This window comes from Pistacia vera, unplaced genomic scaffold, assembly GCF_008641045.1.
Source record: "Pistacia vera cultivar Batoury unplaced genomic scaffold, PisVer_v2 Contig152, whole genome shotgun sequence".
NCBI lineage: Eukaryota > Viridiplantae > Streptophyta > Magnoliopsida > Sapindales > Anacardiaceae > Pistacia > Pistacia vera.
Window position 1 is genome coordinate 1,883,760 of NW_022195597.1, and position 72,089 is coordinate 1,955,848.

Below are 72,089 nucleotides of genomic sequence, written 5' to 3' on the forward strand. Positions count from 1 at the left end.
ATTAAAGGTTTAAAATGAAATAAAATATTTATTTAAAATTATTTGGGACAATGATTTATGTTTTAGAGTTGTTATCACATCTTTTACCTTATGAGTACGTAATAGCTCGTTAGCATGGATACCTTATTGTTGAAGCCAAAATATTTTTAGTTTCTCAAGCATGTTTAGAGCTTCATGACACAAGACTTTTTGTATTTTCGTACTATTATCCTTAGGATTATTTCCTTTCTCTTTTTGTCTAATTGCAACAATAATTTCTCCTTTGGTTAAAGTATACATGATTTGTTGCTCATTTGGATAATCAAAAAAGACATTAATATCCATTCGATCAGTGTAGTGAATTTGTCGAATCTGATCACTCAATTCTATAGTGACTCTTTTATTCTCCTCATCCACTTTATTTGTAACTTATAATTTATTGACATTAGTGGTCCTTATTTTGCAGCACTTAAAACCATTGGCAATTGTCTATGGCTTCACATCAAGTGACCATGCATCAACTATATTTACAGTTCCATCAATAACACTTACTTTTGCTAGTTCTAAGAAATGAACTTTTATCCATTTCAAAAGTAGGCAATTGAAAAGCAGTATTGAAATTCTAATATTACTAAACTATGAATTGAAATCCTAATACTGTACTACTAAAATATGAATTATAAAATAAGCAATCAAAACTATAATTTTTGTAACTACACCTCCATTAAGTTATAACCTCTTTATAGTAATAAAATTAGTTAGTCCCAACATTATGACTATAGAGAGGTTTTACTGTAGATGGCAAATCAGTAGACATAGCTGAGAACTTTGAGAGATCTAAGTCAACTAAAAGAGAACAAGAAGGGAGTTTGCAACTGTGACTAAGTAAAAGTGATGATGGAATTTGTGAAGAAGTGAAATTCACGACAAGAGGATAGGTTAATGGAGAAGAAAAGTTAATGGAAGGTTCTGATGGTGGAATAGGAGAAGAATTGAAACTCTCTATAGGAAAACAGCGAGATGTAGTTGTAGTTGGAGTGGAAGAGGGCAATAAAGGTGAAATTTTAGGATGGTCTAAAGGAGAACCTGAAACAACAGGATTAGTAGCAGGAGTAGAAACAATTTTAGGAGAGGTGGGAAGTAGAGTTACCTTGCTGACTAGTGAAGAAGAACGTAGTGGAGGACAGTGTTCTGAAGGGACAACTTCTGCAAGAACTATATCACTTGTAGGTTGAGAATGAATGACATGAATAAAAGGGAACTTATTGTTGGAACAGTTTGAATAAGATGGGGACTGAGAAGACAAAGTCGACTACACATTTTGGCTGGAAATATTACTATTTTCAGCAAATGGAAACTCTTCTTCATGAAATTTAACATTAAGGGTAATGTATAATTTTTCAGTAGAGCTTAGACATTTAAAAATTTTGTGCACAAGACTGTAACCAATGAAGACACACTTGGATGTATAAAAATTGAACTTATGTTGATAAAAATCCCTAATATGAGGAAAACATGTACAACCAAACACCTTTAGAGAGGAGTACAAAGGTAATCAGTGAAACAAGGCTTGATAAGGAGACGTAGAGTGCAAAACAGAGGAAGACATTTTGTTGATCAAGAAAATTGTAGTCTTAAAAGCACACCACCAAAAATGTAATGGCATGGATGCATGAGCAAGAAGTGTTAAACTTGTCTCAACAACATGCCTATGTTTGCATTCACTTCTCCCATATTGTTGATGGACATGTGCACATGAATGTCTAAACATGATCCATTTTGTTCAAGATAGAGAATAAGACCCTTATACTTACCACCTTAGTCTGACTGCAAGCATTTAAGCTTGTAACCGAACTACCTTTCAACCACACGATGAAATTTGATGAAGGCAAACTGAGTTTCAGTCTTTGTCCTTAAAGGAAAAAACCATGTAAACCAACTAAAATTGTCTTCAAATTGAATGTAATGCCTATATCCTTCAAAAGAAATCATTGGGGCAGGTCCCTAAAAGTCACTATGGATTAGAGCTAAAGGTTCAACAGCTCTAGAAGAAGAGGATGGAAAATTATTTTTGTGTAATTTGCCTAATTGATAGTCATCACAAAAGGATAAAAATGATGAAATTTTTACTTTTGTTAAAGGGTCATTGTAAGCTGACTAATAATTTTATTGAAAAACTTCAGAAAGGGGATGACCTAACCTTTTATGCCAGATTAAATTTATGTCAACATGTTTGTGAGCTTGAATGTTGACAACAAGTGCATATGCATGAGATGGATTTAAATCAGACACTAATGCAGGTTTAGATGTAGATGCAGATGTAGGCTTTAAAGTAGAAGAAATGGTTGCTGCAAATGTAGGTTTTAAATCAGACATTGATGCAGGTGCAAGTGCAGATGCAGGCTTTAAAGCAGAAGAAATGGTTGCTGCAGATGCAAAATCAAGTTTTGAAGCAAAAGAATTGGCTGATGTAGTTGTAGCAGAATGTGTAAAAGAAGTGGAAGGTGCATTATGATCACACGACAAGATTAAATTAGCAGAATTATCCATACAGAAGAGTGCAGTTATATTAGAATTTTTATTAGAAGCAGAACTTTTATTATAAGTAGAAAAATTATTACACTTTAGCAAAGATGTATTACAATTGGAATTGAAATATTCAGTATGCAAAGATGAACTATAATCAGAGTTGAAATGTTCAAAATGCTCAGGTTTATTACAATTTGTCAAAGATGTATTACAATCAAAATTAAAATGCTCAAGATGCTGGAGTTTATTAGTAGTGGCTAATGAGACTTGGTTACACACAGAGGATTCAGAATAGTCTTGACTTTGTTTGAAATGTAAAGAAGACACAAAAGATTGAACTTCAATTATGATAGATTGAGTGGTAGAAAATGGTAGGCTGGTAGAAGCAAGATTCAGTTAATATAGTCTTGCCTTAAGCTCTCCTTGCAAAAGGATTGTGCTGGTAACCTTGTCCTTAACAATACAATAATTAGAGTGAAATTCTACCACAACATTATTTTCTTTGGTAAACTTTGAAATGCTAAATAGGTTTTTGGTTATATTTGGAACACACAATACATTTGTAAGATAAAAAGACTTGGACTGCAAAGAACTAGGTAAAGAGGTAAATCTTATATGTAAAAAGTTCAAGTACTCACAATTTCCAACATGTAGTTGCTCAGCTCCTTCATAAGTCTTGCTATTGTGCATGTGATTCACATCCGAAATGTCATGGTCAGTGGCACCAAAGTCCATATACCAAGCTGGATCTTGCGGTGTAACATAATTGGCAGTTGAAGGGATAATATTTGGCAAGTAAGGTGCAACAAAATAGGCCTGACTAAATGAAGCAGGTTGTTGACTAGGAACCTTGGAGGTTGAATTATCATTGTTGGAGGCTGGAGAGGCAGGCTACTGTCCTCTAGGAAAATCTTGTGAAGAAGTGAATCGATTTGAGGAATTCACTAGTGTAAGGCCAGGTTGAGACTGACTAACTGCCAGGATAGAAGTGGCTGGAAGACAAATTTTGCATCTATGAGTTACTAGGATAAGTAGAGTCAAATATTCTCCCATGTCCAGAGGAGTTGTTTTTCAGGAAAATAACTTGACTGCCCAGTGTTGAAAACAGCACTACCAGAAGGTCCAAGCTATGGAGAAACTCCATTATAAGTGGAATTATATTGGTGATAACATTGAACTATTGTGTGCCCTATTTTCCCACATACTTGATAGATAGTTCTCCCCTTAGCATTGCCTTTTCCATGACCTATGCTATAGTTATTGAATCCTAGTGTTCTGTAGTTATTAAACTGTGGTTCACCTTGTCCAACATGAGAAGTCTGACTAGCTGAGACAACAAAATTAGCTAGAGGTGGACAAGGAGCAGGAGGTGGATAGGGTGAGATATAGCTCTGATGAACTTGAGAGGTTGTCATAGGATTTACAGCTGATGCAAGTATAGACCGAGGAGCATTAACAGTGTGAGAAACAACATTTGATCCACTGTTCCAACTTGGTGAGCTGTTAGAGTTACTTATTGCATCGAGATGGACTGAACTGTTTGAGAAATCAATAGAATTGAACTTCTCAATTTGCATTTCATATTTTTGCAGTAGATATTGTGCCTCTTGTATTGTGACATAATCAAATTTAGATTCTACTCTAGATGTTTAGCAGCATCGAATTTCGATCCTAATCCATCAAGGATGTGCTAAAGCAAATCTTCATGTAGTACATTTTGACCACTAAAGTTTAAGCTTTTTGCAATAACTTTCATCTTCTTAAAATAATCACTGATAGACAAATTTTCTTTATGAGTATTTTGTAGCAAACTCTTTAAGTGTATAGCTCTAGCCTTTGAGTCACTTAGGAATTCGTTTTCAAGTGCAAACCAAATATCAGTAGAAGTTAGACATTTGGATACTGAACTGAACATGCATTCATAAATAGATGCGAACAACCATGTAACAAGAAATTAATTAGTACGTTTCCAAGCTAGATAAGCTGGATTAATACGTTTTGTAGTACCAGGTTCATTCAATTTTGGTTCAGATGTTGACCTAACTACATTTTCTTCAACTAAAATTTTAGGTTCTGATGAAATTAAAAGTTTTGGACAGGAGATACAACTTATTAAGTGACCATCAAGCTCATGTGCTCCTACTCCAGAAAGAATTTGTTACTTCCAAAAGCAATAATTATCATGGTAATTATCTCAAGTGAGCTTGGGAGTAAGAACTTGAAGACTAGATGGAAAGGCTAAAGAGTAAGTAACGGAGGTGCTTTGCATTCCCTTGTTCAAATTGTTGTTAGAGGTATTTGAAGATGAAGAATTCGCCATTGACGCTAGTCTTTGGCTCTGATACCATGTAAGACTTTGAAAGAGAAAGAAAGATTTTCAGAGAAAATTAAGAAAAAGACAAATTCGATTTTGCTTCTTATTTTTCATTAACAAACTAATACAATAATTATGTTTTTATACATTTGAGAAGAAGGAAGAATAGTAGAGTAGAAACGACAACACTTTGGTGTTGAATAGAGTAAAAACGACAGCACTTTGGTGAGCTAACAATAGTGGCAAAACGACACCACTTTGAGTGTTGTCAATACAGAAATTTATGTTAGGGTAGGCCAAAATAAAAACTAATTGCACATTAATATTTTTGTCCATTAATATTTCTGTTAGGGTGTGCTAAAATCTAAATTATACATATCACTACCTCCGCTCCTGTGTCTATCTTTTTCGACAAACAAGACAAAAAGATGGGCATTGCTAAAAAAAAAAAGGAGCATGCAAGCTCTATACAAAAGAGAGAAGGGGCACAACAATTCCTTCCCAAACCCAACCAACATCATCATCACAAATATACATATTTCCATCCAATTCTTGTTATGCATATAGTTCAACTTCTGGTACCATTGTTGGGGTTTGAGAAGATTCTTTTACATACATATCAAACAAATATCTAACTGTCATCTTAAGAACAACGTGCAAATCAAGATCTAAAGGGTTTTGCACATAACAATCATGTTCTACTTGCCCTGCTAGGATGGAAGGTTCATCACCTAATTGATTTCATTATATACATTAAATGACTAAAATTCACCATCATCAATTGAAACTCGTCACACCTTCCCAACTTAATTATCAACCATCACATTTAAACAAGATATATTTCATGTCATTGTGAAAGAGTTTAGAATTGAAGAAGAAAAATCAAGAAACCAAGAAAATAGTTGAAGAAGAAGAAGTTGACTTTCATTAACGAACTATATAAACAATACAGATGACTTTTTAAACTTAGCCATTGTTCCTAAATGCAGCGTTTAACTGTTAGTTGTAAACTTTAAAAATGTGACACTTTAGTCCTTCTAAAAACAATATCACAATACAAAAATAAACATACTCAATGTTATAAACAACACAACTTTACTACTTAATATCTCCCCTTAAACCAAAACACTCTCCTCTCTGAAAACCTTCAATCATTACGGATCTTTTGCTACAAACTAGGGGTGAGCATGGGTAACAGTTCTACCCAGAACCGGAACCGGCCCCATTAGGTTTCGGTTCTAGTTTGGAAATTTGGAATCGAGAATTTTCAGTTTCGGTAATGCCGGAATCGGGAATCGGAACTAGAACCTATTTCTTAAAAAATTATTAATTACAATCCTTCAATCTCCAAATTCACATAATCCAATTTCTTAAGAAAATTAATAATAAACTAAAGAAATAAAAAAAAAAATTGAAGCGTCAAAGTGGTGGCCAAACATCAGATCTGGACAATGGTGGCAAGATTCAACTATTGTCCAGGCGCAATTGGAGGAGATGGAGAAAGAGAATGAGAAATAAGAAGGGGATAGAGAAGAAAGTGAGAAGAGAAGAGAGAAAGAGAATAAACTAGATAAGAAAGGAAAAGGAGGAAAAGAGAATAAGGAAAGAGAACAAAAATTATGACGGCATAAGGAGAAAAAAATTATTTAGGGTTTTATAAAATCTGAAAGTCATTAATACCCTTTATTAAATTTGTAAGCAGGTGGGGTGTATTTGTAATTTTTATAGGTATATTTGTCATTTCTTAAAATAGCAGAAGGGTTATTAATTTTTTTCAAGTACCCAAAACCGAAACCTATCTCTCAAGTTTCGGTTCCAAGTTTCTAGAAACCAAAACCAGTTGATTCCGGTTTCAGTTTCAGTTTCAATTCCAAATATTAGGAATCGGTTGGTTCTGATTCTAATTTCGGTTTCCTCAAAAAATAGCGAGTAGCCGGACCTGCTCACCCCTGCTACAAACAACTACAACCTGATCCCTCAACAGCTCACAACACCAACAACTCAGCTCACAACACCACAAAATTTACAACAAAGAAAATTTGTTATAACCCTTGTTACCTCACTAGTGTCCTCTATCTTTTCTATTACCAAACTATTAATAATTAAGGCTGTGAAAAACTAGCTAACCGAACCGGTTGGGGCATTTTTCAAACCAAACTGAAAAATCGGTTAAAGCAAAAATCCAAACCAAAACCGAACCGAATCAATGCTTAAACCAATTTTAAACCGAACCGAATAACCAGTTCGAAAAACCGGTTAACTGACTTGAACCGAATTTTAAATATAAAAAATTTAATCTTCTTTCAATCCAAAGCATTCCCTTCGGAGGCAATAACAAATTTGATTATCTCATGATTAATCTTGGAATGGTGCCCTAAAGGTCTGCAAAAACTCATAACAATAAGTTCTAAACACAATAACACAAGAAAACAAATTAATCAAAAATAGAGATTAAAAGGAGAAGCCACGTACCTCAAAAGTTTCGTTGACGATAAGGAATTTCTAGAACTAAGACTAAGAGGAAGTCGTTTCTTTCCTCTCCATGCCAAAGAACTCAAGTTTTAGTCGCGAGAAAGAGAGAGTATGAGAATGGAATTTGAATACTTGAGAGAAAGAGGAGATGACAACTTAAATTGTAAATTGGGAGAGAGAATGAAGAAGCACGAACCACGAGGTACACATCTACACATGAGATGTAGAAAAGAGAGAGAGAGAGAGAGAGAGAGAGACGCCTAGGGGTTGGGTTTGGTTTGACTTGTAAATGCACACTCTCCCATGTTCTTGACAATATTTAACAGGGGAAAAAATATTACTTTAAAAAAAAAAACCGGTTTTAAAATCTGGTTTCGGTTAACCGGTTTGAAAAAATCTATAAACTGAACCAGATAATTGGTTTATGAAATTTTGAAAACCGAAACCAAACCGGTTTACAAAAAAACCGAATTTTCGGTTCGGTTTCGGTCTGGTTTTTTGGTTCGCTTTGGTTTTCGGACTTTTTTTCACACCCCTATTAATAGTTAGGTAAAGTTGAATCAACTTTTTCATTTCAACCATCTCCAAAATCTACAAATGATGCCTTGTGTAACAAATCCCACATTGAAAGCGTATTGGGGAGGTCTTGGGCTTATAAATGGGAGGAGTCCCTCCACCTAATAGGTTAACCTTTTGGGTGTGAAACTCCCAGCCCGTGACAAGTGGTATCAGAGCAGACCCAATCTGTCTTTCGATGTCCCGCCAAGCTTCCACGCAGGGGCGTCCACGTGTGATTGTGGGTCCACACGAGAGTGAGGTGGATGGGCAGGCAGGGGGCCCCACCTGTGACGAGGACGTCACAGGATTGGGTGGGGGAGAATGTAACAAATCCCACATTGAAAGCGTATTGGGGAGGTCTTTGGCTTATAAAAGGGAGGAGTCCCTCCACCTAATAGGTTAACCTTTTGGGTGTGAAACTCCCAGCCCGTGACACTTGGTCGTAGGATTATAGCCACCATCAATGCATGCTTAAATGCAAGCGTTCACAATAGTACCCACATGCAAAAATATTATTATTATAGCTTTTTTTATAGAATGCAAAGCCTATAATATAAATTTACTAATTTATTGGAAATAAATGGATTTAATGGAGTTTTTGAACTTATAAATACGAGTCAAATCNTCGTAAATTCTCGCACAACAGGATGTAATAGACATCTAGACAGGGAACGCAATGAATTATATCCTTTAGAAGGAATTGAAATACAAAGAACATATTAAAATAAAAACAGTTAAACAACCCTAAGCTAAAGATTTTTCACCAAAAAAATAATTATATATATATATATATATAATTATTTAGTCATAACGTCCTGATATTAATTATGTAAAGACCAGGTTTGAATACCCTTAGATATATTAATTGAATTAAAATGATATTTTACATATAAGAATTGAACAACGATTACGTATAATCAATAATTGTATTGACTAAATAATAAATGAATATATAATTCACTATGATATTACAACTAATATGATTTATATATTTAACATGCATAACTATTACAAATAAAGTAATGAAAATAAAAACACATGTGACATGATTGCCTAAGAATACAAATAAAGTAATGAAAATTAAAAATTTTGTTAACTACATAACCATAAAACCTTTTTAAATCAGCAATTGATTTGTTTCTCTCGATAAGTTATATAAAATCTCTAAATGATTTTTTTTTTTTTTTTGTTTAAACATATATGATAAAGATTTTGATTAGAATCAACATTAAAGAGAGTGTAAAAAGTTGATGTAAGATAAGAGAGAAGGACCAGAACTGAGCGTGTTTGGTTAATAGTACATTTCTAAAGGGTTACAGCTTCAGCTTAATGTGATGAAAATGTGATTTAATGGTGGAGATCAAGAGACTGGGAAATGCGATGCAATCACATGGCTAGAAATGACAGAACTTGATTGAAAAATTTAGGGGTTTTTTTTTTTTTTTTGAAAACAATTATTTTTCTTATATAGAAGTGTGTTTCTGTTCAGTTTAAACAAGCGGAGGAGAGAGAGAAAGTTGAGTTGGGATTTGATGTTTGAGTGTATAAGTGGAGAATATCTCTAGGTGCGTTTGGCTTATTGTTTTTATCCATATTCTCAATCCTATTGTTCAAATGTTGTTTGGCACGTTATTCCCAAAATATTAGTCTATTTTTTTAATTACTCCTAGACCTCATAAGTTTATTGATTTCATTAAATACCCCCCAGAAAAAAGTTTAAAAACTAGCAGAAACACCCCCATCCACAATACTTGCCAAATTCCGGCAACCACCGCCGGTGGTAGCCGGAATCTGTCACAACAGTCACACGACCACCGGTAATGGCCAGATCTGGCCTTTTCCAGCCAGACCCGCCACAGATCTAGCCAGAAAATGTCTTGACGGCCAAATCTTGGCCATCGTTGACAGACAACGACGGCCATATCTTTGGCCGTCGCTGACGGCCAAAGTTGGACTTTTTTTATCGTTGAAGGCCACATCCGGCCTTAGATCTGGCCTTTTTCGGCCAGATCCGTGGTGGATATGGCCGGAAAAGGCCATATCGACCGAATGCCCACCAGATCCGACCGGATTTTGTGGTTATCCAATTTTCTAGCCAGATTCCGACAGTGGTGGCCGGAATCTGGCACTTTGTGTGTTAGGGGTGTTTTTGTCATTTTATAATATTTTAATATATTTGGGTGTTTATTAAATTAGCAAACCTTGGGGGCTTTTTCATAAATTTTTAAATTTTATCTCGTAATACTCCCCTATTCAACTATCTAATACTATCCCCAAAATCTTACCCAAAATAATAAACCAAACGCACCCGGATATGTCAACAGTTGGATTTGTCTTACGTCACTATCTCATCGTCCAATGCTCGTCACCAGGACTGCAGAGTCTTTCCAATTTTATGGACCCGAGTTAGTTTCCCCAAACTATAGGGATGAAAATGTTATTATCTCTTCTATTACAAGACAAGTTCTTAATATACCATTCTCTTAACTAAAACATTTGGTTTTAAGTTAAAAGTCAAGTCTTTAAGTGATAAAACTGAACAACCAATAGATCTTTGCATATAAAAGATTTATTTTTCCTAAGAGGAACTAAGTAAAGAATATATGTAAACATTTGGACTTGTCCCAATTCTATGTGACCTACTAGTTTCCAAACTAAAGGACACAGACTACTATATGCATAGTAATGGTACCAAACTTGCCCTAAGTTATTTATCCCTAATTCAAAATTGCTTGTTCCCCAAACTTTCTTGCTACTCACTGTCAACGTAACAAACTCCACTCCCTCTTCTCTCCAATTCGTCGACACCTTACTTCTTCTTTTTCATCAGCGAACGGCGATGACGACGAACGGCGATAACGACGAACGCGATAATATCTTAATCCCTTCCCATCAGAGAACAGCGATAACAACAAATGGCGAACGCGATAATCTCTTAATCACTCCCCATTAGAGAACGGCGATAACGAACTGAGTAGCACGAACTATGACGGCGCGCGACCAGATAGCACAGGCAGGAGCTTCTTCGAGTTCACAAATGGTGCGTTTCTTTTAGTTTTTATTGGATTTTTTTGTAATAATAGTGGTGCAATGTCTTTAATTATATTAATGTATCTTGTCGGTTTTGAATTCATTTTGGTGGTTGGTTTGAACTTCATTGAAAGTTTTACTTATCTTTATAGATGGCTGCTGATCGTAATGTTAGTCTTAGTGGAGGCGCTGATCACATGGAACTGCTAAAAGGTTGGAGATTGGATGATAGAGTGAAGTCTTTTATTTGTAATTCTATAATTTATAAGTATATTAGCGAATTACATTCCGTTAGGGTAGATACAAAATTAGTTTCATTTCTTTGTAATTCCTATAAGGATAATCATTTTCATATAGGTAATCATATGTTATATTTAGGATTAGAGGATATACTTTATCTAACTGGACTACCCATTGATGGGAAACCAGTTATTGCAAATTCAATAGATATAGATGGGTTGTGTGAGAGGCTTTTAGGAAGAATCCCACCGAAGAAAAAAGTTGTAAAAACTGGGTATTTGGGATTGAAATGGTTGAAGGATGAGTTTGAGGAGGTTAATGTCCCAGCCGATAGCCCTGACATTCATAGATATGTCAGGGCTTATTTGTTGTATATCTTTGGTTGCGTAGTTTTCCCCGGGCTGTCGAGACATCAAGTGCCAGAAGATTATCTTCATCTCTTCGACGATCTTTCCGCCATTGATGATTTTGCATGGGGGTTGGCTATGTTGGCTCACCTCCATGTAGCTTTGGAGAGGGTGAGAGACAAAAACAGCAAGGGGAAAAACTTATCAGCTAGCTGTTTTATACTCCATGTAAGGGTTAATGTTACTGTTTTATACTGCATAGTTATTAAGTATACTTTGCATTCTCCATCATAATATTTTTATGTTTTTCATTGTTTAATAGATTTTTGCTTTGGAGCGCCTTCCAAAGCTAGTTACTTCGTATTTTGGTGGTGACTTCGAGTTGCCAAAAGCTATACCGCTTACTGGGGGTCGATCAAAACTTCTAGCACTCTATTCTAGAAACAACAATAAGAAGTTTAATATGGCGGAAGCAGATGAGGTTTGAATTCTTTCAAGCTTCAAGCTGTTATGGTTATGCTTTGTATTTTTTATTAATGTTTTTGTTTGTTAATCAATTCTCTCTCTCGTCACTGTGCAGATTTCATTGACACTGTACAACCGAGTCTTGATTTCAGATCCTAATTTCTTGGAACAATTTAAGTTGCGCGGCGGTTGTTTCTATTCAATTTGCTTAGATCGGATATGGTATTATAGTTGTGAGGATTGTGCTGATCAGTTGGGTCTCCCTCTTGTGGATAATCCCCTATCGAAGCTGGATGTTGGCACGATACCGAAGTCTAGAAGGGGAGAGCTAACATGCTAATTGCAGGTGTACGAAATCATGCAAGTAATAAAGCTTGAGTAAATGAATGTCGAATCCCAAGAGAATTACCTACCAAGTACCAAACTAGTCTATTTTATTGCTATTTGATGAAACATAATTTTATGAATGAATTTAATGAAAAAGAAAACAAATTAAAAACTAAACAAAACCAGAATTTTATAAATACTTTGGTATAAAGATCAATATGGCTAAACCTAAGGCACAGATTTCACACCAATTTAATCATATGTATTGACGATTATTACTAACCTAATTAAGCTTATTCTAAAGGCCAAACTCCCTAATATTCCCCTAACTCTCTCAAATAATTAGTGAATTAACCCCTAAACAACAACTCAAAATATCTCTAAGTTGGATTTAGGAGCTAAGAGATCATTAAGTTCTATGGAATTTACCAAAGTCTCATAGATCGCGGTAACCTATATCTAGCGTTCGCTCAATCTATGGTTTTATTACCTTAGACAAATCAGGTTTCATCTCTCGATCTTAACCCAACTCATGATATCATTCAACCCTCGGATCCTTAAGAATTGAAAGCATTACACACAATAATAAAACTTAGAATTAATACTTAATAAGAAATCAATAAAGATAATGTCAACACATATTCATAAATTGGGCTACATCTTTAGCCGTAGAAAAGAGATTTAGTTCATAGTTGTAATAATAAAAACCATCATTGTATTCAATAACATGAGTTCAAGAAAGAAAAATATAAACACTTCTTAATTGGCGAACGAGAACTACAAGAATTCTGATCTCCAAAATAATAGCCGTCCTTTCTCCCTCTCTAAAACTCCCTTAAAACTACTTAAAGACCCTTATTTATATTACTAGGGTTTGGAGGTTACTTAGGAAAGAATTGAATGCCTTCACCCATTCAGATTTGGACTAAGAGAATGTAATAACTTAAACAGGCCCGTGACCCATAGCTGCGGCGATAAGAACCGTTGCTGGGACAATCGTTCTTTTTGTCCAATGAGTCTGTGATCTTTAGAATTTGGTAAAGTCATAAACACAAATTTTGTAGCTCTCTGAATAATCTTTCCAACGCAACAAGAATCGTCGAATTCCGATTTCTACAGCTCAAGTTATGATCCAAACAGCGAAGCATGCTCATCTTGAAGAATTTCCAGATTTTACGTTGTATCTTCAACGCGTCACAACTTTGTCGTTTCAACTCCGATTCTTGCAACGTTTGTTCTTACTCATCATGAATTCCATCGACATCATTCTTTTTCCTTCACATATCGATTTGAACCTGAAAATACTCAAAATACACCTGTGATCCCGTAAAAAGTATTCATGAAATAATTAATTCAAATTCCACAATTTAAACACATTTTTCCACAAATAATCCAGTTAAATCACTAACAAAATATATACTTTCAAGCTCTTATCAAGAGCATAGAGATTGGGAAAAGTATTACAAAGGATATGTAGCACATTGGAACAATAGGTAGTCCACATGCGTCGATCTACCCCTACCTACTATTGTAGAGGCTGAAATGGAGCTTATGCCTTCTCCCCATATTTTCTCAGTGGTTTTTCCTTCTTCTGTATCAGTAGTGGATGGAGCGGATCAGCCTCTTCAAGAGCACCAAACAGAAATGTCTTCTCCAATGCCTGTTACAGTGATTAAAGAGAAGCCATCTTTGCCTTCTTCCCATATCCTTCTAGGAGGCGACTCTATTGTGGTGTTATCTTCCTCTGTACTGGTAGTGGATCAACCTCCTAAAAAGTACCAAACAAAAAGGCAATTGAGAAAGTGGAGCCAAAAGATATATTATACTCCTAAGTTGAAACCAAAGCGAGCTAGGCACCCACCTCAGGTGTTAAACTCATTTTTATGGGATAAAACTTTTAATCGAAGAATTCAGAGCAATGAGACTGAGGTATGAACTTCACATAGGCTTTTTATTTCTTCCTCAATAATACACACAACAATTTGGGCTGCTAGTTTTCTGCATTGGATTTAGTTGTTGTTTTTCTATGAACTTATGGCTGCAACTTGGTTTAACGGATTTAGTTGCTGTGTGTGCTTTTGTGTTGTGGTGATTGGGTGTATACTTGATTTTGAATTCTGAAATAGATGTCGATAGCGTGCTTTTTTTTTTTTTTTTTTTGCTTTTACATAATTGTATAGTACTGGTACTGTGTACTTCGTATAGTACTGATACTATGTGTGCTTTATTATGATACTACTATTAATGTTTTGATTTGGTGATTGGCTATATACTTGATTTTGAGTTATGAATTAGATGCTGATAGTGTTCTCTTTTTTTGGTTCCCTTTTACATTTGAATTCTGAATTTGTTTAATGGTGTATTACAGGTGCTTGAAACAAATAGAGACAAAACTTTCAATTGAAGAATTCAGAGTAATGAGACTGAGATATGAACTTCACATAGGCTTTTTATTTCTTCCTTAATAATACACACAACAATTTGGGCTGCTGGTTTTCCGAATTAAATTTAGTTGTTGTTTTTCTATGAACTTGTGGCTACAACTTAGTTTTACGGATTTAGTTGTTGTGTGTGCTTTTGTGATTAGTTGTATACTTGATTTTGAATTCTGAAATAGCTGTCGACAGCGTGCTTTTACATATTCATTTAGTACTGGTACTATAATATTTATAGTATTGGTACTACGTTGACTTCGTATAGTACTGGTACTATGTGGTATTATAGGAAACGTTGATTGGGTTTCTACAAGATAAAACTGACAATTTTAGACTTATAGCTTCGATTGCTTTTTAGATAAAATCTCGTTCTACCTTCGATTTTCGTTTTTAGCTTCTTAGCAAGGTTAAACCTGACATTTTATAACTATTGATTTGGTTATAAGAGATGCAAAATGCATCCCATTCTTGCATATTTTGCAAAATGTATCTGCAGAGGTTGCATTTCTCACCTCTCTCTTAACAATGGTTGCATTTCTTACTTCTCTCTCTCAACAATGGTTGCATTTCTCATATTTTGCATTTTCCTTTTATTGTTTTTGCTTCCTAAACAGAGACTAAAAATGTTATGTTATTCGTGAAACCCTGAAACTTCTCAGGGAGGGAATGTCTCTGAAAATGTTATGTTGTTAGTGAAACCCCAAAACTTATCAGGGAGGGAATGTAGCCATCGGTCCTGAATGTTATGAAAATGTTGTTTTTAGTTTTTGAATACTTCTGTTTGTAGTGCAATGGATTTGGTTTTAGTTTTTGAATATTTATTTGTAATTTTGATCTATTTCTCACTTTTGTGTTTTTTATTTTGCTAATGCACTGGAATTATTTTCTTGTCCTTGCAGCCGTGCTAATACGGGCGATTATAAGTTCGATAGTGCACTTATGTCAGGAGCAGAAGAATGTGGCTCTTGAACTGTCGTTACAAGTCCCACTCGAGCCAAAGGTTCCATTCCAGCAAAAGGTTCCACCCCAACAAAAGGTTCCACCCTAGGGAATCGATAAAAAAAATTTTTTTTTGGATGAGAACATGAACTTAGGAATTTCAGTCATTTAACTGAAATTCTTATGTTTGTTAGGGATCCTTTTTTTTTTTATATTAAAAAAATACAAAAACACTAATTTCATGTTCTCATCCAAAAAACTTTTACTGTGGAACCTAATTTCATGTTCTCATCCAAAAAAAGTATTTTTGGATGACAAACTGGTCAATCCTATCACAAAAATCAAAATGAAAAAACTATAAAAAGTATTTTTGTATTTTTTTCATATAAAAAAAAGGGACCCCTAACAAACATAGGAATTTCAGTTAAATGACTGAAATTCCTAAGTTCATGTTCTCATCCAAAAAAAAAAAATTTTTATCGATTCCCTAGGGTGGAACCTTTTGTTGGGGTGGAACCTTTTGCTGGAATGGAACCTTTGGCTCGAGTGGGACTTGTAACGACAGTTCAAGAGCCACATTCTTCTGCTCCTGACATAAGTGCACTATCGAACTTATAATCGCCCGTATTAGCACGGCTGCAAGGACAAGAAAATAATTCCAGTGCATTAGCAAAATAAAAAACACAAAAGTGAGAAATAGATCAAAATTACAAATAAATATTCAAAAACTAAAACCAAATCCATTGCACTACAAACAGAAGTATTCAAAAACTAAAAACAACATTTTCATAACATTCAGGACCGATGGCTACATTCCCTCCCTGATAAGTTTTGGGGTTTCACTAACAACATAACATTTTCAGAGACATTCCCTCCCTGAGAAGTTTCAGGGTTTCACGAATAACATAACATTTTTAGTCTCTGTTTAGGAAGCAAAAACAATAAAAGGAAAATGCAAAATATGAGAAATGCAACCATTGTTGAGAGAGAGAAGTAAGAAATGCAACCATTGTTAAGAGAGAGGTGAGAAATGCAACCTCTGCAGATACATTTTGCAAAATATGCAAGAATGGGATGCATTTTGCATCTCTTATAACCAAATCAACAGTTATAAAATGTCAGGTTTAACTTTGCTAAGAAGCTAAAAACGGAAATCGAAGGTAGAACGAGATTTTATCTAAAAAGCAATCGAAGCTATAAGTCTAAAATTGTCAGTTTTATCTTGTAGAAACCCAATCCAACGTTTCCTATATACTTTGGAAATATACACAAATGACACAGCAGAGCAGATATATCAATCAATCTAAACGAAAAAAGCAGATAACAAATAAAATAATCAATTCACATATTAAAAAATAAAAAATAAAAGTAGCTTGTGGTCGTCATTTTGAAGACGCGCTGGCTGTTGGTTGTGCGGCTGTCGCCACCGTTGACACGCTGGCTGATGGTTGTGTGGCTGTCGCCACCGTTGACGCGCTGGCTGATGGTTGGTCGCGAGGGTGAGCCAGGAGTGGAGCCAGCCTGAGCATATTCATATCTTTATAAGTTTACTAATATAAGGCTTGGGTTCCCCTTCCTTGTACATATATACACAATCATAAAGAGCATATTCAACACCATTATATGTAAAAGATTCATAGAACAGGACATCTTTCTTTTTTCCACCAATTCCTCTCTTTTTACCCCATTTAAATTCAAGGTTCTCAACTTCAGCAAATTCTACCATATTGACATGTACGCTTCACTACAGTCAAATAAGAAATCAAACAAGTCCAAAAAGATTAACCTAAAAAAACAGCAATAAACCATTTTAAAAAGTGACGACTTCTCTCAAATATTCATGACCAGCTACAAAATGAAGTATTTAACATATTTTCAATGATAAAATATACAAGCAGAATGCACAACAAACGTTTGGCTTCATAACAACTTCAGAATTCGCAAGAATACAAATTTTAATGGAGTTAGGTTGACATAGACATCAATGTCAAGACCGTTGTTGATGATTTCAACAAAGATTAAAACTGAAGCTCAAAAGTAAGAATGACTTTTTATCATAAACAAATATACTAAGGCCAAACAAAAAAATAGAGATGTACAGTCCTAATTAAGTACCACATAGCTAAAGAATTGGCTTGGCATGTGGGTTAATATCCATGTGGGCACCCTATAGTTCTACCATTTATGGTTGTTACAATTGGTAAGGATGACTTCGTTCTACATTTTTTGATTGCTACAATTTGCAAGGGTGAGCTCTAACATTTGTGGTTGTTACAATTGGTATAAGAGCGGAACCACCCTTTGGGCAAAACACCCTCTCGGCTAATTGAATCCACCATCCTGTGGATGGGGCTTGAACTGCCCGTAGACCTCCTAATTGAATCCCACATTGCTAAAGAATTGGCTCGGCATGTGGCTTAATAACAACGTGGGCACCCTCCCCTTATAAGCCAGTTTTTAAGGGTGAGTTGACCAAAACAGCAAGGGGAAAACTATCAGCTAGCTGTTTTATACTCCATGTAAGGGTTAATGTTACTGTTTATACTGCATAGTTATTAAGTATACTTTGCATTCTCCATCATAATATTTTTATGTTTTTCATTGTTTAATAGATTTTTGCTTTGGAGCGCCTTCCAAACTAGTTACTTCGTATTTTGGTGGTGACTTCGAGTTGCCAAAAGCTATACCGCTTACTGGGGGTCGATCAAAACTTCTAGCACTCTATTCTAAACAACAATAGAAGTTTAATATGGCAGAAGCAGATGAGTTTGAATTCTTTCAAGCTTCAAGCTGTTATGGTTATGCTTTGTATTTTTATTAATGTTTTGTTTGTTAATCAATTCTCTCTCTCGTCACTGTGCAGATTTCATTGACACTGTACAACCGAGTCTTGATTTCAGATCCTAATTTCTTGGAACAATTTAAGTTGCGCGGCGGTTGTTTCTATTCAATTTGCTTAGATCGGATATGGTATTATAGTTGTGAGGATTTGGCTGATCAGTTGGGTCTCCCTCTTGTGGATAATCCCCTATCGAAGCTGGATGTTGGCACGATCCGAAGTCTAGAAGGGGAGAGCTAACATGCTAATTGCAGGTGTACGAAATCATGCAAGTAATAAAGCTTGAGTAAATGATGTCGAACCCAAGAGAATTACCTACCAAGTACCAAACTAGTCTATTTTATTGCTATTTGATGAAACATAATTTTATGAATGAATTTAATGAAAAGAAAACAAATTAAAAACTAAACAAAACCAGATTTTATAATACTTTGGTAAAGATCAATATGGCTAAACCTAAGGCACAGATTCCACACAATTTAATCTATGTATGACGATTATTACTAACCTAATTAAGCTATTCTAAAGGCCAAACTCCCTAAATTCCCCTAACTCTCTCAAATTTTAGTGAATTAACCCCTAAACAACAACTCAAAATATCTCTAAGTTGGATTTAGGAGCTAAGAGATCATTAAGTTCTATGGAATTTCCAAGTCTCATAGATCGCGGTAACCTATATCTGTTCGCTCAATCTAGGTTTTATTACCTTAGACAAATCAGGTTTCATCTCTCGATCTTAACCCAACTCATGATATCTTCAACCCTCGATCCTTAAGAATTGAAAGCATTACACACAAATAAAACTTAGATATAATACTTATAAGAAATCAATAAAGTAATGTCAACCACATATTCATAAATGGGCTACATCTTTAGCCGTAGAAAGAGATTTAGTTCATAGTTGTAATAATAAAAACCATCATTGTTCAATAACATGAGTTCAAGAAAGAAAAATATAAACACTTCTTAATTGGCGACGAGAACTACAAGAATTCTGATCCCAAAATAATAGCCGTCCTTTCCTCCTCTCTAAAACTCCCTTAAAACTACTTAAAGACCCTTATTTATTACTAGGGTTTGGAGGTACTTAGGAAAGAATTGAATGCCTTCACCCATTCAGATTTGACTAAGAGAATGTAATAACTTAAACAGGCCCGTGACCCATAGCTGCGGCGATAAGACCGTTGCTGGGACAATCGTTCTTTTTGTCCATGAGTCTGTGATCTTTAGAATTTGGTAAAGTCATAAACACAAATTTTGTAGCTCTCTGAATAATCTTTCCAACGCAACAAGAATCGTCGAATTCCGATTTCTACAGCTCAAGTTATGATCCAAACAGCGAAGCATGCTCATCTTGAAGAATTCCAGATTTTACGTTGTATCTTCAACGCGTCACACTTTGTCGTTTCAACTCCGATTCTTGCAACGTTTGTTCTTACTCTCATGAATTCCATCGACACATTTCTTTTCCTTCACATATCGATTTGAACCTGAAAATACTCAAAATACACCTGTGATCCCGTAAAAAGTATTCATGAAATAATTAATTCAAATTCCACAATTTAAACACATTTTTCCACAAATAATCCAGTTAATCACTAACAAAATATATATTCAAGCTCTTATCAAGAGCATAGAGATTGGAAAAGTATTACAAAGGATATGTAGCACATTGGAACAATAGGTAGTCCACATGCGTCGATCTACCCCTACCTACTATGTAGAGCTGAAATGGAGCTTATGCCTTCTCCCCATATTTTCTCAGTGGTTTTTCCTTCTTCTGTATCAGTAGTGGATGGAGCGGATCACCTCTTCAAGAGCACCAAACAGAAATGTCTTCTCCAATGCCTGTTACAGTGATTAAAGAAGAGCCATCTTTGCCTTCTTCCCATACCTTCTAGGAGGCGACTCTATTGTGGTGTTATCTTCCTCTGTACTGGTAGTGATCAACCTCCTAAAAAGTACCAAACAAAAGGCAATTGAGAAAGTGGAGCCAAAAGATATATTATACTCCTAAGTTGAAACCAAAGCGAGCTAGGCACCCACCTCAGGTGTTAAACTCATTTTTATGGGATAAAACTTTAATCGAAGAATTCAGACAATGAGACTGAGGTATGAACTTCACATAGGCTTTTTATTTCTTCCTCATAATACACACAACAATTTGGGCTGCTAGTTTTCTGCATTGGATTTAGTTGTTGTTTTTCTATAACTTATGGCTGCAACTTGGTTTAACGGATTTAGTTGCTGTGTGTGCTTTTGTGTTGTGGTGATTGGGTGTATACTTGATTTTGAATTCTGAAATAGATGTCGATAGCGTGCTTTTTTTTTTTTTTTTTTTGCTTTTACATAATTGTATAGTACGTACTGTGTACTTCGTATAGTACTGATACTATGTGTGCTTTATTATGATACTACTATTAATGTTTTGATTTGGTGATTGGCTATATACTTGATTTTGGAGTATGATTAGATGCTGATAGTGTTCTCTTTTTTTGGTTCCCTTTTACATTTGAATTCTGAATTTGTTTAATGGTGTTTACAGGTGCTTGAAACAAATAGAGACAAAACTTTCAATTGAAGAATCAGAGTAATGAGACTGAGATATGAACTTCACATAGGCTTTTTATTTCTTCCTTAATAATCACACAACAATTTGGGCTGCTGTTTTCCGAATTAAATTTAGTTGTTGTTTTTCTATGAACTTGTGGCTACACTTAGTTTTACGGATTTAGTTGTTGTGTGTGCTTTTGTGATAGTTGTATACTTGATTTTGAATTCTGAAATGCTGTCGACAGCGTGCTTTTACATATTCATTTAGTACTGGTACTAATATTTATAGTATTGGTACTACGTTGACTTCGTATAGTACGGTACTATGGTATTATAGGAAACGTTGATTGGGTTTCTACAAGATAAAACTGACAATTTTAGACTTATAGCTTCGATTGCTTTTTAGATAAATCTCTTGTCTAACCTTCGATTTCGTTTTTAGCTTCTTAGCAAGGTTAAACCTGACATTTTATAACTATGATTTGGTATAAGAGATGCAAATGCATCCCATTCTTGCTATTTTGCAAAATGTATCTGCAGAGGTTGCATTCTCCCCCTCTCTCTTAACAATGGTTGCATTTCTTACTTCTCTCTCTCAACAATGGTTGCATTTCTCATATTTTGCATTTTCCTTTTATGTTTTTGCTTCCTAAACAGAGACTAAAATGTTATGTTATTCGTGAAACCCTGAAACTTCTCAGGGAGGGAATGTCTCTGAGAATGTTTGTTGTTAGTGAAACCCCCAAACTATCAGGGAGGGAATGTAGCCATCGGTCCTGAATGTTATGAAAATGTTGTTTTTAGTTTTTGAATACTTCTGTTTGTAGTGCAATGGATTTGGTTTTAGTTTTTGAATATTATTTGAATTTTGATCTATTTCTCACTTTTGTGTTTTTTATTTGCTAATGCACTGGAATTTTTCTTGTCCTTGCAGCCGTGCTAATACGGGTCGATATAATTACAGCTTCAGCTTAATGTGATGAAAATGTGATTTAATGGTGGAGATCAAGAGACTGGGAAATGCGATGCAATCACATGGCTAGAAATGACAGAACTTGATTGAAAAATTTAGGGGTTTTTTTTTTTTTTTTGAAAACAATTATTTTTCTTATATAGAAGTGTGTTTCTGTTCAGTTTAAACAAGCGGAGGAGAGAGAGAAAGTTGAGTTGGGATTTGATGTTTGAGTGTATAAGTGGAGAATATCTCTAGGTGCGTTTGGCTTATTGTTTTTATCCATATTCTCAATCCTATTGTTCAAATGTTGTTTGGCACGTTATTCCCAAAATATTAGTCTATTTTTTTAATTACTCCTAGACCTCATAAGTTTATTGATTTCATTAAATACCCCCCAGAAAAAAGTTTAAAAACTAGCAGAAACACCCCCATCCACAATACTTGCCAAATTCCGGCAACCACCGCCGGTGGTAGCCGGAATCTGTCACAACAGTCACACGACCACCGGTAATGGCCAGATCTGGCCTTTTCCAGCCAGACCCGCCACAGATCTAGCCAGAAAATGTCTTGACGGCCAAATCTTGGCCATCGTTGACAGACAACGACGGCCATATCTTTGGCCGTCGCTGACGGCCAAAGTTGGACTTTTTTTATCGTTGAAGGCCACATCCGGCCTTAGATCTGGCCTTTTTCGGCCAGATCCGTGGTGGATATGGCCGGAAAAGGCCATATCGACCGAATGCCCACCAGATCCGACCGGATTTTGTGGTTATCCAATTTTCTAGCCAGATTCCGACAGTGGTGGCCGGAATCTGGCACTTTGTGTGTTAGGGGTGTTTTTGTCATTTTATAATATTTTAATATATTTGGGTGTTTATTAAATTAGCAAACCTTGGGGGCTTTTTCATAAATTTTTAAATTTTATCTCGTAATACTCCCCTATTCAACTATCTAATACTATCCCCAAAATCTTACCCAAAATAATAAACCAAACGCACCCGGATATGTCAACAGTTGGATTTGTCTTACGTCACTATCTCATCGTCCAATGCTCGTCACCAGGACTGCAGAGTCTTTCCAATTTTATGGACCCGAGTTAGTTTCCCCAAACTATAGGGATGAAAATGTTATTATCTCTTCTATTACAAGACAAGTTCTTAATATACCATTCTCTTAACTAAAACATTTGGTTTTAAGTTAAAAGTCAAGTCTTTAAGTGATAAAACTGAACAACCAATAGATCTTTGCATATAAAAGATTTATTTTTCCTAAGAGGAACTAAGTAAAGAATATATGTAAACATTTGGACTTGTCCCAATTCTATGTGACCTACTAGTTTCCAAACTAAAGGACACAGACTACTATATGCATAGTAATGGTACCAAACTTGCCCTAAGTTATTTATCCCTAATTCAAAATTGCTTGTTCCCCAAACTTTCTTGCTACTCACTGTCAACGTAACAAACTCCACTCCCTCTTCTCTCCAATTCGTCGACACCTTACTTCTTCTTTTTCATCAGCGAACGGCGATGACGACGAACGGCGATAACGACGAACGCGATAATATCTTAATCCCTTCCCATCAGAGAACAGCGATAACAACAAATGGCGAACGCGATAATCTCTTAATCACTCCCCATTAGAGAACGGCGATAACGAACTGAGTAGCACGAACTATGACGGCGCGCGACCAGATAGCACAGGCAGGAGCTTCTTCGAGTTCACAAATGGTGCGTTTCTTTTAGTTTTTATTGGATTTTTTTGTAATAATAGTGGTGCAATGTCTTTAATTATATTAATGTATCTTGTCGGTTTTGAATTCATTTTGGTGGTTGGTTTGAACTTCATTGAAAGTTTTACTTATCTTTATAGATGGCTGCTGATCGTAATGTTAGTCTTAGTGGAGGCGCTGATCACATGGAACTGCTAAAAGGTTGGAGATTGGATGATAGAGTGAAGTCTTTTATTTGTAATTCTATAATTTATAAGTATATTAGCGAATTACATTCCGTTAGGGTAGATACAAAATTAGTTTCATTTCTTTGTAATTCCTATAAGGATAATCATTTTCATATAGGTAATCATATGTTATATTTAGGATTAGAGGATATACTTTATCTAACTGGACTACCCATTGATGGGAAACCAGTTATTGCAAATTCAATAGATATAGATGGGTTGTGTGAGAGGCTTTTAGGAAGAATCCCACCGAAGAAAAAAGTTGTAAAAACTGGGTATTTGGGATTGAAATGGTTGAAGGATGAGTTTGAGGAGGTTAATGTCCCAGCCGATAGCCCTGACATTCATAGATATGTCAGGGCTTATTTGTTGTATATCTTTGGTTGCGTAGTTTTCCCCGGGCTGTCGAGACATCAAGTGCCAGAAGATTATCTTCATCTCTTCGACGATCTTTCCGCCATTGATGATTTTGCATGGGGGTTGGCTATGTTGGCTCACCTCCATGTAGCTTTGGAGAGGGTGAGAGACAAAAACAGCAAGGGGAAAAACTTATCAGCTAGCTGTTTTATACTCCATGTAAGGGTTAATGTTACTGTTTTATACTGCATAGTTATTAAGTATACTTTGCATTCTCCATCATAATATTTTTATGTTTTTCATTGTTTAATAGATTTTTGCTTTGGAGCGCCTTCCAAAGCTAGTTACTTCGTATTTTGGTGGTGACTTCGAGTTGCCAAAAGCTATACCGCTTACTGGGGGTCGATCAAAACTTCTAGCACTCTATTCTAGAAACAACAATAAGAAGTTTAATATGGCGGAAGCAGATGAGGTTTGAATTCTTTCAAGCTTCAAGCTGTTATGGTTATGCTTTGTATTTTTTATTAATGTTTTTGTTTGTTAATCAATTCTCTCTCTCGTCACTGTGCAGATTTCATTGACACTGTACAACCGAGTCTTGATTTCAGATCCTAATTTCTTGGAACAATTTAAGTTGCGCGGCGGTTGTTTCTATTCAATTTGCTTAGATCGGATATGGTATTATAGTTGTGAGGATTGTGCTGATCAGTTGGGTCTCCCTCTTGTGGATAATCCCCTATCGAAGCTGGATGTTGGCACGATACCGAAGTCTAGAAGGGGAGAGCTAACATGCTAATTGCAGGTGTACGAAATCATGCAAGTAATAAAGCTTGAGTAAATGAATGTCGAATCCCAAGAGAATTACCTACCAAGTACCAAACTAGTCTATTTTATTGCTATTTGATGAAACATAATTTTATGAATGAATTTAATGAAAAAGAAAACAAATTAAAAACTAAACAAAACCAGAATTTTATAAATACTTTGGTATAAAGATCAATATGGCTAAACCTAAGGCACAGATTTCACACCAATTTAATCATATGTATTGACGATTATTACTAACCTAATTAAGCTTATTCTAAAGGCCAAACTCCCTAATATTCCCCTAACTCTCTCAAATAATTAGTGAATTAACCCCTAAACAACAACTCAAAATATCTCTAAGTTGGATTTAGGAGCTAAGAGATCATTAAGTTCTATGGAATTTACCAAAGTCTCATAGATCGCGGTAACCTATATCTAGCGTTCGCTCAATCTATGGTTTTATTACCTTAGACAAATCAGGTTTCATCTCTCGATCTTAACCCAACTCATGATATCATTCAACCCTCGGATCCTTAAGAATTGAAAGCATTACACACAATAATAAAACTTAGAATTAATACTTAATAAGAAATCAATAAAGATAATGTCAACACATATTCATAAATTGGGCTACATCTTTAGCCGTAGAAAAGAGATTTAGTTCATAGTTGTAATAATAAAAACCATCATTGTATTCAATAACATGAGTTCAAGAAAGAAAAATATAAACACTTCTTAATTGGCGAACGAGAACTACAAGAATTCTGATCTCCAAAATAATAGCCGTCCTTTCTCCCTCTCTAAAACTCCCTTAAAACTACTTAAAGACCCTTATTTATATTACTAGGGTTTGGAGGTTACTTAGGAAAGAATTGAATGCCTTCACCCATTCAGATTTGGACTAAGAGAATGTAATAACTTAAACAGGCCCGTGACCCATAGCTGCGGCGATAAGAACCGTTGCTGGGACAATCGTTCTTTTTGTCCAATGAGTCTGTGATCTTTAGAATTTGGTAAAGTCATAAACACAAATTTTGTAGCTCTCTGAATAATCTTTCCAACGCAACAAGAATCGTCGAATTCCGATTTCTACAGCTCAAGTTATGATCCAAACAGCGAAGCATGCTCATCTTGAAGAATTTCCAGATTTTACGTTGTATCTTCAACGCGTCACAACTTTGTCGTTTCAACTCCGATTCTTGCAACGTTTGTTCTTACTCATCATGAATTCCATCGACATCATTCTTTTTCCTTCACATATCGATTTGAACCTGAAAATACTCAAAATACACCTGTGATCCCGTAAAAAGTATTCATGAAATAATTAATTCAAATTCCACAATTTAAACACATTTTTCCACAAATAATCCAGTTAAATCACTAACAAAATATATACTTTCAAGCTCTTATCAAGAGCATAGAGATTGGGAAAAGTATTACAAAGGATATGTAGCACATTGGAACAATAGGTAGTCCACATGCGTCGATCTACCCCTACCTACTATTGTAGAGGCTGAAATGGAGCTTATGCCTTCTCCCCATATTTTCTCAGTGGTTTTTCCTTCTTCTGTATCAGTAGTGGATGGAGCGGATCAGCCTCTTCAAGAGCACCAAACAGAAATGTCTTCTCCAATGCCTGTTACAGTGATTAAAGAGAAGCCATCTTTGCCTTCTTCCCATATCCTTCTAGGAGGCGACTCTATTGTGGTGTTATCTTCCTCTGTACTGGTAGTGGATCAACCTCCTAAAAAGTACCAAACAAAAAGGCAATTGAGAAAGTGGAGCCAAAAGATATATTATACTCCTAAGTTGAAACCAAAGCGAGCTAGGCACCCACCTCAGGTGTTAAACTCATTTTTATGGGATAAAACTTTTAATCGAAGAATTCAGAGCAATGAGACTGAGGTATGAACTTCACATAGGCTTTTTATTTCTTCCTCAATAATACACACAACAATTTGGGCTGCTAGTTTTCTGCATTGGATTTAGTTGTTGTTTTTCTATGAACTTATGGCTGCAACTTGGTTTAACGGATTTAGTTGCTGTGTGTGCTTTTGTGTTGTGGTGATTGGGTGTATACTTGATTTTGAATTCTGAAATAGATGTCGATAGCGTGCTTTTTTTTTTTTTTTTTTTGCTTTTACATAATTGTATAGTACTGGTACTGTGTACTTCGTATAGTACTGATACTATGTGTGCTTTATTATGATACTACTATTAATGTTTTGATTTGGTGATTGGCTATATACTTGATTTTGAGTTATGAATTAGATGCTGATAGTGTTCTCTTTTTTTGGTTCCCTTTTACATTTGAATTCTGAATTTGTTTAATGGTGTATTACAGGTGCTTGAAACAAATAGAGACAAAACTTTCAATTGAAGAATTCAGAGTAATGAGACTGAGATATGAACTTCACATAGGCTTTTTATTTCTTCCTTAATAATACACACAACAATTTGGGCTGCTGGTTTTCCGAATTAAATTTAGTTGTTGTTTTTCTATGAACTTGTGGCTACAACTTAGTTTTACGGATTTAGTTGTTGTGTGTGCTTTTGTGATTAGTTGTATACTTGATTTTGAATTCTGAAATAGCTGTCGACAGCGTGCTTTTACATATTCATTTAGTACTGGTACTATAATATTTATAGTATTGGTACTACGTTGACTTCGTATAGTACTGGTACTATGTGGTATTATAGGAAACGTTGATTGGGTTTCTACAAGATAAAACTGACAATTTTAGACTTATAGCTTCGATTGCTTTTTAGATAAAATCTCGTTCTACCTTCGATTTTCGTTTTTAGCTTCTTAGCAAGGTTAAACCTGACATTTTATAACTATTGATTTGGTTATAAGAGATGCAAAATGCATCCCATTCTTGCATATTTTGCAAAATGTATCTGCAGAGGTTGCATTTCTCACCTCTCTCTTAACAATGGTTGCATTTCTTACTTCTCTCTCTCAACAATGGTTGCATTTCTCATATTTTGCATTTTCCTTTTATTGTTTTTGCTTCCTAAACAGAGACTAAAAATGTTATGTTATTCGTGAAACCCTGAAACTTCTCAGGGAGGGAATGTCTTTGAAAATGTTATGTTGTTAGTGAAACCCCAAAACTTATCAGGGAGGGAATGTAGCCATCGGTCCTGAATGTTATGAAAATGTTGTTTTTAGTTTTTGAATACTTCTGTTTGTAGTGCAATGGATTTGGTTTTAGTTTTTGAATATTTATTTGTAATTTTGATCTATTTCTCACTTTTGTGTTTTTTATTTTGCTAATGCACTGGAATTATTTTCTTGTCCTTGCAGCCGTGCTAATACGGGCGATTATAAGTTCGATAGTGCACTTATGTCAGGAGCAGAAGAATGTGGCTCTTGAACTGTCGTTACAAGTCCCACTCGAGCCAAAGGTTCCATTCCAGCAAAAGGTTCCACCCCAACAAAAGGTTCCACCCTAGGGAATCGATAAAAAAAATTTTTTTTTGGATGAGAACATGAACTTAGGAATTTCAGTCATTTAACTGAAATTCTTATGTTTGTTAGGGATCCTTTTTTTTTTTATATTAAAAAAATACAAAAACACTAATTTCATGTTCTCATCCAAAAAACTTTTACTGTGGAACCTAATTTCATGTTCTCATCCAAAAAAAGTATTTTTGGATGACAAACTGGTCAATCCTATCACAAAAATCAAAATGAAAAAACTATAAAAAGTATTTTTGTATTTTTTTCATATAAAAAAAAGGGACCCCTAACAAACATAGGAATTTCAGTTAAATGACTGAAATTCCTAAGTTCATGTTCTCATCCAAAAAAAAAAAATTTTTATCGATTCCCTAGGGTGGAACCTTTTGTTGGGGTGGAACCTTTTGCTGGAATGGAACCTTTGGCTCGAGTGGGACTTGTAACGACAGTTCAAGAGCCACATTCTTCTGCTCCTGACATAAGTGCACTATCGAACTTATAATCGCCCGTATTAGCACGGCTGCAAGGACAAGAAAATAATTCCAGTGCATTAGCAAAATAAAAAACACAAAAGTGAGAAATAGATCAAAATTACAAATAAATATTCAAAAACTAAAACCAAATCCATTGCACTACAAACAGAAGTATTCAAAAACTAAAAACAACATTTTCATAACATTCAGGACCGATGGCTACATTCCCTCCCTGATAAGTTTTGGGGTTTCACTAACAACATAACATTTTCAAAGACATTCCCTCCCTGAGAAGTTTCAGGGTTTCACGAATAACATAACATTTTTAGTCTCTGTTTAGGAAGCAAAAACAATAAAAGGAAAATGCAAAATATGAGAAATGCAACCATTGTTGAGAGAGAGAAGTAAGAAATGCAACCATTGTTAAGAGAGAGGTGAGAAATGCAACCTCTGCAGATACATTTTGCAAAATATGCAAGAATGGGATGCATTTTGCATCTCTTATAACCAAATCAACAGTTATAAAATGTCAGGTTTAACTTTGCTAAGAAGCTAAAAACGGAAATCGAAGGTAGAACGAGATTTTATCTAAAAAGCAATCGAAGCTATAAGTCTAAAATTGTCAGTTTTATCTTGTAGAAACCCAATCCAACGTTTCCTATATACTTTGGAAATATACACAAATGACACAGCAGAGCAGATATATCAATCAATCTAAACGAAAAAAGCAGATAACAAATAAAATAATCAATTCACATATTAAAAAATAAAAAATAAAAGTAGCTTGTGGTCGTCATTTTGAAGACGCGCTGGCTGTTGGTTGTGCGGCTGTCGCCACCGTTGACACGCTGGCTGATGGTTGTGTGGCTGTCGCCACCGTTGACGCGCTGGCTGATGGTTGGTCGCGAGGGTGAGCCAGGAGTGGAGCCAGCCTGAGCATATTCATATCTTTATAAGTTTACTAATATAAGGCTTGGGTTCCCCTTCCTTGTACATATATACACAATCATAAAGAGCATATTCAACACCATTATATGTAAAAGATTCATAGAACAGGACATCTTTCTTTTTTCCACCAATTCCTCTCTTTTTACCCCATTTAAATTCAAGGTTCTCAACTTCAGCAAATTCTACCATATTGACATGTACGCTTCACTACAGTCAAATAAGAAATCAAACAAGTCCAAAAAGATTAACCTAAAAAAACAGCAATAAACCATTTTAAAAAGTGACGACTTCTCTCAAATATTCATGACCAGCTACAAAATGAAGTATTTAACATATTTTCAATGATAAAATATACAAGCAGAATGCACAACAAACGTTTGGCTTCATAACAACTTCAGAATTCGCAAGAATACAAATTTTAATGGAGTTAGGTTGACATAGACATCAATGTCAAGACCGTTGTTGATGATTTCAACAAAGATTAAAACTGAAGCTCAAAAGTAAGAATGACTTTTTATCATAAACAAATATACTAAGGCCAAACAAAAAAATAGAGATGTACAGTCCTAATTAAGTACCACATAGCTAAAGAATTGGCTTGGCATGTGGGTTAATATCCATGTGGGCACCCTATAGTTCTACCATTTATGGTTGTTACAATTGGTAAGGATGACTTCGTTCTACATTTTTTGATTGCTACAATTTGCAAGGGTGAGCTCTACCATTTGTGGTTGTTACAATTGGTATAAGAGCGGAACCACCCTTTGGGCAAACCACCCTCTCGGCTAATTGAATCCGCCATCTTGTGGATGGGCTCGGACTGCCCGTAGACCTCCTAATTGAATCCCACATTGCTAAAGAATTGGCTCGGCATGTGGCTTAATAACAACGTGGGCACCCTCCCCTTATAAGCCAGTTTTTAAGGGTGAGTTTTACTCATTTGTGGTTCTAACAAGAGAATCCGGGAAACAAGAAATTGCATGGAAAATTAATGCCACAATTTTTTGAAGCCATGAATAAAACACCAATCACTAATCATACGAAATAATCAGCATAAAAGAAACCCTAAAAACACCAAACAACTCATGATGCTTAACACCCTCCCTTCGTTTCATTAGACTTAAAATACATTCCACGAAAGAAAAAAATATAAAATCTAAACGTACTAAATTTAAGTATCGGGCATCAGAAATTCAAAAATTAAAACTAAAATGATAACGTATGATTTTTTTTCCCAAATTCGCACAAGATGAGAAAATCTTTATAAACGCCTCGAATTACATTAAGAAGCAACTCTGATAATATCTACAGTACTCGTTTGTCCACTGAAACAAACGGACCACAACGTAACATAAATTAACATACACAGTATTGCCAGAGCTCTGAAAATAGGCAATGCAGTTGCCGGAGAAAGTAAATTTAACGGAAAACTTACTGTAGTCGAATCTTTCCTTCTTTGGAATGAAAAACCCTAACGACAAGAACGCCAAATTTATGCTTACTGGTTATCTGTTAATTCTCGGGACACTGCACTTATATATAGTTTAGGAACCGGCAAGACGTAAAAGACTAAAACGGTAAAATTACCCAACAAAAGAGACGTAATGGGGTCCCGCGCATCTATTTGCTCACACTATATATGGTTCGTGATACTACATAAATGATTACGATTCAATAATATATACTTGTCCAAATTTATATTTAACGTCTATGATATTTTGATGCCCTTATTTACAAAGAAAAATGAGATTCTATAATCAGAATAATATATGTGAAATAAATATGATAATTTTGGTTCCGTTTGGTTCCCTTTTGGGAATACTACTATTAGTATTCCCAATAAAGTTAAACAGTAAAATTGCAAAAACTCACAATATTATTCAACTTTTTTTAAACCCCTTAAATTTGTTAATTTAATTAAATACCCCTAAATATTTTTTTTAGAAATTGTAAAAACACCCCAACAACCCACGTTTACCAGATTCCGGCCACCACTGTTGGAAGATGGCTGGAATCTGGTATAACGGCACACTACCGGCCAAATTTGGCCGGTAGTGCGCCCATCTAGCCTTTTCCGGCCAGATCCAAGGTGGATCTGGCCTGAAAATGCCAGATCTTTGGTCGTAGCCAGTAGTCAACGACGGCCAACATATGGTCGTCATTGACCTTCAACGACGATCATATGTTGGCCGTCATTGAAGAGCAAATACGGCTAGATCTGGCCGTCAACTAGTCGTAGATCTAGCATTTTTCGGCCAGATCCACCGTGGATCTAGTCGAAAAAGGCCATATTGGCGCACGACCGGCAAGATCCAACCGGTCATGCGTCGATACAGCCACTCCGGCCACCCTCTGGCAGTGGTGGCCAGTTGTCCATATTTTTTGGGTGGGTTGAGGGTGTTTTTGTTAACTTTTAATGTTTTATTATAGGGGTGTTTAGTAAATAAATAAATATAGGGGGTATTTTATTAATTTCCAAATCCTACATCGTAATACCTGTTCAATTCAACTTTTTTTTTAACTTTTTTCACAAAACTTTTCTAAAAAGTGTAAAAAAGTGAACCAAACGGAGCTTTTATATTTATAAATCATATTATTTGGTTACTATGGGACACAATTAATGTTAAGAAAATCCATTGTTTTTATAGAGAAACTCCGAAAATTATCGTTGGTTAACATAAATAAGGGAAGTAAAAACAACATGATTAAGTGGCATGCCACTCCACGTGACAAGGCTAAAAATTAAAATTAGAGCAAACGATATGTTCTCACCCAAGGTTCAGCCAAATCCCAAGTTCATAGACCTATTTATTCCAAATTCTCACCCTTAAACTAATAATATAAGTTAATTTTGAATTTTGACTTGTGAAATAAATATGATAATTTTATATTTATAAATCATATTTTTGGTTACTATGGGATACAATTGATGTTAAGAAAATCCATTGTTTTTATAAAGAAACTCCCAAAATTATCGTTGGTTAACATAAATAAGGGAAGTAAAAACAACATGATTAAGTGGCATGCCACTCCACGTGACAAGGCTAAAAATTAAAATTAGAGCAAACGATATGTTCTCACCCAAGGTTCAGCCAAATCCCAAGTTCATAGACCTATTTATTCCAAATTCTCACCCTTAAACTAATAATATAAGTTAATTTTGAATTTTGACTTGTGAAATAAATATGATAATTTTATATTTATAAATCATATTTTTGGTTACTATGGGATACAATTGATGTTAAGAAAATCCATTGTTTTTATAAAGAAACTCCCAAAATTATCGTTGGTTAACATAAATAAGGGAAGTAAAAACAACATGATTAAGTGGCATGCCACTCCACATGACAAGGCTAAAAATTAAAATTAGAGCAAACGATATGTTCTCACCCAAGGTTTAGCCAAATCTCAAGTTCATAGTTCTATTTATTTCATATTCTCACCCTTAAACTAACAATATAAGTTAATTTTGAATTTTGACCTGTGCTATTATCACCATGCTCTTCACTTTTTATTTCACCCCACTCAACCACCATCATGATCACCATCTAGCCACCACTACCACCCACCAAACCCACTTGATCCTTGTTTAGGCTTGATCTAGCTTGATTCCAATGCCAATTGACCAATCCAATACCACCATTAGGATCCTCTCATCTCCCTCTCCACTTTTGACTCCAATTCCGACAGTTATGCCTCTCCAAAACTCCTCCACTTTTGGCTCTAGGTCACAATCTATCAAGTCCAATTCCGAAGGGTTTTCGACTCCAAAATCCCACCACCCACCACCATTAACCTCTCCACTTCCTCCTGAACAAAACCTTTACCAATAATGACCACTGTTGCTTCCCAATCGTCGGGCGCCACTTACTGCATTTTGCGACCAAACCGCCCATTCTAGACCCGCTCGAAATCAATCCAACCCAAAAAGCAACATAAAAACACTTCAAAAACATGCATAATCAACTTCCAATCAATCACAAACCCATAAACTCCTTGTAAAACCTTAAATTAACCTCCAATTAAACCTAATTTTCACCAAAATCGCAAAACCCTAAGAGGAGTGATGGACAGCAAACAGCAAACAACTAGGATCGGGGTTGTTGGCAATTTTTGAGGTGAGATGTCAGTGAAGCTATTAGTGGTAATGGGATTGATCTCTGGTGTCGGGAGCAACCGCAAATTTGCTTGAAGCGCAGGAACAAAAAAATTGCAGTGGTTGATGAACGGCGACAACACACAATCGGAGATGAGAGGGGTTTTGGAGAGGGAGCTGAGAGGATCCTAATGGTGTTGTTGGATTGGTTAATCGGCACAAAATCAAGCCAGATCGGGCCTGAACGGCGGTCGAGTGGGTTTGGTGGGTGGTGATGGTGACTAGGTGGGGTGAAATAAAAAGTGAAGGCTAGGATGGTAATAACACTAAGTTAAAATTCAAAATTAACTTATAGGGTGCGTTTGGTTCAAGAAATGTTGGATTACTGGAATCTTATATTACCTAGAAAATTACTGGGAATCTTTAGGAAAATGTGTTTGGTTAGTCGGTGTGTATGTTATATTAATATGTTTGGTTAGGGGGAATAAATTGGTGAGTATGTTATTTAAATTACTAAATTGCCCCCTTTTTAAATATTAATATAGTATTATTTTTATTATTAAGTTTTGAATAATTTCTTTTAACACCTAATATTTTAGATTTAGCTAAAACACCCCCGTTTATATAAAACTTTAATTTATGACAAAATCACCCCATCCCCTGTCGTCATCACTGCCACCGTCGAAAGTCTCCGAAAGTCACCGTGACCATGAGGCTCCGATATGGCCGTTTCTGGCCATATTGATGGCCGAAAACGGCCATATCAAAGCCTCCCAATGAATCTCGGTCATTTTTAGGGACTCCAACGACTTTCTGATGGCGGTCCGTGGTGGTTGGCCCACTGTCGGTGGTGGTGGTCTGTAATTTTTTTTAAATATAAGGGCATTATTGTCCAAAATCTTAATTAAACAAGGGTAAAATTGAAATGATATAATATATTAATGTAAATTTATTTTAAAACAGGGTTATTATTGTCCAAAATTTTTATTAATAGGGGATAGAATTATAATAAAAATAAGATTACAAAGGTAATATTACAATACTTAAGAAAATAGAGGTAATCAGATTACCTCCAATATTATCAACAATAACAACTATTGATAATACAAGATTAACCTCAGTAATTTTTCATTACCTCCAACCAAACACCCTATAGTGTTAACTTAAGGGTGCGACTTTGTAATAAACAGAACAAGTGGTATTTACTGGGGTTTGGCCATGTCGTTTGCTCTTAAAATTAAGACAACCGTAGATTAAACAGTAAACGCCACTTTCCAATCGTTTGTAAATCCTGTTCTGAACGTTCAGAACTCAGAACAAAGGTAGGATGATCAAAATCTCGTTTAGTGTAGCGACTGAATGGCTGCCACGTGTCCTACCAAAGTTGACTTGAAAAACAAGGGAAAAGTTTTTACTCAAAATTGGGAAAATGGCGGCCAAAGTAGGGGTGGGATAATCCGGTTAATCGAACCGGATTATCAAAACCAAAAACCGAACCAGTTTTTCGGTTTGGAGAAAATCCAAATAGAAAACCAGACCGGTTTCGGTTAAAAACCGAATGTAAACCGAACTGAATTTTCGGTTCGGTTAACCGGTTTTCAAATTATCCTTTAATCCTTAAAATTCTTCAATTTTTCATTTAAGTCCCTAAGTTCAAATATTTATTATTTTATATATAATTTCATAAAATCAACATTATACAAAAGCTTCGTATTTGATTATTTGGTGGACAACATTAACGTTCTCTCAAGGAGAAACTTGGCTTTGACTTGAAGTGTCGAGAAAGGCAGAGACAATCTTTATAATGTTACCAGGCCTGCGAAAATCAGAGACCATTGGATTGCTACATAGTGAGGACCATCCATCGGTTTCAGAAATCAGAAACAAGTAAAATTAGTAACAAAATACGCCGAAAATGTAAAATTAAAGGATTATTAATAATATTTGTTACATAAGCTCCTTAACTATGAGCTTTACATCTCTAATCCATATTTAACAGCCTTAATCTCTTCAAATGTAGTGTAGGGTTAACTTTACCAAAACCTAATCTAACAACAAAATTTCCAGAAAACCATCTCACAAAATCCCAAAATCAACAAACAAAAACCCTCAATTTCCTTCACGCCACACCACCATCACCATAATTCCTTCTAACAAGTGCAAAGTATCCCAAAGGCCAAAACAGCACAAATAGTAGCCACAACATTACCTTTCTTCACTAAAACAAACCCAGAAAGCAAAACAAGATTAACAAAATAACAAACAAAGAATACATAAAAATCAAGAGTCTGCTCACGGCGGGTCTACTCACGGTGGAGTCTCTTCAGGGTGGCTCTGCTCACGGTGGAGTCTTCTCACGGTGGGTCTGCTCACGGTGGGTTTGCTCACGGTGGACTGTGAAGATCACTGGAGAGTGGATGCAGTAGCTCATGGTGTGGATGGAGCAGCTCACGGTGTGGATGGAGTAGCTCTATAGCTCATGGTGTGGAAGATTGGACTGTGAAGATCGCTGGAGAGTGGATGCAGCAGCAGTAGCTCACGGTGTGGATGGAGTCACGGTGTGGATAGACTATGTAGTAGCTCTGTAGCTCACGGTGTGGAATAGGGAGATTAACTAAGATTTGGAGGCTAAGTCACGGAGGGAGAAGAGTCTGAACTATGTGTGAAGAGAAATAGAGAGAAGCCAACATTTTTTTTCGCTTTTATAGTTAGGGTAAAAGTAAAACCGGTTTGAAATAATTTTCAAACCGAAAATCGAATTGGTTTTCCGGTTTTTTGAATTTTACAAACCGAAAACCAAATCGATTTATAAAAAAACCTAATTTTTGGTTCGGTTTGGTTTTCTGATTATTTATCCCACCCCTAGGCCAAAGTGGAAAAATGTCGTTTACTCAAAATTAAAATAGACAAATCCATCCGCCTGAAAACCATAAATTTTGAATTATGAAATGGACCCCATTCATAAATCATTAATAAAAGGAGGTTTTTATATTTCCAATATTTTATCATTTTGGAATTTTACTTCAGTTTAAAATTTGTAAAACAACAAAATATTGGTCTTATCATTTTAGAATAGATTGCATTGATAGTAGATTTAAAACTATGATTATTGTATTGATTGAAGTATATTTAAAAAAAAAATATATAAATATATATATATAATTTAATTTACAATTCACTATGATATTACAACCAATATGATTTATATATTTAACATGCATAGCTAATACAAAAATATTTTTTATTGCACATTTCAACTCAAAAATTAATTTAAATAAAATAATTCATATTTTTTTATTTATCTTAATTTTTTCAAGACATATTGAAAAACATATTATTATTTAGTTAGGAAGATTTTGAAGGGTTTGGATTATGGTTATTGTTATTGTTATATTGTTTCAATGTTAACTTCTTTTCTTATATAAAAAAAAAATATTTCATGACAGTGACAAGTTAAACATCGAGGTGCTTTCTTTTCTGAATTTTGTATATATATTTTCTGATTTTTTAAAATATCTACAAATATTAAAAGATGTAAAATTGAAAATGCATTTAGTATGTTTGTTAGAGCATAATATTTTTAAAATGTGAAAATAAAAACACACGTGACATGACTGTCTAAGAATACAAATAAAGTAATGAAAATTAAATTTTTTATTAACTACATAACAATAAAACCCTTTTAAATTAGCAATTGATTTGTTTCTCTTGATAAGTTATATAAAATCTCTAAATGATTTTTTTTTTTTTTTAAACAAATATGATAAAGATTTTGATTAGAATCAACATTAAAGAGTGTAAAAAGTTGATATAAAATAAAAGAGATTGTAATAAGTATAACTTTTTTAGAAATAAATGTGAAAAAAACATAAATGACCGGTTATTTATGAACTTCCAATTGCAAAATGAAAACATTAAAACAAAACTATAAACGAATACCACTACGTTTCAATCGTATCATATTGTTTGATATTGTTCTCGAGATTATTGAGTATAATAAAACTCAATGATACTTTGCAATCAGTCTTTTTATTTTGTTATGAATCAATGGATTCTTCAAAGTTAATAATTGGGGTATTACCAATTAGGATGCAAACTTTTTGACTTTGTAATGGGAGGATAGATTTACAAATCTTTCAATTAAGGGACTATAACAGTTTAGTTTGGGATAGATTTAACTTTATATAAGGATAAAAAGATAATTGAATAAATTAAATTATTCCTTTTTATAATATAAATATATCAAACTGAAAATAGAAAAGAGGCTAGGGGTATGACTGTAATAACTTAAAAATTTGCACGCTTCCAGTGTGAGGCTATATCAGAGAAAACACAGTCAGCCGCACTTGGAGCGTCGAGTTGGCGCTTAACTGAATTGATTCAAACGTATTTGAAACATTGCATCCAGGTCCCCAAGAAATAGAAAGAACTAGGGGCTCGCAGATCTCCTTTTGACCTCTTCTGTCTCTAGTGATGGCGTCTGGTTCGCCTCGTAAGCGTATCGATCAGGTCTTGTTCGTACTCTGTATCTTTCAAACTCCTACAATTATTTAACGATTATGTCCCAATTGAAAATTTGAACCGTCCCTCTATTTTTATGTTTCCGCACCAGTGGAAGCAAAATGAGATTAATCTTGACCAAAGTAAATACGAATCTTGTTCTTTGATAAATACCATTATTGACGATGTAAAGCTTTTTTTTATATAAATAAAATTGCATGGGGGGAGTTGATATTGCTGGAAAATAAACCTCGCCCAATAGATTTTTTATTTTTCCCTTTTTAATTTGTTGTAACGAGGAACGACTTTAATTACCATAATCAGTTGAACTATACTATTTGGACTGGGGGGCTTCTGTGGTAAATGGAAATTGAAAAAATAATTCTTATGCCAAAATGGGTTGGGTTTAAAATGGGTGAATCTTCAGTCTTGTATGGTTAAAGTAATATTTTTGTCTACATTTTCTTAATATATCTCTGGTGTGCTGTTCCTGTTTCTATTTCCATTTAGTTTTTTGCTTCAAAGAAGAGAAAATCATTATCACCTGGTTTGAAGAGTGGGAAAGTTGAGAAAGATGCAAAATTAGCCATTGAAGGGTCTCCTAGTGGCAAAGGAACTTTGGACAATTATTTGAGAACTTCACAGGAGGATAATCAAACTACCAAGCCTTCACAGGGAGCTAAAGATTTGTTGGCTAAGCTAGAGCCAGTTAAAAGAAATTTATCATTGGAGATAAATAAATTCTCCAAAGATGAAAGTAAACAGCCCCTGTTATCAGCTCAAGTGCAACCTGAAGCTTTTGAAGTATTTAAAAGCATTCAGAAGGTGACTACTCAGGTTTCATCTGAGGGGGGCTGTGATAGTCTCATTAATGATTGCTCAGTTTCTGCTCATGTCACAGAAAATTCAGATTTGAAACAGTTCGCAAATAACTTTCTATCTTTGTATTGCAGGTATTGTTTGTTTCTTAAAAAGATTTTGATAAGCAGTTGGTATAAGTTGTTGTTGTCTTGCTTTTGTGGCTAACATTACTGAGATAAGCTAGTGTTTAAATCCTGTATTGTGTATAGTGAACTCCATACAAGTGTAAGTTCAACATCAAAGGTAAAGGTGAAAGACCATAAGAGACATGGTAGTCCATCATTAATAGATAAGGAGGAAAAGATACCCAAGAAGAAGCATTGCAATTCCAATCAGTCACAATCAGGAGGTGAAACCACACATTCTAATGCAAAGAATCCTGAAGAAACACAATGTGGTTTAATTGTTAAAAATGAAATGTTTGTTTCACGTTCTTCCCAAGAGGTAAAAATATCATTTTCGAGTACTATTTTGTGAATCTTATGACGTGAAGATATCTGACTTTTGCTATCTAATAATACATTTGCTTTGGTAGATGATGGATTGTGATGGTCCCGTTGCGCTTCAATCAAGCTTGAAAAAATGCAACAATTCATTCAAATCAACTTTGAATTCAACAACTTGCTGTACACCTGGATCATCAATTATTAAAACATATGTTCGTGGAACCCCCAAATCAACATGTGGAAGCTCCATATTTTCTCCTGGAGAAGCTTTCTGGAATGAAGCAATTCAAGTTGCTGATGATTTGTTTGCTCAACCTGATAACCTTCCTGCTCAAGCTGACGAAGGGATCAATTATGCTAAAAGCCAGAATGAGATAAATAATTCTCACAATTTAAGAAACAAAAATTGTGACAAGTTAATGTTGGACGAAGGTGGGAGCAAATTTTGGCATGCAACCTATGATAGGGCCAGAGATTCTTTAAAGGCAATGGAGCATATGAAAGATTCAGATAAAGAAGCATCCCCACTACCTGTTAAGCATTTTGACTTTTTGTGTGAGGACAAAAACTTGGATGGGGGCACCCCAGGTCATGTTGCTGCAGATAGCTCAGAAACTAGGATGCATCGAGTCAGTGAAGTATCTGAAAAGGGCTCTGTAAATCGCATAGGGTTTCAAACAATGAAAATTATAACTCATTATGACCAAGCTCAGAAAATTGAAGTGATGACTGAAGTACAAGCGAAGGTTTCTGTTCATATGTTACAAAAAAGAAAAGTGGATTCATCAAGTCAAGATAATGTTAGTATCACATTGGAATCACCTGATAATGAAATCAAGAAATTAATTGGTACTAACGAATCCAATGAAGAATCTACTCCTTCAAGTTATGTGATGCATAAAGACTGTTTAAAGCTTACCAGTTGGCTTCCTTCAGAAATATGTAGCATATATGAAAAGAGAGGAATTTCAAAACTATATCCATGGCAGGTACATTCAAATCTTTGAGTAACAGTCTTGCTTATTTTAAATTCTACAATTGGATTAAGGATGAAAATGAGGTAGGTGAAGCTGTTCAACTTCCCTGTTATGAAAGATGCATTTGGTTTCTGTATATCTAGGTTTAGATTATTGATATTGAGTTTTAGTTTTTATATGTTTCCATTATGATAGTCATATGCACAATCAATAGACCCCTTTAAGAGATGCCTGAAGTACAAGAGAAGGTCTCATTATATGCATGTTGAAGTGGTATAAGAAGTATATTGTCTAGTTCTGCCAGTTAGAGATAAAACTTAAGAGATAAGGGTGTTGTCCAGGTGGATTTTTTCTGAGACAGCATCGTCCATGAGCTTGTATGTTATTTCTGTTATACTTTCACTAGAGACATAATGTTGCCTGCAGTAATCAATGTTAAAACAGGCAATGTCTTTATACTTCTCAGATCATCCTCAAGTTGTCTACTTCTGTTTGTTTAGGAGAATCAATACTTATATGCTTTTTTACCCGTCTTGCCATTTGATTTTGTTAAAAAATTACTACTTTAAACTTCAAATTTTATCGTCCGTACATCAGGCTAAAAGTTGCAACTTTTGTATTTATTTATCATATTTTTGTCACACCTTACCGAGGCTTTATCTTTTCTGGAGTACCTGACTTTACGATTCCACTTAGTCCTTGTAAATCTAATCTTTGCTGCTTGTTTTTTTCATAGTTGTACAGTTTCGCTGAGGTTGGGACTTTGAAGTTTTGCTTGCATTCATGCTTTGATGCTTTTGGTGCTTTGATATTATATTTAGTTAGATCAAAAGCACGTTGTAACCTTGTTTTCCATTTTTTCAGGTTGACTGCCTTCAGGTGGATGGTGTTTTGCAGAGGAGGAATCTTGTCTATTGTGCATCAACAAGGTATTCTCTTTGAGTGACTAAAATTTCATCATTACTTTGCTTTTTTAAATCTGAAGTTTTCTGTCATAATTGTGTTGTATGTTTAAACTTGTTTTTTTATCACAATCTTCACTGTTGTGCCAGCAATGTAGTTAAATATTTAGAATCTCTAGTATTTTTGGAAAAGAAATATATAATATTTCTTGCTTCTAATGTGTTTACATGGCATTCATACATTGTGTAATCTTTCTTTCTGTGTCACAGTGCTGGAAAAAGTTTTGTTGCAGAAATTTTAATGTTACGGCGGGTAATCTCAACTGAGAAAATGGCATTACTTGTGCTTCCTTACGTATCAATTTGTGCAGAAAAGGTGCTCTTTAAATCGTGATTTTCTATACTGGAAATGTAGATATTGATTACCTATTGATCACTTAATTCTTTGTATTTCTCATAAATTTGGTGCAGGCAGAACATCTGGAAGTCCTTCTTGAACCACTTGGTAAGCATGTGCGTAGTTATTATGGAAACCAGGGTGGTGGAGCACTTCCTCAAGATACTTCTGTAGCTGTATGCACTATAGAGAAGGCAAACTCTTTAATCAATAGACTGCTGGAAGAGGGTCGTTTGTCAGAAATTGGAATTATTGTGATAGATGAACTGCACATGGTATCATGATCATACATTTGTTGGTATTAGTAATTTCTGTTGTGGATGAGTTGTATAGTTACCTTTGACTTTTTGTTGTCCCTTTCAAGTCCTTTAAGCTTGTACTCTTTTAATGGATACTTCGGATGGTTCTCGTGCTTTGCTGACAGGTTGCCGATCAGACTAGAGGTTATCTTTTGGAATTGCTGTTAACAAAGCTTCGTTATGCGGCTGGTGAAGGAGTTTCAGAGTCAAGTAGTGGAGAAAGTTCAGGTATGAGCAGTGGGAAGGTTGACTCTGCTCATGGTCTGCAAATTGTTGGGATGAGTGCTACCATGCCTAATTTGGCAGCGGTTGCTGACTGGCTGCAAGTAAGTGGAATATTAAATATCACCCTTTCATCTTTCCACCACCTCCACCTATTCCTTGATGACTTAATTTTTCATTTTTGTGAAGTATCTGTGTTTGCCATCAATTTTGATGTAAGATGACAACAATGACTACTAGTCAATGTGTCTCAAAAAACGTTATTCTTGAATAGTTTTTTTATATAGTATTTATAGACTTTTTTTCTTCTTCTTTTATTGGAGAGAGTATCTATAAAGTTGAAAGGATTTAAGTAATGAAGGATATAGTTTTATAGAAGCCTAACTAGGTATTTCTATGGTTTAGCTTATTGTTTCAGTCCCTTTTGAGAAGTATTTATGTGTTAAGTTGTTCATTTGTCCTTACAGTAACATCTTGATGTATTGAGAAAGTAATTTAACTTATCTTTCTTTTCTCACAGATTGATATCCACAGATGACAGATCTTTACAAACTCATTTTAGATTATTTATGCTGTACAATAAAATACAGCATTATGACTTAGTAACTCAGCTAATCTATATGAAGCTTGTTTAAGGTGGATATAATAGGTTAAATGTTCAAGCAGAATAAAATTTGTGAGTGTCAATTTTTTGTTCTAACAGTTTTCTCTGATCTTTTCCTTCATACTTATCTTATTTTTTAATTGAAAACACAAAATAATTGCTACAATAACTTTTTATTTCTTGCTTTGAGGAATGATTAAAGGTTCTGCCATCACATTGCTCATCTTTGTTGCTTCTTGCTTCATTATAAGTTAATAATTTTTCATCTATTTTACGCAAACTTGCACACAGGCAGCATTATATGAAACAGATTTTCGACCTGTTCCATTAGAGGAATACATTAAAGTTGGTAACACCATTTATAATAAGAATTTCGACATTATTAGAACAGTTCCAACCGCAGCTGACCTTGGTGGGAAAGATCCAGATCATATTATTGAACTCTGCAATGAGGTTTTGTCTCTTTTTCTCTAATTTTTATTTTAAATAATTCCTCAGCAAGGCATCATTTGGAAGCTGAATAATTATGAATGGTGGGAATGTTTCTCAGGTTGTTCAAGAGGGTCATTCGGTATTAATATTTTGCTCTAGCCGAAAAGGATGTGAATCAACTGCAAGGCATGTCTCAAAGTTCCTCAAGAAATGTTCTATCAGTGTCCACAGTCGTGATGGAGAGTTTGCTGATATTACTTCAGCTATTGATGCCTTGCGAAGGTGTCCTGCTGGAGTGGATCCTATATTAGAAGAAACTCTTCCTTCTGGTGTTGCTTATCACCATGCTGGACTCACAGTATTATATCTGTCCTTCCATAATTTCCATTCATTAATGACCTTTTTCAGTTGACTTCTGTTTCTTTTATTTTTTCTGTTGAATCATGTTTTTCGAAGTTTCTACTTATTAGTTCATAACATTTTGAGCTGTCCTTCTGATACTTGTTTCTGTGCATAGGTTGAAGAAAGAGAGATTGTTGAAACCTGCTATCGTAAAGGGCTTGTACGTGTCTTAACTGCTACATCTACCTTAGCTGCTGGAGTTAATCTGCCTGCCAGGAGAGTCATTTTTCGGCAACCCAGGATTGGCCGTGATTTCATTGATGGGACAAGGTACAAGCAGATGGCTGGTCGGGCAGGTCGGACTGGAATAGATACAAAAGGAGAAAGTGTACGTCTACTTGTTTTCTGATTGCTTTTGTGGTCATTTGAGTAACTCCTATTCGTCTTTGGTTTTATTGCCTTGTGAGTATGTTTTATTCAATCATATCATGCCCTGGCGATTATCTTAGTTATGTCACAGCTTTTCATTTTTTATTTTTTTATTTTTAAGTTTTATGTTTTGATTATTTCTGCCTTGGATATTTTTACGTGAATCTCTGAGCTGTTGAAGGAATTAACTCTAATCTTTCCATCTAGTTTAATATTCTCAAGCAGTTTGTCTTGGAACTAAGACCAATTATTACTTACGGGAAAATTATCCTATCATTTGTGTTTTTCCTGTATGAGGAATGTTGTTTTTCTTTTACAATTGTCAATGAAGATTGAATTTTTCACTAAATTCTTTGTTCTGCAACTGATTTATGTTTTTGAACTATCATTCAATTATAAGCTTTTGATTCTATTTTTGCTCCACAGTAATGCTTTTACATATCCAGGTTCTTATTTGCAAAGCAGAAGAGGTCAAAAGAATTATTGGACTTCTTAATGAAAGCTGCCCACCATTGCATTCTTGTTTATCTGAAGATAAGAATGGAATGATTCATGCAATTTTAGAAGTTGTGGCTGGTGGGATTGTTCAAACTGCTGAAGATGTTCATAGATATGTTAAATGCACTCTTCTCAATTCTACAAAACCATTTCAAGATGTGGTAAAATCAGCACAGGACTCTCTTCGGTGGTTGTGCCACGGAAAGTTTCTTGAGTGGAATGAGGATACTAAGTTGTACAGTACTACACCTCTCGGACGTGCAGCTTTTGGCAGTTCTCTTTGCCCAGAAGAATCACTTGTACCTTTCCTTACCTTTTATATTCAATATCGTGTTTTCATTTTTTGAAGAAGGGCTTTAGTATTCCTGCAGTTTTGAGCATTATTTTGATATTGGTTTCTGTGCATGCCAATTGATTTGTCCCTTAAATTTTGATGCATTGAGGTTAATTTTATATCTTTTTTGCTTGTTTCCTAGACCGTGTTGGATGATCTTTCAAGGGCAAGAGAAGGGTTTGTACTTGCAACAGATTTGCATTTAGTTTATCTAGTGACACCGATTAATGTTGAAGTTGAACCAGATTGGGAATTATATTATGAGCTGTACATGGAGTTGTCAGCCCTTGACCAGGTGACTTTTCTTATTTTGGTATATGTTTGGATGTTAGTTGGAGCTTGTTTAGAGAAAATTGCATTAGCAATCAATTTTTTATTTATCCTCAATATATCTATTTGCAAGCTTCGTAGTCTGTATCTTCATTTTACTCTAAGTAGGTGAATTCAGGGCTGACTTAGTGCCAACTGTGATTTGTGCTGTTAATTTCTTAAGGAGTTTTAAGCCCCATACATTTAAGTGAATACCTCTTCACACTTCTTATATTTCATCACACTTATTAATCCATGTAACTATATTTCCTAATAAATGCTATAATTTGATTTGTTATTTATGTCCTGGTACTTTTGACAGTTACATTTAACATTGTTTCGTCATTTTTTTTACCTAAATTTGTTCCATTTGAGAAGTTTTAGATTAAATGTTAAATGTCTTACATCAATGTTACTAGTCATTTTCAATGTACCATATAGTTTCATATGTGTCCATGTTCTATGTCAATGTTACTAGTTTTTATTCTTTCCAGTATAAATACTGGTATGATATTGTGGGAAAATCCTTGGTTTCTATTGAATATATGTAATCTTGTGTTTTTGTCTTGCTGATGATTGCATCAACATCTTTTATTGGATTGAAAACATTTTTAGTCATTCTATATAATTTTCATGAAATTCAGTCAGTTGGCAATCGAGTGGGAGTAGCAGAACCATTTTTAATGCGAATGGCACATGGTGCACCTATACGCACATCAAGCAGATCAAGAGATGGTAGCAAAGGGTTGCATGCCAAATCTGATTACAGACATGGGATCACCAACAGTAGTATGCTTTCAGAGGAGCAGACAATTAGAGTGTGTAGACGATTTTATGTTGCCCTCATCCTGTCAAGATTAGTGCAGGTTTCATTCTTTGTATTTTCTTTCTTCTGCCAGATGAAAACTAGTGCCTTCCTTAAACTATGTTTACATCCGTTACATTCTTTTCCTTATCTGCGGTCTGAATAGGCTTACATTTATATTTGTTACATTGTCTCTGTTTCTAGCTCCACCAAAGGTATATGAAAAACAAAATTAAAACCACTTCTTTATGTCTTTCTACCCTGTATTTAATATAGACAGCATTTTCATTGCTTAGGTAACTTTATTTCATTCTCTGATTTTTCCTCCCCCGCCCTCCCTCAATTTTTATAAGGATTGGGACCACTTGGACTCGCCCTGTTTGATTTATCTTACTAAATGCATTTTTTTTTTTAACTTCTGGGGTGAAGGAAACTCCTGTGCTTGAGGTTTGTGAAGCTTTTAAAGTGGCCAGAGGTATGGTTCAAGCTTTGCAAGAGAATGCAGGAAGGTTTGCATCTATGGTTTCTGTGTTCTGTGAGAGGCTTGGATGGCACGATCTAGAAGGCTTGGTTGCGAAGTTCCAGAATCGTGTTTCATTTGGAGTGAGGGCCGAGATTGTAGAACTTACTACGATTCCTTATGTGAAGGTAATTGCATTATTTCAGTTACATCTATTAAAGTCTGCAAACTTACACCCCTTGTCAACCTTTTGTTGATGTCTGAGGAGGATTCCTAATCAATTATTTTTTATCTTTAGGGTTCTCGAGCAAGAGCACTCTATAAAGCTGGCTTACGTACACCTCTGGCAATTGCTGAAGCAACCGTTCCTGAAATTGTCAAAGCTCTTTTTGAATCTTCATCATGGGTAGCACAAGGTGAATCTCTCAAAGATTTTTGGTACATTGCTTTTTAAATTAATAATTGTGATATTAGATTGATGGCTGATATCATGTTAATCTGGTATGAAGTTTCTGACAATTAATAAACTTGACCGTGGGCTTGTTTGATTTCTTATTAAACCTGCTTGCCAAAAAATAACTGCTTGGGGCACTTTTTCCCTTTTGGCCAGATTCATTTATCAGATAAAACTTGTATATTAGCTCCAAGAGGAACATGTTATGTTTGCATCTAGTCAAGGTTATTCTTTCATATGGTGGAATACTTATATAATGTTATACAGAATGCAATGATAGATTAGTTGCATTGATGAGAAAAAATGTGTAGACACTGAGGTGATATTAGTTGCCAGGACTCTTTGGTTGCTAGTCTACATAGAGGAAGCACAAAAGTTTAATTGTATTTAAATTCATATGTATATAATGCAAGTTGGTGTTCCTTGTGTTCCAATACCCGTGTTCAAATTTGTTATTTTCTGTAATGGCTGCTCTATTTTCTTGCTTGGTGCGTTAAGAAATAGAACAATTTTGAAAATTTTACCACATGATTAGAAGGTTCAGCACAAAGACGCATACAGTTGGGAGTCGCGAAGAAGATAAAAAATGGTGCACGCAAAATTGTTCTTGAAAAAGCTGAAGAGGCCAGGATTGCTGCCTTCTCAGCTTTCAAATCTCTTGGGTTAGATGTCCCACAGTTTTCTCGACCATTATTATTGACTACTGGTGATAATCCCACTAGGCAAGAAGAAGCAACTACCTTCTTTAGGGATTATACTTCTAGCAGCTTTGTTGATCCAATAAAAACAAACATGGTTTTGGCTAAGCCACATAAAGAAGCAGATGAGAACATGGAAAAAGTTGCTCTGGAAAATGCAGGGGAAACTTTGAGAAAAACTTCAGATGGTGGTTTAGTGGCTTCAGTGGAAGTACACTCAACTACTGCCTTGCAACATAACTTTGTTACTGAAAATCTAGAAGTACCAACTGTAGGATCAGGAATTGGAGGTGTTAAGTGTAACGCTAATGTTGAGCAAATAAAAAATGCAGATACAACTCTCTCTATTCGGCCAGAAAAAAATGGTATTGGAAACATAACACCTAGTGGTCATCTTGATAAATTACAAGATCGGCCCAGTCAAGGTCTGTGTCTTTTCAAGGACAGTGCTTGGACGAAGGGTCCTATTAATGCAACAAATACTCCTGGAGGATTTAATCATTTTTTGGATATCTGGGAAGCCACCCAGGAATTCTATTTTGATATCCACTATAACAAACAATCAAAAGTAAATCATGGTGCTCTCTTTGAGATATATGGCATCGCAATCTGTTGGGAGAATTCTCCTGTGTATTATGTCAATCTTCCTAAGGATCTGTTGTCATCTGGCAGCAAAAGAAATGATGGCTTGGTTATTTCTGGATCTGATGATAAGAGTGATTCTCTACCTCCTGAGCGTCAGTTAGAGATAATGAAGCAAAGATGGAAAAGAATTGGTGTGATTATGGAAAAAAGAGATGTTAGAAAATTTACTTGGAATTTGAAAGTTCAGAATCAGGTGCTTAAGTGTGCTGCAGTTTCCGCTCAGAGATTTGGTTGCCGGAATCTTGTGGGGAAAAGTTTAGGACTTGAACTCATCGACAGCCTGTACTCGTTATCTCCGATTTATGTCAAAGATGGAATTGACTTGTGCATTGTGGCTTGGATTCTTTGGCCTGATGAGGAGAGAAGCTCTAATCCAAACCTGGAGAAGGTAATTCTTTGTTTCATAGTAGCAAACTTAGGTTGAAACTAGCCATTATAATTTTCTTTTGAAGAAACAAGTTATTGACGTACTCAGTGCTAAAATATATTTCATATCCATTTCAATATTTCTCAAGTCCAAATGACGTTTATCTTTGTCGTATAAGTAATAATTTTTTCTTTTGTTATTGTTCAATACTGGCTTCTAATGTTGTAATAATGGTAAATTAGGAAGTTAAGAAAAGATTATCCACTGAGGCTGCAGCAGCAGCTAATAGAAGTGGTCAGTGGAAGAATCAGATGCGGAGAGCTGCACATAATGGTTGCTGCCGCCGGGTTGCTCAGACACGTGCCCTATGTTCTGTTCTCTGGAAGTTGCTTGTTTCTGAAGGACTTGTTGAAGCGCTTATGAACATTGAAATTCCATTGGTAAACTTTTTGCAGTTCTTGTTATGTATTTCAAAAAGAAAAATATCTGAACTTGGCGTAGGAAAACCTTGAAGTGTTAGGATCTGGTCAAGTTTTTAGAGAAAAGTTGATAAGTCATCCAAATGAAAAGTAAAATAAATACATGATGTTGGACTGGTTCTGCTTTTGGGTTTTCAATTGTGGTGTACAATCATTCTTAAGTTTTGGTTTCTGTATATTTACTCTCCGTGGCCTCTTATTTGATTGTTTCAACATATATGCATGCAGGAGTTATAAGTAGGGTGCTTGATAACCTATATTACCTTATGTGGGTATTTTATTAAAGTTGTCTTCTGAATTATTGAACAATAATTACAAAGTAATTGCTCTCTTTAATTTTTGAGTTAATCTTAAATAGTTGACACTAGTATAATGGTTGCTTCTGTCTTAGGTCAATGTCCTTGCTGACATGGAGCTTTGGGGAATAGGTGTCAACATGGAAGGGTGTCTTCAGGCCCGTAATTTGTTGCAGAAAAAGCTTAGGTATCTTGAGAAGGAAGCTTATAAATTGGCTGGCATAAAATTTTCATTATATACAGCAGCAGATATTGCAAATGTCCTGTATGGACACTTGAAGCTGCCAATACCTGAAGGGCACAACAAAGGGAAACAACATCCTAGTACTGACAAGCATTGTTTGGATCTTTTAAGGTACTGAGAAATATTGGCTTAGTTTTCTTGTTATACTTCACAAAACATGGAGCTGATCTTCTATCCAATATGTTGGTGGGGAACCATTTTTCAAATAATTTCCAGAATATCTATAAGTTTTTTCCTTTTAGTTAGGTGATAATCCCAATAAGTTGTGGCTTACTCTAACTTGCTATTGCATGATCATTTAGAAAAAATGAATTTGAAGTTGTGAGATTATTACTATTTATTCCAGTGAGTGCTCATTGTATTTTTAATATATATTTGATTTTTGTGGTCATGCATTCTCAACTTTCTGCAGCCCAGCAAATTAATGGATTTATTTACTCTTTAGGCATGAGCATCCTATTATTCCAGTAATTAAAGAGCATCGAACATTGGCAAAGCTCTTAAACTGTACACTGGGATCAATGTGCACACTAGCTAGGCTATCTACAAGTGGGCAAAAATACACACTACACGGTCATTGGCTCCAAACATCAACAGCTACTGGTCGACTTTCAATGGAGGAACCTAATCTTCAGGTTTGTGTCTTACGCTACTGATTTATCTATCTGTACTTAAGTTGGTTTTATCTTTTAGGGTGATGTGTTATTAATTTATTTATTTCTTTTGAGTTTTGCAGTGTGTTGAGAATATGGTTGAAGTCAAAATAAATGATAAGGATAAATGTGAAGACAATTTAGATGCTGATCACTACAAAATTAATGCTCGTGATTTTTTTGTTCCCACCCAGGTAAATATTATTTAGTTGTCTCGTGAATTTAATATATTTATGTAATTATCGGATATTGACTCAATAGCTCTTTTGACAAATTATTGAAAAAAACTTGCCATTTACGTTCATAAGGACCTGCATGGAGGGAAAAAAGATTAAGGAATGATTCAAGTAACATAATCCAGCTAGCTTGGGATAAGGCTTAATCAAATGAATGTTTCCAGAAACTTGAAGATGAATTGTTCATAATCTGTACTAACAAATTAGCTTCTTGCCTAAATGCATAAAAAAAATGCAAGCTTAAAACAAACTTTTCGTTTCCTATCTGACAATAAAATTACAAAATGAAGAAGATTAAACTAAAAGCCTCAACAATTTGCTGCAAAAACATAAAATTTTCATATGGTTGGTAGGGCAAAACAAAAGTTAACTGCTTACCTTTATACAAATGAATGCTGCTGAAACTTCTTCTGACATTTTGAATGATATTAGACAAAAGTCACCACCACCAGAGAATACTGTTGAGTGGCCACCTCTTGGTTAATAGATGGGGAATGAGAGTAGGTCCATTATAGCAATAAGGACTTTGGTCTTTGGGCTTTTGGAATACACAAATGTTGTGGGCTTAATGTATGAAACACTATATTGGTACTCATTTATCAAGCCTTCTGAAGAAATTCCTGGTGACATAGAAAAGATTGCTACAATAGAACATGGGCAATGGACCTTATACTTTGATGTTTTTGTTGTACTGATATCAAGTTGTTATGAGGTATGCACCTTTTGTGAGTCTGTCCCTAATTTTGTTTTTTCTTCTTTTCTCTTTTTGTAGGAGAACTGGTTATTATTAACAGCAGATTATTCTCAGATAGAATTGCGGCTCATGGCACACTTTTCTAAAGATTCCGCTCTGATAGACCTCCTTAGTAAGCCAAAAGGTGATGTTTTTACCATGATCGCAGCAAGATGGACTGGAAAGCCAGAAGATTCTATTGGCTTGCATGAGCGAGAACAGACCAAAAGGTTGATCTATGGCATTCTGTATGGAATGGGTCCTAATACTCTTTCAGAGCAACTAAATTGCTGTTCAGATGAAGCTAAAGAAAAAATTAAAAGCTTCAAAAGTTCTTTTCCTGGTGTTGCAGCCTGGCTTCATGAAGCAGTTTCATCTTGCCAGCAAAAAGGGTGAGGACATCTTATCTCTTCTTTGTTGCAGATTGTTGTCATTGGTTTTTTTCCCCAAAAGAAGGACAAAGATGCTGTGTTCCCTTGAATTTAAGAAAAGCATTACCCTTGCATTATCATGCCGGCAAAACTCTTTTCCATTATCACTCAAAGTTTTTGTTTATTAGGTTTTAGTGTCCCTTTCAAAATTTATATTTTTTGTCTTTTTTTTTTTTTTTTTTTAGTCTGTAGGAGTAGTTCTGTAATATATAGATCTTCGTTTATGAGGCTGTGGCCCCAGTAAATTTGGCTGTGAAAATTGTGTCACCCAATCAAATTTTAGTATTTGTTAATCTTAGTGATTGGAAATATAAGTTCTAATTCCTATTGGTTATCTTATGCTCTCTTGATTCCTACTGCTCTTGACATCTTTATGTTTTTCATTGTAATCTGAATATTGGAAATGTATCTTGTAACCTGTTTTATGTTTGTAAATCTTGAAAAATGAACCTTCTAATTTGTATCACAAGCAACATGTGCGCCTTCTCTTAATCTTTTATGTTCAAACGTATGAAGTTGAATTTTTCAAAGAAAAAGGAATTGCTTATGCATTTTTCTACTTTGAAATGTCATTCCATGATTAATTTTCCTCCATACCCTCTGCTTTTAGGGGCTATATTAGTTTGCTAATATCTTGTGTACTTGTATCTAGATATGTGGAAACCCTAAAAGGAAGAAAGCGGTTCTTGTCAAAAATCAAATTTGGAAATTGTAAAGAAAGATCTAAGGCTCAGAGGCAAGCAGTGAATTCTATTTGTCAGGTAGAATAATAGTTCCATAATTCCACTCCAGCACTTGAGGAATGGGACAGGGTTGCTTTAGAGTTAGCATGAATCTCTAATTGATTGATTGACAACTGCTTTCTATAGGGATCAGCTGCTGACATTATCAAGATTGCAATGATAAATATCCACTCTGTCATTGTTGAAGGAGTTTATAGGTCAGAAACTACCTCTGCAGCTGCAACTAAGTTTCAGATGCTGAAGCATCGCTGCCGAGTTCTTTTACAGGTTACTTTTGGAAATTGATAACTTGTCTCTTTAATTATTGTTTTCGTTCTTGGAGAACTTCATGCAGTTATAGAATTTTGAAGAAAAATCTGAATGTTTGTTCATTCTGTGAGATTATTTAGTGCATCAAGTCTATCATTTATTTTTGTCTCTATCAGGTTGTAGCTTTCTATATATGAATTGTATTGATAGTCTTGGTGATTGCTACCTAGGTACATGATGAGTTAGTATTAGAAGTTGACTCAACTGTGGTTAAGGAAGCTGCATTGTTGCTACGAAAGTGCATGGAAAGTGCTGCCATGCTTCTTGGTATGAGTTCATCCAGATGTTTGATATTATTACTAGTTTGAGAACTATTTTCACTGTGTTTCATACTTCTCTCAGTTCCTTTGCATGCCAAACTCAAAGTTGGAAGAACATGGGGTTCTTTGGAACCTATTCAAGCTGATAAAGGTGCAGATATTGTGCCTGATTTATAGAAGAAGAGTCTTTATTCTTGATCGAAAAGGTGCTTGATGACTATGGAGAGTAGATTGAAACTAATGTACATAATGTTTGATTGATGGGTTAAATCTCTAACAGGTGAATACTTCAGGTATCTTATTCCCATAATATTTTCTTATAGCAGAGAAGCTGCTTATATACACAGTGAAGCAAAATTTTCCTGTGGTAGGGGGTTGGCTTTGACTGGCCCCTCTAGTTTCAGTTCTCTAGATCTTAAAGGAAAGTCATGAAAGAACCTGTAATGGTATAAAATCTCTGCATGAGGCTACTCAACGTAGTTTCTGATTTATTTTGTGGAACAGTGGTATCAGTAAATTGTCTTACCGCCAAAGTTCACTGTTTCCCTCAAGTACACACCTTTTACAATGATATACAGCAAGGATTCCGACAAATCTAAAAGGAAGTTAACCCTGAATATTGTGATTGCTACTGCAAATGCTGGTGGCCTATCACGCTTAATTTTGTTTCAACAATGTGACATGCTTTCTGATTGCTGGATTCGGCAAGCATAGCGGAGTGTTTGAGACAAGCATCCATACAGGTCAGTTTATTTTGCACTCTTTAAATTTAATCTAGTTTACATTCCAATTTCTTTTTAGTTTAGTCCATGATGTTGATGTGATGAGCATTTGTAGGCAGCGAAATATGAAGCTGTGGTGTTATTGTATGTATAAATTATTAACTAACTTAGGAACGATTAAAGAAAAAGCTGAAAACGTAGTTATGATGGACTCCAATGCTTTTGGCCCAGTTATCCATCAAATTTTGAAAAGAAGAAGAATAAATTGATTTCTCATATGTTTTCCTCTCTATTTAAAAGAAACAGATATGAAAATGCAGCTATTAATATGCTTTTACGTGATGGAATGAAATATCATACTGTTCCTTTTGTAGGTAGGTGATTTAAAAGTTATTTGCTAAATTGCTGTGGGCTCCATCTCCCAAATTCTGACCACAGCTTTTGCTGACATTTTTGTTCTAAAATTTAAAGTTGCAGTTGTTCGGTTTCAAACAACTGGAGATGTGGAAAAAATTGAGGGCTCGATGTCAGTTACAATATTCTGCATTTCTACTTATGCGCCATTAAGCTTACCAACCAGAATGATCTGGTGGGTGTGCAGGTGGTTACACTGGCCATCAGTTATGGCCCACCTTCCAGTCTTATCTGTGGGGTTACTGACTTGCTTTTAAGGTTCAAAACTTTCTATACTTGACACGGTAGATAGTGCATGTGCACATTTACACATGGGGAGATAGTTCTTCTCTAATTCATATTCACCTCTTTTGAAAATGTAGATCTCCTTTACAGATGTTGGTTAATGATTTATTACCTTTGAAAAATGCTAGAAGACAATTTTAGTCAAACTTTTTAATATTGAAAACTACAAAATTCTTTTTTATCATTTAGTGACACCAGTCATAGGGAGTAGATATTTTAAAAAATGCAAATGTTTGCATATAAGAAGTTTTCAAATGATCCATCATATCTATATGTGTTTTAAATTTGGATATGCCTTATATGAGTTAAGGCTTAGTAAAAGTTGTGCCATGAATTGTAATGTGTAGTCTTCATGTAAATGATATTTAAAGTTAGCAATTTTAAGTCTGTTGTTACTTTCTTTTTAAAGTGTGATTATATTTGAAGTCTTTTGATCATGTGTTATCTTTTATTTTATCTCAACTACCATGGTTCCTTATTGAACGCAATAGGTTTTTATCTTTATAGTCTTTGTAAATATCATGATGGTGTTATCAATTAAATTCACCTCGACCTTTTTTTGTATAGATTGATTCACATCTATATTGTTTCTGATAATGACAGATTCACCATACTTGGTTGTATAGCTTTTGTCTCTTTAAAGTTTCTTTGTTTTTGCTATTATAGACAGCCGGTTTCTATTGTAATTTTCTTCTTTTTATCATCAATATGTATCTTTTTGTTTCCTATCAATAAGAAAATGGTGTCTGATGGAAACCTCCATATGAAATGATGGCCTTTTAAGTAACAATATTATGAAATGATGGCCTTTTTAGTAACAATATTATAGCAACTTCATGGTATGAACTATGAAGGTTCAGCACATTTTCTCAAACGTTATGTGGCAACAAAAAGGAATTTTTTTTCCCTTTTCAACTTTGTGAAGGAGGCCATCTATATCAGGGATCTAAAGGAAGTTTGATTGGATATAGGAATGAGTGGTGCTCAGGGTTAGTTGATAGGTAAAGGCTTAACATCGCTTGTAATCTGCGAGTGCTTGTGGAAGAAACAATCACAACTACAAATACAAGCATGACCATAAACATAATTTATTGCAATTTATATTCAAGGGTATTCAAACATAGGACCACTTGATCAACATAGCTTTCATACCATATTAAGGAACCATTTGACTTTAAAACATTTGTTGATTGATAGGAGTCCAACACTAGTATCAAAGAAGGATACTAACACATTTTATAACAATGGAATCACCGTCTTGTTGGTTAGTTTGTTAGATGATTAGAATTTTCAGAATATATTTTGATTTATTCTCCTTATGGCAGGAAGCTGCAGAAGATTCAAACTAATCAGTGAGTATGAATTTAATCATAAGTAGATTTTTCGTAAACAAAACTGCAGCAAACTTTATAAGTACATGCATACCGAAGGTGAGCTACATTATTGTATAACTAAACAGGTAATATTTTAAACTGATCCAATTCGAAATCTGCTGATTGAATAGATGGAATAAGATGGTCTGATTCTATTCTGCAGGCTTCTTGTTGGGAACCCAGACAATGTGATCTTCAGGAAGGAAATGACAGATAGGAACAGTCCCTGGCTTAACTTTGAGCACTTGGAAAGCTAAATGCTTTGGGTTCCATGCTGATGTATCTGTGTGGCAGACTGCTACTGCTTGGGCTTTTGTCCCATCGGTACCTTCCAAAGGAACCATGTAAGCCCTGGTGGTTTCAGTTGCATGACAGTAGAATACAGCATATGCATAGTTCTGCTTGTGGCAGACTACAGATTTGTCACTTGGCATCTTCTTCACTCCTGCTGCTATTGTATACTTCTGCATCTTACTTCTTTTTTCCACCTCTGTGGAAAATGCCTGAACACCTTTTCCAAGCTTGGAAGTGCTGAAGTCAATCATTGATTCGAGTGAAGTTGCACAATATTTTTCCTCTCCTTTGATGCTGGGTTCTTCACAGTTTTTTATTGTGTTTTGCATTATCTCAGCTTCCACTGATCCAGGTTTCACTGAAAATCGGTTCATGATTTCTGGCAATTTTTCAGATGAAAACGGAATTGATTTGGAAACTTGGCGAGGTAAGAGAGTTGCTGTATTTGAATTTTTAGTGAAGTGCAAGTTCATCTCTGTCCCGACTTTCATGTCCTTCTCCAAGAAGAAAAGAGCTACATTTGGGTCATCATGGAGTTGATCCTCACTGGCAGCGTAGTTGTAATCAAATGGGTTTGGCCCTGGTTTTACTCCAACATAGACTGGCTTTCCTTTGCCTCCTGTGTTCACAGATACTCCTCCTTTGCCAACACTAACATTGGTTTTCCCTCCGGGCTTTCCAGTATTAACGCCCACTCCTTTGCCTTTGCCTCCAACACTCACATGGGTACCACCACCTTGCTTTCCTTTTCCGGTATTCACATTTACTCCGCCCTTTCCAACGTTAACAGAAGTGCCTCCAGGCTTTCCTTTCCCTGAATCCACGTTTACACCACCCTTACCTACACCGACAGAGGTGCCTCCTGGCTTTCCTTTCCCAGCATCCACGTTGACACCGCCCTTCCCTACATCAACAGAGGTACCTTTCTCTTCCAGCAAGTCTGCAAACATTGTAACAATATTAGAAAAGAGCTAATCAAACCGAGAATAACGTAATAAAACTTCTGATCATAACAAACTACAAACTTTCTCCTCATGGCGTCTTTTGAACTGTCAAAACTTTTGTTTGTTAGACAATAAAAAGAAAGCATATTTCACTTATTTAATATTTAGCTACTTTGACTATTATACTTTCTTCATTATATCATGGTTTCCATAAGTTATTAACCTCAAATGATTGAGAAAATTCATTTTTACAGGTCCACGGAACAGAAAACTAGTTTTCGATTTCCATGGAAATGATTCAAGAGAGAGCAGGATTCAAAATACTGACCAGGGTGTAGGAGATCTCTGACAGCTTTTGGCATTGGAGTATTCGGCAATACAGACTTCCAGTAAAGTTCCGGAGCCAGAGCAGCATGGCTGGCCACCAGTGCAACCTGCAACACAAACACACACAAAATCTCATTAGACAAACACAAAATTCTAAGAGAAGCTCTTTGCTGAAAACAATGCAAGTTCTAAGAAGCATACGGCGAGAAATGCTAGGATTGGCAAGAAACTAAACCCCATTTAGACTTGAAGCTACTCAACACAAAGCTGTTGGTTAAGAGAGAATATGAGCTGAAACCTATGCTTTACTTGTTAGGAAATAGCAACTGGGGTGCAACATTTATAATAGGAGAAAGGATGAACAGCACCGTACCACCACCATGAGCAGCTGGTTTAATTATCTTTCAACTGTCCCTGGCTGAATTAATTGCAAGATTACTCAAGTAGACAGGTGGTAGGGTAATAGAGTTCAATTTCATTTTGGAAATACCCTCTGATAAAAAAAAATATGAAAACAAAAACTACTCTTTGAATAGCTACTTGCTTGTACGTCTTGTCATTCAATGTTGATGTGTAATGATCTAGATACTTCAAGCTTGGAAGGGAGTGGCAGTGAAGCAACTTTAGTTTTGTGGACTTTTGGATCAAAATCAAACAGACAGTTGCCCAAATTTATTAGGGTTTAGTAGAGGTTGAGAGTTGTTATCTTTCATTCATTTTTGGTACTGTCATATCATACCATGAATCTCTCTACTTGCATTTCAATCTTCTCCTCCATATGTATATGGGAGATGGTAGTTAGAGTTATCATTCTCCAATGGGTAAAGAGTTATTATGGGTTGCAATATTTAGCTTAAATTAGGATATGGATTTGAACATAGATATTAGATATATTTTAATCAAGTAACCTTGAGTAACTTGTTCTAATACCTAAAAGTTGAATTTCAAGTCAAATTTCTTGGTTAAGTGAAAAATCTTTTGAAAGGAAAAGCAATCTTAAGAAATGTTAAAGGGTAAGTTTGTTTTCCTATTTTTGCCCCATCCTATTCTTATCATTTCCAAAATACACATTTATTTTCCTATAATGAAAATATTATTATATTTTATTCAATTGTTTTTAAAACTTCTAAGTTTGTTGATTTAACTAAACACCTCCAAAAAAAAGTTTAGAAATTAACAAAAACACCCCTATCCATCCACATTTGTCAGATTTTGGCCACCACCATCGGAAGGTGGCCGAAATCTAGTATAATAATGCACTATCGGCTGGATCTGGCAGGTAGTGCGTTGATCTAGCCTTTTCTGGCTAGATCCACTGTAGATCTGGTTGAAAAATATCATATCTAAGACTAAAGATCTGGCCATTGACCACCAAATCTCTGGCCGTAGCTAGTCGTCAACGACAGTCATATCTTTGACCGTCGTTGACGACCAAACATGGTCAGATCTAGCCGTCAATGGTTAGATCTAGTCGTAAATCTGACTTTTTCTAGCTAGATTCACGGTGGATCTAGTTAGAAAAGGTCATATCGATGCACAACCAGCCAAATCTAACATTTCATACGCTCATACTATGACTCCGCCCACCTTCTGACGGTGGTGGCTGACTGTCGGTATTTAATGTGTAGGTATGGGTGTTTTCATTAATTTTTAATATTTTATTACAGGGTGTTTAGTAAATTAATAAACTTATGAGGACATTTTTGTTAATTTTTAAATTTTCCTCCGTACTAACTATCCAACTCTTACGTTTTTTAAAATATTATCTAAAATACTAAAATAAACGTATCCGACAAGTTGTCAATCAGTCATTAGTGTGTTTGTATTCATGTGATGAATGCTACTAAGAAAATTATTTTAGTATTATCAAACGTAAAATACTAAAATAAACAGTCAGCCACCACCTTTTGACGGTGGTGGTTGACTGTCGGTATTTAATGTGTAAGTGTGGGTGTTTTTATTAATTTTTAATATTTTATTACAGGGTATTTAATAAATTAATAAACTTATAAAAATATTTTTGTTAATTTTTAAATTTTCTTCGGTACTAACTATCCAACTCTTACGTTTTTTAAAATGTTATCTAAAATACTAAAATAACGTATCGACAAGTTGTCAATCAGTCATTAGTGTGCTTGTATTCATGTGATGATTGCTACTAAGAAAATTATTTAAGATGAACGATTTACCACGTGTAATCAGAGTGACCCATTTTCTTTCTAGTTTCTGCTATAGGACTAGTCCACGTTACAGTTGGGTCATAATCTAATTGCAGGCCTTTAAGTTTGAAAACCTAATTCAGAGGCGCTTTATTGATTGTCTGCTTGGTGGATGCTTAATGAATTAAAAGCTGTTTTAGAATTTAGAGTAAAGCTTTTATTTGAAAAAATAAATAAACCGAAAATGTAGNTTCGAAAGGAAAAGCAATCTTAAGAAATGTTAAGGGTAAGTTTGTTTTCCTATTTTTGTTCTATCCTATTCTTATCATTTTCAAAATACACATTTGCTTTCCTATTATGAAAATGTTATTATATTTTATTCAATTAATTTTAAACCCTTTAAGTTTGTTGATTGAACTAAACACCTCCAAAAAAAAGTTTAGAAATTAACAAAAATACCTCCACCTGTCTACGTATGTCAGATTCTGGCCACCACCACCGGAAGGTGGCCGAAATCTAGTATAATGACTCATTATCGGCTGGATCTGGTTGGTAGTGCATCGATCTAGCCTTTTCTGGCCAGATCCACTGTGGGTCTGATCGAAAAATGTCAGATCTACGACCAGAGATGTGGCCATTGACCACCAGATCTCTGGCTGTAGCTAGTTGTCAACGACAGCCATATCTTTGGCAGTCATTGACGACCAATCACGATCAGATCTGGCAGTCAATGGCTAGATCTAGTCATAGATCTAACCATTTCTAGCTAGATCCACGGTGGATCTAGCTAGAAAAGGTCATATCGATGCACGATCAGCCAGATCTAACCTTTCATACGATCATACGGTGACTCCAGTCACCCTCCGATGGTGGTGATTGACTGTCGATATTTAATATGTGGATGCGAGTATTTTCGTTAATTTTTAATATTTTATTACAGGATGTTTAGTAAATTAACAAACCTATAAAAATATTTTTGTTAATTTTTAAATCCTCCTCAGTAATAATTATTTAACTCTTACTTTTTCAAAAATATTATCTAAAATACTAAAATAAACGCATCCACACAAGTTGTCAATCAGTCATTAGTGTGTTTGTATTCATGTGATGATTGCTACTAAGAAAATTATTTGAGATGAAAGATGTACCACGTGTAAGCAGAGTGACCGATTTTCTTTCTAGTTTCTGCTATAGTATGTTCACGTTTGCTAATCCACGTTACAGTTGGGTCGTAATCTAATTGCATGCCTTTAAGTCTGAAAACCTAATTTAGAGGCGCTTTATTGATTGTCTGCTTGGTGGATGCTTAATGAATTAAAAGCTGTTTTAGAATTTAGAGTAAAGCTTTTATTTGAAAAAATAAATAAACCGAAAATGTAGCTTATATTCTTGGGTTGGAGACAAAAGTGATGATAAACCATTATTGGGTGATCTAGTGGTTAACTAAAACTCTTGGGTATATTACTCAAGAGATCCTGAGTTCGATTCACCTCGGCTGCTAATAGGGTGGCTACTGGAGGCTTATCTGGTCATTAACTTCAAGGTCTCGAAGAATTAGTTGAAGTACATATAAACTAACTCGTCTGGACACCCTCGATTAGAGATGGGCAAGGCCCGTGCCCAGTTGGTCCCGGGTTTGGACCCTCAAGGACGAGACCAATTTGGGACCGATCCTTGAGGGACCAAGCCCAAATCCTGAAGGATCGGTCCTAAACCTATGAGTTTTCCTAGGGCCCCAGACCGATCCTAGGACCGGTATGGGCCTAGAAAAAAAAATTAATTTTTTTTTTTTTTTTTTTTTTTTGTAAAAGCAGATTAAACCCCTAAAATTATTATGTATTTCATATATTATAAAAGGGTCTATGTAAGCGTGTCCTGCTCTTGGGTTTTGGGCTCGGGCCAAATTCCCACCTCTACCACTGAGTTTGCCACTTGTAGATGCATTATTTGCATTACCAACTCTTTTAAACGAGTTCAAAATCATTAACATTAATAAGCCGTAACTTGTAGGTATGAGATTTTCATGAATTTGATAAGATTAAATCCAATTGCATGAAAAAAACAGATTATCATATATATATATATATATATATGTGCATGAGTCTTGATTTGAGGGACAACAAATTTTTAGAAATTTTATTCGTTTTCTATATGCTTTATCATTTGGAAACCTTCCTAGTGAGCGTTTACTTAATGGGCTGATTATAATGAAGAATGTGCCAAAACTTTAATCCAACTGGTAATGGGCTTTTTTATGATACCCAGATCAAGTCTCACTAAGCCCTTTTTAGCAAATTTTCTCTTCATTTTAAATAAATTCTTGAATAAAAATCTAAAACAAACTTCTTTGAATAGGCATTTAAAGCTGTGTAATTGGAAAACTGGGCCTTACCTGAATCCAGTCCAAGATTGTGCATCAGTTCTGCATACTTGTCCAGCTACCCATAGGAAAATCGCACAGCCTCTGGGTAACCCTCCCCTAGATCCCGAAAACAATAATAGCATACTGATATCAGAAATCGAAAATTATAAATTAATTAACCTGATGATAATCTCAAATCTGTTGAAATAAACACCAAGGAATTTCTGAAAGATTGCTCACCCTACATACCTTAGGCTTAGGAGAACCCATAAATTTGGATTTGCATTCCAAAAATAACTCAACCAATATCTTATTAATGAAGAAATGGTATTTTATTATATGATTAAAAAACATAGTTTCTTGGTTGGGTTATTAAGGCGGCCGTCCGTTTGAAATTTGAGAGGGAAAGTTTGACATACTTCCTTTTTACCTTTATGAAATGAAAAAAAAATGAACCCACCCTAGAAAAAAATATAGTGGCCTACTCAGTGCCCTCTCTCTCTCTCTCTCTCTCTGGGTTTTTGTTTTCACATGTAAGCCATTTTCTTCTGGTGTATCTATCTACAACAAAACTTGAATCTTTTTTTTTTTTTTTTTTTTTTTTTCCCACTAATTAATGTGTTTTGTAAATGGTGGGAATCAGATGAGTGTCATATATCCACTCATTAAAGAAAAAAAAAATTATTTGGTTCTTTATAGCAAGAAATATTTAGTGAATTGAGTCAATCCTAGTGACTAATTTTATTTGGCAAACCAATGTTGGTGGGGCGGTTCCAATTCTATGAATGCTCATCCTCATCCTCATCCTCATCTATTTCTACTAATAATCATCTTTTCTTTTTCTTTTTCTCTTTCATAGATCATTTTTATTCGATGATATTTATGAACTATAAATCTTACCTTAATTCAAACAATATAATGTTGGAACTATCAATTCATTTTGGCTGTGAATGTGTGATGATTGATTTATATGTATATATATATATAAGATCAGATTGAAGAATCTAATATTAATATATATAATAGGGGAGTGGTGATTAAGTTAAGCATGCTAATATGATCTTATTGGCTAACCCATTAACAAGTCATAACCACGAATTAGTGCCAATGGGGGCGTAGAGATGTTAATTAATTATTATAAATACAAAAGTGAACTTAATTATAATCACTTCATTGGTCATTTTGAGGTTATCTTGTACTATGATTAGCACTAAGATAATCTATGAAACAATGAACTGAGGTATAAGCCAAAGCCAAAAACTAATGGAAAGCAGCCGTATGTATTTTCTTCTCCTTCTTCTTCTTCTTTATGTTCTATCTTATTGCATATTAAATTTAATGGTATAATTGGTTCGTATTCATACACCATCTTTGCATGCATGCTTTGTCAGCTTTGATACGTAAAAAATTATAATATGCTGTGTGATTAATTTACTCAAACAAGCTTCTTTGATTAGAAGGGTTTTGGTGAAAGGGAAAAGGAGAACATTGTTCGAAAATATATGATAAATAATATGATGATTTGATGTTTTAATTCTTCAGCCATTAACATTATTGGATGTGATGTGATAATTTTTATTATGATTGTGGGCTATATTCATTGGTTTATATTATCTTCCATCAACTTACTGTATTTGGGATCAAGAATCTGATAATAATGTAATATAAAATATGTTTTAATATTCTCATCAGAGAAATGCAAATCGAAAGAGAGTTGGATGGAGGAGTACAAATTCGCTTTAAATCATGGAAAAAAGCTAAGTTTCCACGACTGTCTAATCAAAACTTTGAACTTTTTTCAAAAACATAAAATAATTAAACAAAACTGTTTGATGACCCACACACTGATTCTGTGTTTTATTTATATATAAAAAATAATTAAATATTTAAATATGTGGGAATTCTGGCTTCAAAGTTAATAGAGCTGAGCTATCAAGAGTGATATTTTTCTTCTCTTCTCAATAAAAATGTCTTTATCAAATAGATACATACAGATTTGTGCTGAATGATTCTTGATGGAAAATAAAGTGTTTCAAACAAAAGGCCTTTCTTTAAAAAGCTCTCTTTTGAACTTATTTTATGCCATGCATGCTCATGCTCATGCTCATTCTCCAAATTTACCCATCTTATATATTCATTTAATTAAATAATTTATTCAAATAATAAAATATATAAAAGTCTTCAACTTAGAAAAAGAAGAAGATATCATGCTAACTTAATTAATTCTTTAACTAATTAAAAGTCAACCGCCGGGAATAACTGAGCTAGCTAATGTTCTCTTCTGCTTTCGATCATGAAATGAAACTACTTTGGAAAAAAATATTAATTAATTAATTAATTAATAAAAGAAGCAATTTTAAACTGGGCTTAACTTCACAGTGAAGTTACTTTGATTTTTTTTTTTTATTGCAGCTTCTGTTTTACACTAGCTTTTGCATTATTATATTATTATTATTAATTAAATATTAATAGTGATTAGCTTTACTTAAGTACTTCCAAAGTGAGTTGCATGCTTTACTTTCCTTCACACCACCCACTTAATATAATGATGGATCACTTTGATTTGATTATTTTATAATAATCTATTTATTAAACTATTAATCACCAAATTTTTTATAGGATTTGTCCTCTAATGCTTTCGGTTTAATTATGTCTAATCATGCTTAAGTAAATAACAAACCATTCGTCAACTTACCTTAATTTTATACCTTCTTTTTTTTTTGTACCTATTTTTTATAGTGCTCTCTTATGCGCACGCGCGCGGTCACGGTTTTCTACAAATTAATTATGGGATTATGCCCATAATTAACATTAATTACGCACTTAGATCTTAGTTGGTGATTTTTTTATTTTTTGGTTTTTTTGGTTTTTCCCTGAACTTTTGAACTTCAATGGTAATGATGAAAGCAGTGAATTTCAAGCATTTAAGAGATTATACCCAAATTAATAATTTAATTTTTTAAGTGAATCTTAATTGCATTAGGATCATATAATATGTTTAAAAATAGCATGTGTTAATGATATTATCCACTTTGTCTTTTGGCCCATCCCATCATTATGAATAAATGGTATAAGATTTAAGTACACAGATGGAGATTTGAAACATAATTAATTACTTAATTAATATATAATCTCTCCCATGCACCAATCAATGAGCATATCCAGAATTACAATCAACAAAATCAAATTACTCAATTACCCCGTGCTATTTTTTTTTTTTTTTTTTTTGTGTTGAATGCATGATTAACAAAGTCAAACCGTTTTTATTTCAGTCTTGTGTTGTACTTCATACTACATTAACCTTTTTGGTTTTCACGTTCCTGTTGTCTTAAGTTATTAGTTAGAACAATGCGATATTTACAATCGAGTCATACAACCAGACAAAAAATAAAGGATAAAGTAGTTATTTTACATATTTTTTATGTAATAGTTGTATGTAAATTAATATTATATTAATTAAGGATAATTAGATAATTAAAGGCTAAATTTGATATTAAATTAGAAGGGTTAATAGTTGAGAGCGATAGATTATTGGTTAAACCGGTAAGTGAAAGATTGGTGGGATGTGAAGTTGGGGAGGATTGAGGAACATTATAGTGGGGTTAGCATAATCTTTATTACATTGATGAAGATTAGTATTTTGATTATAAATTAAATTTTTTAGATTATGCTTTAATATGATGAAACCACCATCTCTAATGGCCCAACAATTTAACATCATTTTAAGAGAGAAATATCTACTAGAATAATATTATGTTGACCATAATCCACCCATTTCACACATGCTTAGTGCTAATTAACACTAATTAACCACAAAATTAACATCACATGAGACGTCAATCAATGAAGCTTCCAAAGAGCAAATTTATTTTATTAATATAATGGTTTATGGCAATCATCAGATTTCATGTGGGCTATGTACATAAGATATGCATCCAAAAACTTATATATTATAAATTATTTAAATGGATTCATTGTATTGCACCCTTAAAGTCATATATTTGAGCCTTTCCATTGTTCATACATAAAAAGTGACCCGACTAGATTAATTAATGTTATTTTTAAGTTAAAGTAGTATTAAATTATTTTTAAATTTAATAAAGATGACTTTGGGGCATTATATGCCTTAGCATATTGAATTTAATCCTAATAATACTACTACTAATAATAATAATTTGTGATGTGAAGTGAGGTAGATCCCATCCATCCATTTGAGAATTTAAATGGGAGAACATATATAAATTATGATTATTTTATAACCTTATTTATTTCAAAGATAAAAAAGCACTTTTTTTTGGAGATCACTTTTCCAATTTGATTAATAAGTGAAGCGAAAAGTTGCTTTTCCAAAAAGTAATTTTAGAAAATGCTTTTTTTTTTTTTTTGAATATATATATATTTTTTAAAGAAATCAATATGGGAAGGAAGTGAGTGAAACGCGCTTATCGGTGTCGTTTGGATTTTGGAATGAAAAAAGAAGTAGGTTGGAGGGTCACAGGCCTAGATAAGTAGGTCTTTGTCTGAAAAGAGTCCGCGCTGTTAAGGAAGCCCAAATCATTGGTTGGTTTGGGCTTTTCCAAACTCATTCTCTGGGCCCGCCATCTTAATTTACTTTATTATAAATAATACATATCTCACTTTCTTCTCTCTCTTCTAGACCATGGTAGGATAAGCTATAGGTTTTAAATTTATAATTTATGATAGTTCCCATTTGAGAGGGACTGAGGAATGTTATGTTGCTATATATAGAATACAATCAACCTTTTGAGTTTTGATCACCTAACTTCATTTTTTTATTTTTTTATTAGCTGTAAATTAAATAAAAAATAAAAAAAATACCCTCTTGCCGTCTATATTGTACAATTTATATCCCTTGATCCCATTAACAAAATATAAATGCTACATATGGTTTCCCTTTAAGCTTTCGGCTCATTCACCATTATTATACGTGGAGGTTCTTTCCTTTTGCTTTTAGTTTCATCTATCTAAACCCTATTTAATATGTTTCACATACTACCTTAATTTAAAATATATATTTAGGATTCTTGTGCCCTCAATTTATCAATTCTTATTTTTGGTAACTGAGGTGTTCGAGTCAGTTTGCACGCACCTTAACTAATCTTCGGGGTTAATAGAACACTCTACAAGCTCAAAAGACCAAGTAAACTGCAACGTTATTGTGGTAGGCAACTTCAAGGTTTGAACCAATAAACTAAAAGAAGTGAGCAAACCTCTTTGATCACCAGATCAATCCCTTGTGGTTAAGATTATCAATTTCTATTATGAATTAATTCCAATCATGTCTCTTAATTGTTTATTGCAAACCAAATAAGGAACCACTCATCAACTTAATTAATTTGTGCATTAAAAAAGAAGTTTGCGTAATTTCGCTATGTAATGGAACAAATTAACTTCATCGCAAGATATATATACAAAATTTTTGAAGGGTGATCCGAAGAACACATGGTTCTCCTATCCCTTACCAAATTAAATGGAAGCATTAATTCATCAACAATACTTGATTTAATAAATATATATGTGTGTGTGTGTGTGTGTCAAGTTCCAAGACTCCCCATACAAGTATCCTTTGGAAATTAAGTGGCTTAAAAGAATTTAGAAGCAACTATCAGATTCGGCATATATATTTATAAGGGTCCAATTCAATCACCAAAACATGGCCTAATTATTAAGCCAAGCAAACTATAGAAAATGAAACCACTAGTTCATCATAAATGAGAAAAAGGGCAAGATAAACTATAAACTTGTAATACCAAAAATGACATTTTATTTGCTTCTATTATAGGTGGTCATTTATACAATAAATGGTTCTAAAACATTTGTTTAACAAAGTCAGCCTTGCATATCTAAGATCTTCGAGAAATTAGGTGAGACACACCTTATCTCATCAATATCCACCACTTCTAATAAATTCTATTATCTATATTCATTAATTTGCCTTAATAATGACAAACAGTTGCACGTAATTAATCTGAGAATAATATTATTATCACAAAATTTTGTATACAATTACGTTGTAACACACAATAAATAAAATTATGAAAGTAAAAAAAAAAAAAATCAACATAACTAATGAAAATAAATTGCGTGATGGCATTATATATCAAAAATAAAAGATAAAAATAATCATTTAATGCAATACAAATAGTATAAGATAGGTGAATGAATATTATGTTAATTAAGAGTTTTGTTTTTTCAACTTTGAGGATGCATGGTTGAATTGTGAACATGTTGATTGATGCATGACATGAATATAGTTGTAAGAGATTTTATTTATTTATTTTTTTATTGGAGTTTGCGAATCTCGACTAAGGTAAACCGTAAATATGATAGATGATCTCAAGGCTCAAATCTAAGAAATCAATGAAGGAAACAATTATTCTTGATCGTCAGGGCAACCTTTGGAGTTGTGAGAGAAATAATTGTGGAGTTACAAAAACTAACCTAACGTAATATGTGAAGTACGTATGAAAAGAATTAAATGAAAATGGGAATTAATGTGATATTATATATGTTGGAGAGAAGGGATCATAGTTATGAAACAAAGTTGCTATATGAAATGTTAACGGGGGACATGGACTGATCAACCCAAGAACCTTACACGCCACCCCCCGTCCCCACTTCATCTCATCTCATCTCATCATCCCTACCCTCTGTCCGTACAACCAATTTTTAACTATTAAACAAGTTTAAATTTTTACCTCAAAATCAACCCATTAATCGAGTATCGATTCCTCTATAATGGGAACAAATTAAATGGTGGATTAAATTAACCAATAGAAAATATTTGAGATTAAATTATGGTCATTACAACAAGGCTGCCCTTCAAATTAAGATAACAATAACAGGTTTAAGAGATAAAGGGCTGCCCTTCAAATTAAGATAACAATAACAGGTTTAAGAGATAAAGGGCAAGGGCAATATATATTAGAACAAAAGTACATGACATCTTAGTTAAGGAAAATAATACAACCACCGACAGTAGTGCATTGAATTTATGCACCGAATGACGTGGTAAAATCCTGACCGTTGATTAATTTTAATTTAATATTAATCAACGGTTAAGATTTTGCCATGTCATTTGGTGCACTACCGTCGGTGGCTGTAGCATTACTCCTTAGTTAAAAACCGTTCTTAGTTTGGTCCCACTTCTCTTATTATACTAGTAGTGTGAATTGTGGGTTCAAAAGGAAACAATCAAAACTATATAGCTTAGTTAATTAATTAAGAATGATAGGTTTCACCAATGTTTTATCAATAAAGATAGTTGGTTAATATTTTTTACTAACGTTCTCTTATAATCGTAATTGGTCAATTCACAATTGATCAGATATGACCTAATGCTGGACAGACGAGACATATTGTAAGTTGATCAATTACGAACTGTTACGTCACGTTTGTAAAAAAAAAAAATTAGTGAGAAAAGTTTATAAATCTAGTATTATTTATNTAGCGGGGGACATGGACTGATCAACCCAAGAACCTTACACGCCACCCCCCCGTCCCCACTTCATCTCATCATCCCTACCCTCTGTCCGTACAACCAATTTTTAACTATTAAACAAGTTTAAATTTTTACCTCAAATCAACCCATTAATCGAGTATCGATTCCTCTATAATGGGAACAAATTAAATAGTGGATTAAATTAACCAATAGAAAATATTTGAGGTTAAATTATGGTCATTACAACAAGGCTGCCCTTCAAATTAAGATAACAATAATAGGTTTAAGAGATAAAGGGCAAGGCCAATTTATATTAGAACACAAGTACAAGACATCTTAGTTAAAGGCCGTTCTTAATTTGGTCTCACTTTTCTTATTATACTAGTAGTGTGAATTGTGGGTTCAAAAGGAAACAATCAAAACTATATAGCTTAGTTAATTAATTAAGAATGACAGGTTTCACTAATGTTTTATCAATAAAGATAGATTGATAAATATTTTTCGTTAACTTTTTCTTACAAACACGATATGAAAGTTCGCAATTGATCAAATAAGACCTAATGTTGGACAGACGAGACATATTACAAGTTGATCAATTACGAATTGTCACGTCATATTTATAAAAAAAAACTTAATGAGAAGAGTTTGTAAAAATAGTATTACTTATGTTTTATATATTATTTCTCGAAGCTTTAACTTATTGGAAGAATATGTCCAGCCCTTGCTATTTTATTAGTGATAATGTAGCCTCGGAAAAACCATACTGAATTAGTGATAATCCTTGAGATATAAATATATACATAGATTCGATCCAATGAGTGGGCGAAAGGACAATGAAGTGATGGAGTGTACGTACCTTCGATTTTCTCTATCTTACTCACCCACCCAGAAACTTTCAATTAATTTCTGCACAGGCATTTTTGTTATACATTTATTTCGCCTGTGATCCTGGGATCACTGCAATGTAATTAACCAACCCTATTGTTTATATTTACACGTCTTTTATTGCAGACACTGCATATGATTAAGTCTCTGGATAAGACTTTCAATTGATTGGTAATTTAGAAGAAAGGTTGAGGAAATGAAAGGATTGCCAGGAGAGGGGAGCCACAACTCCAGCTACATTTGCTGTGTCGATCGGGGATGGCCCTCTTTTGTCCAAATCTGCCACGCTAATATTGACCTATTGTTGAACTTTACAAAATTGCATTAATTTCTAATTGTCCCAAATGAAATTTAATTTTAATTTCACCATCAAAATATCTATTCCAACTTCATATTATAATGAATTCAAACCTGAATGAATTTGTAATTGGTTGCAACATTTCTCTCCAAGGAAACTAACAATATGCCTGACATCCATTGGAGGGATTCCGTCGGTGTTTGAATTTGCCTCCTAGGTAAAGGAATAGCCTTTCAAACAGAGAGGAACTCCCATCAGGAGCTCCCATGTGTATTTTAGGTATAAAGTTTGAGTACAAGATCAACAAGAATTTTGTAAACAAAAAAAAACCCTAGTGACGATTCTTACCATATCATTTCCACTTTGTCTTCACTTGGAAGCTGTAAAATTAGAATTAACTAGTTTATCTCTAAAACCCCTTTTCTTATTATTCTTAATTAATTAAGTAGCTGCCCTACTTTCTCATGATTACATCTCAAAAGAAAAACAAAGAAAATCCAACTTTAGGATGATAGTATGTGGATTACTAGCTAGCAGATTTTGGTTTTACAGTTCAACTTGTACTCAGGAAGGTCCAGTCCAATCTATTGTCAATTATAATCTTGAATTAATTTGCACTAATATATACAAAGTTATGGTAATAGTGATTAATTTAGGATTTTATTAAAGTCCTTTTAGCTAGAGATATTGTATCTCATATCTCTTTATGTGAATCCATACCCAAAGAGGTCTGTCAGTCTCTCTCATGAGGAGTGACGTTGTTATACAGAGTTCAATATCTAGTTTTAGTTGGTTAATACTGTAATTCACGATTAATTAAATCTTAAAATAATTAATATTTTTGTGTGTGTACACATATGTATAAATATATATGTTGTGAGTGTCCCTACTTAAATTACTTCTCTTCAGAGCATTGAGCCAGTCTCCATATAAATTCTTCTATGAACAAAAGGAATATATAGACATATATCACCATCTCTCATTCTCTCTCTTTCTGTTGAATGCTGATTAAGCCCCGTAGTATTTGATCATCCTCTCCGGTTTACCCTCCATTGAACTACACAAAAACTCATTCTCTTTCACTCGTGGATAAGACTTCTCTTAATCCACT

The 72,089-nt window shown here is 34.5% G+C and overlaps 3 protein-coding genes across 11 annotated transcripts in view; 2 read left to right on the plus strand and 1 right to left on the minus strand.

Moving 5' to 3' along the window:
* Positions 1 to 38,459: 38,459 nt before the first annotated feature.
* LOC116124380 (helicase and polymerase-containing protein TEBICHI) lies at positions 38,460 to 56,305 on the plus strand. 9 transcript variants are annotated; one of them, XR_004127207.1, is made up of 29 exons: positions 38,460 to 38,597; positions 39,099 to 39,541; positions 39,659 to 39,893; positions 39,985 to 40,884; positions 41,737 to 41,801; positions 42,045 to 42,150; positions 42,246 to 42,446; positions 42,596 to 42,796; positions 43,588 to 43,749; positions 43,847 to 44,086; positions 44,246 to 44,458; positions 44,946 to 45,296; positions 45,474 to 45,626; positions 46,285 to 46,506; positions 46,875 to 47,093; positions 47,204 to 47,321; positions 47,895 to 49,090; positions 49,312 to 49,509; positions 49,940 to 50,199; positions 50,534 to 50,723; positions 50,825 to 50,935; positions 51,750 to 52,102; positions 52,794 to 52,902; positions 53,011 to 53,151; positions 53,364 to 53,460; positions 53,536 to 53,733; positions 53,958 to 54,196; positions 54,647 to 54,847; positions 56,200 to 56,305. XR_004127207.1 is itself a non-coding variant. In XM_031410106.1 (27 exons), exons 1-26 carry the CDS (start codon positions 38,562 to 38,564, stop codon positions 53,628 to 53,630), a joined length of 6,615 nt encoding a protein of 2,204 aa, XP_031265966.1. In that variant the 5' UTR covers positions 38,460 to 38,561; the 3' UTR covers positions 53,631 to 53,659; positions 53,747 to 53,884. The 9 variants fall into 9 exon arrangements, 4 of the variants coding, with proteins under 4 accessions (XP_031265966.1, XP_031265967.1, XP_031265965.1 ...); XR_004127209.1 differs by having other exon boundaries at positions 54,653 to 54,847; XR_004127208.1 differs by having other exon boundaries at positions 54,032 to 54,196.
* On the minus strand, positions 56,234 to 58,128 carry LOC116124381 (BURP domain protein RD22). Its single transcript, XM_031410109.1, has 3 exons — positions 58,014 to 58,128; positions 57,814 to 57,919; positions 56,234 to 57,481 (listed from the first exon to the last, which is right to left on the minus strand). Exons 1-3 carry the CDS (start codon positions 58,050 to 58,052, stop codon positions 56,400 to 56,402), a joined length of 1,227 nt encoding a protein of 408 aa, XP_031265969.1. The 5' UTR covers positions 58,053 to 58,128; the 3' UTR covers positions 56,234 to 56,399.
* A 13,800-nt stretch (positions 58,129 to 71,928) lies between these two features.
* Positions 71,929 to 72,089, plus strand: part of LOC116124463 (indole-3-pyruvate monooxygenase YUCCA6) — a 3,201-nt gene continuing 3,040 nt past the window's right edge. Inside the window, 1 exon segment of the mRNA XM_031410199.1 lies at positions 71,929 to 72,089. This exon segment is cut by the window's right edge and continues 949 nt beyond it. The gene's annotated coding sequence lies outside the window, so the exon portion shown is untranslated.

Excerpts from the sequence above, each read along its gene's own strand:
- LOC116124380 (XM_031410105.1), top strand. The coding sequence starts at position 38,562 with ATGGCGTCTGGTTCGCCTCGTAAGCGTATCGATCAG. Across the intron at positions 39,894-39,984 it reads TTTCACGTTCTTCCCAAGAG|ATGATGGATTGTGATGGTCC; the intron begins GTAAAAATATCA and ends TTGCTTTGGTAG. Across the intron at positions 40,885-41,736 it reads CAAAACTATATCCATGGCAG|GTTGACTGCCTTCAGGTGGA; the intron begins GTACATTCAAAT and ends CCATTTTTTCAG.
- LOC116124381 (XM_031410109.1), bottom strand. The coding sequence starts at position 58,052 with ATGGGGTTTAGTTTCTTGCCAATCCTAGCATTTCTCGCC. Across the intron at positions 57,920-58,013 it reads CAATCCTAGCATTTCTCGCC|GTTGCACTGGTGGCCAGCCA; the intron begins GTATGCTTCTTA and ends TTTGTGTTGCAG. Across the intron at positions 57,482-57,813 it reads CAGAGATCTCCTACACCCTG|ACTTGCTGGAAGAGAAAGGT; the intron begins GTCAGTATTTTG and ends CAATGTTTGCAG.